This window comes from Oncorhynchus clarkii, chromosome 4 (assembly GCF_045791955.1).
Source record: "Oncorhynchus clarkii lewisi isolate Uvic-CL-2024 chromosome 4, UVic_Ocla_1.0, whole genome shotgun sequence".
Taxonomy (NCBI): Eukaryota; Metazoa; Chordata; class Actinopteri; order Salmoniformes; family Salmonidae; genus Oncorhynchus; species Oncorhynchus clarkii.
Window position 1 is genome coordinate 63,918,585 of NC_092150.1, and position 60,948 is coordinate 63,979,532.

The following is a 60,948-nucleotide window of genomic DNA, read 5'->3' on the forward strand; positions in this document are numbered from 1 at the left end:
TTTTTGCTTTGTCCTTTAACGATCGCATCTCAGAGTAAATTCCATGCATCTTGACAGAAAGCACCGATGTCTTTATTGTACCGTTCAGATCTAAACACATCTCAGTGCCTTTCTCTACTTGTATTCGCTTGATCTCAAATGTTCAGGTAGCCTATTGGTTCTGTCGCTCATCAGTCATTGAGGGGTTTGCTTGTAAAGTAGCTCCGGGCTAATATAATTCTCAGTTCTATATTATTAGCCTGATATGCCACTCAAAATCATTCATTGAGAGGTTTTGCTCGTAAAGTAATTTCAAGATCAGTTCATACACCATTTTATTATTAGCCTCACTTCTAGCTTTTCATTTTTGGGGGGGGCTTACTGCTATCTTTCCATGTTTGCAATGTTTGCATCTGTCACGCCCTGACCTGAGTATTCTTTGTTTTCTTTACATATTTTGGTTAGGTCAGGGTGTGACGAGGGTGGTATGTGTGTTTTTGTCTCATCTAGGGTTTTGTATGTCTAGGTGTGTGTTCCTAGTCTAGGCATATTGTAGGTCTATGGTGGCCTGGATTGGTTCCCAATCAGAGGCAGCTGTTTATCGTTGTCTCTGATTGGGGAACCTATTTAGGTTGCCATTTTCCAGTTTGGGTTTGTGGTTTATTGTTAATGTGATGTTGCATGTTTGCACGCAATTGTGATAGCGGTCACGTCGTCGTGTTATTTTGTTTGTTTAGTGTACTTTGTGGTTTTTCGTCTTTCATTAGAAAGATGTATTCACATCAGGCTGTGCTTTGGTCTACTCACTACGACGATCGTGACAGCATCATCCATATCTTTCATGAATTTCTTTAAAATTCCAGCTTCTATAAAACTCATGTATGGCAGTTTATATTATACTATGCTCTAACACTGATTGAGCTGTGAAACTAATGACCTAGATAGACTTGCGTGATCTCTGTAGGCAAGAAGTCATACCAAAAGGCTATACAGTTGGGGTCTATCACTACCAGTACATGATTTATAGTTCTCAAATGTTTTTTTAACACTTGAGGTTTTGTGTTGTAATGATGCCCTAAAGGTGTCATAGTAGATCTGTAAGAAAGGCAGGGACTGTGACCGTCTGCGTGTGCCATGGCACGCTCTGCAGGGTGAGGGTTTTTCCCCCTGATTGCACACAATTTCATCAGCAGCCCTCTCTGTTTTATCCCACTGGAAGCTGCCTGTGCTGTGCTGCCAATGTAATGACTGTTACTAGTTATGGAGGGAAAACAACATTCCGTTTTATTTGTCTCGTCTGAATGCCTGCACATCCTAATCAAAAGATAGAATGTCGTGAAGATCACAAAAGTAGATGTATTTCCATCTCTTTGTATAAAGCTCATAGGATACTCAGGGTTGGGTAGGGTACTTTCTAAATGCAATCCGTTACAGTTACTACACTGTACGAAAATATAAACCCAACATGTGAAGTGTTGGTTTCATGAGCTGAAATAAAAGATCCCAGAAATGTTTACAAATTTGTTTACATCCCTGTTAGTGAGCATTTCTCCTTTGCCTAGATATCACCTGCCATCCACCTGACAGGTGTGGAATATCAAGAAGCTGATTATAAATTATGATCATTACACAGGTGCACCTTGTACTGGGGACAATAAAAGGCCACTCTAAAATGTGCAGTTTTGTCACAGAACACAATGCCACTGATATCTCAAGTTTCGGGGGCACATGCAATTGGCATGCTGACTACAGGAATGTCTACCAGAGCTGTTACCAGAACATTGTATGTTAATTTCTCTACCATAAGCCAACTCCAACGTTATTTTAGAGAATTTGGCAGTACATCCGACCTGCCTCACAGATGCAGACCATGTGTATAGCACCATGTGAGTGGTTTGCTGTTGTTAACATTGTTTACTGAGTGACCCATGGTGGCGGTGGGGTTATGGTATGGGCAGGCATAAGATAAGGGCAACAAACACAATTGCACAGAGATACTGTGATGAGGTCCTGAGGCCTATTGTCGTGCCATTTATCTGCCGCCATCACCTCATATTTCAGCATGATAATTCACAGCTCCATGTCGCAAGGATCTGTTCACAATTCCTGAAAGCTCAAAATGTCCCAGTTCTTCCATGGCCTGCATACTCACCAGACATGTCACCCTTTGAGCGCGTTTGGGATGCTCTGGATTAACGTGTATGACAGTGTGTTCCAGTTCCCGCCAATATCCAGCAATTTCACAAAGCCTTGGAAGAGAAGTGGGACAATATTCCATAGGCCACAATCAACAGCCTGATCAACTCTATGTATGCGAAGGAGATGTGTCACGAGGATTTGTAGAAAATGCATCAGCCTACATTTTATAACCCACTCATTCTGATTGTTGAAAGTGTTTATATTCTGGCAAACTCATACTCAAACATCCAATCAGCTTGCTTTTCAAACAAAGGCCTACTGGTCATATTTGCAGAGTGTTGTGTGATGCACAGTCATTTCTGCTGAATTAATGATTAGATCCATAGCCAGAAATGTGACGAACTGACTTGTTGGAAAGGTGAGGTTCTACGACTGTGCCACGTTGAAAGTCACTGAGCTTTTCAGTGAGGCCATTCTACTGCTAACGTTTGTCTATGGAGATTGCATGGCGATGTGCTCAATTTTATACACCTGCAATAGCCGAATCCATGAATTTGAAGGCGTGTACACATACTTTTGTATACATAGGATAAAATGGGATCAAATCTAATCTTTGTATATATAGTGTATCTGTGACCAACATATGCATATCTGTATTCACAGTCATATGAAATCCATAGATTAGAGCATCATTTATTTATTTCAATTGACTGATTTCTTTATCTGAACTGTAACTCAGTAAAATCTTTGAAATTGTTGCATGTTGCATTTATATTTTTGTTTAGTATAGTAACCTGTCAACTTGTTTGCAGCAATGTAACTTTTGGATGACCTAAACTCAGTACTGTAGGCTACTAATATCCTCAGATGAAATGTGTCTTTTCAGCCCTTTATGTGGGTTCAGGGATTAGTCAGCAGTCCAACTGCTTTAGCTTGTCAGAAAGGCTTCTCAGCAGAGGTGTGTGGTTTCCAAGAAAGGAGGGTGGTGAAAATGCATTGAATTTCTTCCACTGAGGTCAACTGCATTACATTTTAAACATGCAATATTCAGCATCAATTTTCATGGATTTCTTCTGTGGTGATTTTGATTCATGTTTTGAGAGGTTCATGAATCTGAGATTCATACAATGTAGGTGGTTATATTACAGCAATCACATCAGATATGCTTTGGCTTTACAGTTGTAAAGATAATCCAGGAATAATTGGAATAACCATGCCAAAGGCAGGCCTTGGTGGCTGCCAGGTGCCAGTCTGTTGACTAGGTACCTAGTAAGTGGGCAGTGACTGACCAGACTGGCTGGCACCCAGATAAGAATATGGGCACAGCTCTTGACAGGTAATGCTGGGAAGCAGTGGAGGTCTTTATCTTGTATTCCATGTTCACAAAGGTAAACACAAGGTAAACATGGCACTTTGGCTGCATCCACTTTGGCTGCTATCAGTCTGGCACCAAGGCCAGGCTAATAGAGGTCTGTAGGCCAGATGAACAGCTCCTGCCTGTGGCCATTTTCCTCCCCTGTCAGTGACGTGACGTCTCTGTCTGCCAGTCCCAGGCCAGCAGATGAATACGGCAGTGCAGGAGAGCAGTGCTGATGCCCCCTCTGCTACCCTACTCGATGACAGCACAGGTCTGTTGGAGGGGGTCACGCCCCCAGCCTAAAAAGGCAAAGCAGAATGCAGCTGGTGCGGCTAGCTCTAAGAATAACCCAGGCAGGCAGGGCAGAATAGCCTGGGTTAAGGTTACCTTGAAGCCTCTGTCCCGTCCTAAGCTTCCTGATCTACACCAATCATGGGCAGGGGAAACTTTTAGGCTGGATCCCGAACTCTCCACTGGCCGGCCCTGGAACTTTTCCCCTCGACTTTTTGCTCTCTTCCTGGACATTAACTGAACCTCTTCAGAGATCCTGAGACTGTGACCCTTTGAATTATTTTAAATTGTGATTCTTTAGGGGGGATTTAACATCCAGTCCAGACACCAGGTGTAATATATTTAGGGTCTCTTTGCATGGTCCCATCCTCTCCTTGACGATCAGGACTCAAACAGGATTAGCCCTGAGGCGCTGCATGTATATTTTTCAACACAACTCTGTTGCTGAAATTACATTTTCAAAACTGCCATGACTGAGGGAGTCGAAGGTACAGTATCTACACAAGTCTAAGTATGTCTTTACATTTTACTTCCTTATTATAGGTCATTTCATTTGTCATTTTAAATGTTTAAAAACGTGACATAGTTCCGCAGACGATTTAGAAGCTTCTGAAAAATAGTGGATATCATGATAGCATAATTGGCTATTTGCTATACAGCCTTGAAACACTTGTGACGTCTGCACGGCTTAAAGTATCTAGCACTTCACGTGCACAATCCACGTCCATCATCACTGTTACAACCGAGAAAAGTTGACGTTATCTTACTTTTGGGAATCAAACTTAATGATTCTGTCTGATGTACCTTGTTTTGCCTCAGTCTTACACATCAGTTCCAATAAGAAGGGCTTGATTTGAACCAACTTGAGCCTGGGTGTAAAACTTCTATTCAACAGCAATTCAAATATACCTAGAAATGAATCAGAGTATATATTGAGGGCACCCAGGAGAGGATAAGATCATATCAGTGTTTTGTTGGCTGACTCTATCAGACTGTATTACTGGCTCTCAATTACGGTCCTGAGATTAGTTGTCATGGAGAACTACTTAGGGTTCCCATGACAGGGACGTCAACTTCAGGCAGCAAGAGGTCAGGAGAGAGGTAAAGTGGATGTGTTGAAGCGTACATTCTTTTTTTTCTTCTTTTTTTTTTACAGCACATTTGCGTGATGCATTCCATCACTATCCCCACTCCACTGTACTGTACTGTAAATGCCATTACTGTAACCCTGGCAAACACACTCAAATGCACATACAATAACACCACACACACACACACACACACACACACACACACACACACACACACACACTGTGCTAGTTGCAGTATGACAGTATGTCATATTGTATTTTGTTGAATCAAAGTGAGAAGAAGCAGGGCATATGGTGTTTGTCTGCAGAGCCTCTTGAGTCAGCATATTGAGGGGACATGGGGGCCCATAATCCCCCATTGCTGACAACAGGGTGCAGGCCATGGCGAAGAGATCCAACAGGTGGCCTGAGCCATGCTGGGCGAATACACACATGCACTTATTCTCTTTCTGTCTTTCTTTTTTCTCTCTCTTTCACACTCACGACATACATACGTTCATAAACATGCAACACACAAAAATCAAGGGGGCTGGAACAGCATTTCAGTCAGATACTATCTCTGTCAGGGGCCGACTAAGAAAACACACCAGAGACCCGTGCCACCAGCAACCGCTTGCCTGGTTTGCACCGACCTGATTTCACAGTATAAAAGCAGCAGATAACGTTTTAGAGACTGAACACTGCATTCTAACTATTGCACCTTCACAAGAATCAATGGCTTATTCTGACCTAGTCTGCCACATTCTGGTAAATCGATGAGCAGCCTTGTAAAATGAATTCCGCACATAAAGGTCATATGCTGTGTTTGTAAGGAAGCATGGCCAGCCCATCTCTCTCCATTTAACATCAAATCAAATTGCCACGCTACAGAGATTTATATTCATTTAGAGAGAGAGCTCTTTGATGGCCAAGTCAAAAGATCACAGAGACAACACAATCCACACAAAAAAAGTATATGGATTCCTTTGACACTGTGTACCATACAGTGTAGTACCTTCAGTGTATAGCTATTCCCCTGTCAAAAACTTGTCTCAGTGCAGTCTATTCATGAACTAACCCTTCACTGGGCCTTTATGGTTGGTTCAGCATCAGGCCAACAACCTATCCTTTGTCCTTTCTTCCAGCGCAATCCTTCACCACAACCATGGTCATTGAGAGCAAAAATGGAGAGGCAGGACACCCCCCAGCCAGGGTGACCAAGAGGACCGCGACTGACGACCTGTACACCACCTTCAGTTCACCTATGGCCTGGATCCTGGTCGTAGCCCTGGTCGTCACCTGGTCTTGTGTGGCCATCATCATGTTTGACCTGATGGACTACAAGGGCCTCACAGGTAAGTCCTGAACCTTTCCTTTCCTCCTATACTGTTCCTACCACCATGCGTTGGGATGTTACTTATCTGTGTTAGGGTTACGTTTTTGCTTTTTACCTGATACATCATAGGCCTCTGTAGGTTAGAGCTAGGCTTCCTTTTTCCTTGTTTGGGCTCATTAGAATGCAAAGGGGCAGTAGTTTTTATGATGCCTCATGCGTTGAGTAATCTTGGTCATTTAGACTCTGGTTTTTAATGATGTGGATATAGATTTGATCCCATTTTATACTATTTATACAAAAGTATGTGGACACCCCTTCAAATGAGTGGATTCGGCTATTTCAGCCACACACGTTGCTGACAGGTGTATAAAATTGAGCACACAGCCATGCAATCTCCATAAACAAGCATTGGCAGTAGAATGGCATTTACTGAAGAGATCAGAGACTTTCAACTTGGCATCATCATAGGATGCCACATTTCCAACAAGTCAGTTCGTCAAATTTCTGCCCTGCTAGAGCTGACCCGGTCAACTGTAAGTGCTGTTATTGTGAAGTGGAAAGGTATAGGAGCAACTATAGCTCAGCTGCAAAGTGGTAGGCCACACAAGCTCACAGAACGGGACCACAGAGTGCTAAAAATCGTCTGTCCTCGGTTGCAACACTCACTACCGAGTACCAAACTGCCTCTGCAAGCAATGTCAGCACACAAACAGTTTGTTGGGAGCTTCATGAAATGGGTTTCCATGGCCGAGCAGCCGCACACATGCCTAAGATCACCATGCGCAATGCCAAATGTCAGCTGGAGTGGTGTAAAGCTGGCCGCCATTGGACTCTGGAGCACTGGAAACACGTTCTCTGGAGTGATGAATCACGCTTCACCATCTGGCAGTCCAACAGACGAATCTGGGTTTGGCGGATGCCAGGAGAATGCTACCTGCTCCAATGCATAGTGTCAACTGTAAAGTTTGGTGGAGTAGGAATTATGGTCTGGGGCTGTTTTTCATGGTTTGTGCTAGTTCGAGTGAAGGGAAATCACTACAGGATACAATGACATTCCAGACGATTCTGTGCTTCCAACTTTGTGGCAACAGTTTGAGGAAGGCCCTTTCCTGTTTCAGCATGACAATGCCCGAGTACACAAACCGAGGTCCATACAGAAATGGTTCATCGAGATTGGTGTGGTAAAACTTGACTGGCAAGCACAGAGCCCTGACCTCAACCCCATCGAACCCCTTTAGAATGAATTAGAACGCCGACTGCGAGCCAGGCCTAATCGCCCAACATCAGTTCCTAACCTCACTAATGCTCTTGTGACTGAATGGAAGCAAGTCCCTGCAGCAATGTTCCAACATCTAGTGAAAAGCTTTCCCAGAAGAGTGGAGGCTGTTATAGCAGCAAAGGCGGAGGACAACTCCCTAATAATGCCCATGATTCTAAAATGAGATGTTCGATGAGCAGGTGTCCACATACTTTTTATCATGTAGTGTAAATAGTCCCTCTTCTAAGGTTTGTTTAATAATTTAGCCTTAACCTTTAGCTTGGGTGAAACAAGTTCATAGATAATGGCTAAAACAGGCGACAAAGGAATGCAGTGAGCTCAGTGAAAGCGATAAGGCCCAGTAGCTTGTTGTTTTCAGGCTGTCACTACTTTATCCAACGGCGTGTGGGCTCTCAGGGTAGCCAGGAGCTCATTGTCTGGTTACTAATAGTACTGACAGTGACAAAGATAGATAGGGCATAGCATTGCAGTTTACTGGGCCTGGGCCCTATCTGCAGCAGTTGCTGAGAGGGTTTGGCAGAATTAGCCATGCCTCTCTCCCAGTCAAACAGCTTTGAGTCAAATAGCCAAATAGATTTACTGGTAGATTAGTTTTGAGATGCATCGCTTCAGTCAGTAGAGATGTTATTGTATCACAGAATTATGATTGATATAGTTCATTACAACTGTTGCAGACGTAATGGTGAAAATCTCTGTAGAGGGAATGTGTAATGTATTGTATTATTTAAAGTTGTTTTCAGTGTGATTTTGTGGTTTAAAAATAAAGTTGTACAATGACAATTTTCAGTGTTTGAGAGTTTGCTGTTTGCCGATCAGTACGTGCGAGAAATTGTCATTGGTGTACATGGATTCTTTCTCCATTTTCATGTCATATGCCATTCACATTTCATTTCATGTCAAAGGTCTTCCATGTGAGACCTTGCACATACATTTTTGAAGCAAACTTCAAAAGTGGGCCACCATTGTCACGTACTGTAGATCCGATTAACTCACAAGTCACGATAGTAGTTGAAGGCTGACGTACTCTGGGGGCGTGGAGTCTAGTCTACCAACCCAAAGCCATTCTAGCCTTCACTGAAATCACATGCACCTCACTCCCTTTATTTATTCACTAGAGTTCCGTAGCGACGTTCACTCTCTCATTTCTAATCTAGTTTCCTCCTCTTTTCACCCTGTCCATCCCCATGTGCCATCCTGTTCCCATCCAATAAAAAGATCATACATTATACTGTGACGACCCCTGTTTGCCACCTGGTAAAGACTCTCTGCCTGCAGTGTAGTGCTCATACCCATCTGTGTGTTCGCTTCCGCTCTGCTACTAACAACCTGCATGCTTTAATTGCTGACAGGGAGCAATTGTCACACACTCCAGTCAGTGTTGTGGTGGCTTGATGCTACGCAATAATGGATTCATGTACACATGGTCCATCAAGTGTTGATTCTGGTTCATTCAAGGCTGCACAGGTTACATCTGGTACTAAGTGAGTCTGTACACCTTTTTCACACTAGTAGATTATCGCAATTGAAGTGGACTATTTTGCCTAATAAAACTCACGGTAATACAGAGATAGTGTCTCCGTTCTGATGCCAACCATAATTGTACATACGTTCATAAAGTCAACCATAATCTCCCTATGTGAATAGTTTAGGGCTATAGCTTCCATGAGAAATCATTCAATGAACTGACTAATTTCTGCTTTGTGATTGGAAAGGTATACAGCCTATTTAGTAGTCACTTGATGTGTCATTTAACTAGCTACTATTTACCTTTTTTGTTTGTTTGTAGCTTAATAAAACATACTATAATAACGCTGTAGTGTGTAACGCCATAGTGTGTAACATTAAAGTAACATTCATTACAAGAAATGTATTTATATGTGTGTGCGTGTGTGTGTGTGTCCATGTGTGTCTTCAGTCATTACTTGATGTCCAGTGAAATGTGTTTAGTGTATGAAGTGCTCATTTGTGATGAATATGCTGTAGCTAACTGTACTATTTTAAATTGGCTGTAGCATTTCCTGCAGCAGCCAATTTCATTTGACCAATTATTACATAACCAGAAAGCTTTAGAATGTATTGAGGCTGTATCACAGTAGGTACTAGAAGGTTTTGTGCCAGGTTAAGCTGTAAAGAATGGCGCAACAATTTGAGTGTTGCATGTTTTTTGTGTCCTTTACATACAGTGCCTTGCAAAAGTATTCGGCCCCCTTGAACTTTGCGACCTTTTGCCACATTTCAGGCTTCAAACATAAAGATATAAAACTGTATTTGTTTGTGAAGAATCAACAACAAGTGGGACACAATCATGAAGTGGAACGACATTTATTGGATATTTCAAACTTTTTGAACAAATCAAAAACTGAAAAATTGGGCGTGCAAAATTATTCAGCCCCCTTAAGTTAATACTTTGTAGCGCCACCTTTTGCTGCGATTACAGCTGTAAGTCGCTTGGGGTATGTCTCTATCAGTTTTGCACATCGAGAGACTGAATTTTTTTCCTATTCCTCCTTGCAAAACAGCTCGAGCTCAGTGAGGTTGGATGGATGGAGAGCATTTGTGAACAGCAGTTTTCAGTTCTTTCCACAGATTCTCGATTGGATTCAGGTCTGGACTTTGACTTGGCCATTCTAACACCTGGATATGTTTATTTTTGAACCATTCCATTGTAGATTTTGCTTTATGTTTTGGATCATTGTCTTGTTGGAAGACAAATCTCCGTCCCAGTCTCAGGTCTTTTGCAGACTCCATCAGGTTTTTTTCCAGAATGGTCCTGTATTTGGCTCCATCCATCTTCCCATCAATTTTAACCATCTTCCCTGTCCCTGCTGAAGAAAAGCAGGCCCAAACCATGATGCTGCCACCACCATGTTTGACAGTGGGGATGGTGTGTTCAGGGTGATGAGCTGTGTTGCTTTTACGCCAAACATAACGTTTTGCATTGTTGCCAAAAAGTTCAATTTTGGTTTCATCTGACCAGAGCACCTTCTTCCACATGTTTGATGCGTCTCCCAGGTGGCTTGTGGCAAACTTTAAACAACACTTTTTATGGATATCTTTAAGAAATGGCTTTCTTCTTGCCACTCTTCCATAAAGGCCAGATTTGTGCAATATACGACTGATTGTTGTCCTATGGACAGAGTCTCCCACCTCAGCTGTAGATCTCTGCAGTTCATCCAGAGTGATCATGGGCCTCTTGGCTGCATCTCTGATCAGTCTTCTCCTTGTATGAGCTGAAAGTTTAGAGGGACGGCCAGGTCTTGGTAGATTTGCAGTGGTCTGATACTCCTTCCATTTCAATATTATCGCTTGCACAGTGCTCCTTGGGATGTTTAAAGCTTGGGAAATCTTTTTGTATCCAAATCCGGCTTTAAACTTCTTCACAACAGTATCTCGGACCTGCCTGGTGTGTTCCTTGTTCTTCATGATGCTCTCTGCGCTTTTGACGGACCTCTGCGACTATCACAGTGCAGGTGCATTTATACGGAGACTTGATTACACACAGGTGGATTGTATTTATCATCATTAGTCATTTAGGTCAACATTGGATCATTCAGAGATCCTCACTGAACTTCTGGAGAGTTTGCTGCACTGAAAGTAAAGGGGCTGAATAATTTTGCACGCCCAATTTTTCAGTTTTTGATTTGTTAAAAAAGTTTGAAATATCCAATAAATGTCGTTCCACTTCATGATTGTGTCCCACTTGTTGTTGATTCTTCACAAAAAAACTACAGTTTTATATCTTTATGTTTGAAGCCTGAAATGTGGCAAAAGGTCGCAAAGTTCAAGGGGGCCGAATACTTTCGCAAGGCACTGTAATTGAGCAAAATAGGCCACCACGATTATAGGAAAAATAACCATTACATTCACCTGAAATCAGTGCTTGACTTGGACTGAAATAGGTGCCGGTACTCATTTTGGGTGCTGGTACCGTTTATATTTAGATAATATTCGATAAGAGGTGCAAGAACTCAAGCAGAAGAACATTTGAGGTGCCAGTACTCAGTTCAGTTGAGCTTCTGCCCAAGTCAAGTACTGCCTGAAATCACTATTATATTACTGTCAAGTGGTCAGGCGTGAGCTTTTTAGTCTGATTTATTTGACAGTGTTATTTAACCTTATTCCTGGCAACATGATCCCAATTAATTGTGTGCCAATCGCTCCCATGCATCCGGCCTATGTTAACTTTAGTTGCCTTTCCCGTCTCAATTTATACACAATTGCCTTGATGCTAACATCAATAATGGCACATTGAGAGCATATCAGCTTGTGTTGGTGTTATTAACTGTGTGGTATTGAGTAATAACTCCTTCTGGCCATGGAGAATGCCTTTCTCTTTGATTGAGTTCTGCTTTTGAGAAGGATACACCAATCTGATGTGCTTTAATATTTATAATTGAATATTCTATGTTGCAGATAAGCCTGCAAGGAGAGATATAGATTTCCTCTACAATGCATACTACTGAGCATTGAATGTGGCCAATACCGAAGGTCATCTACGGAGGAATGACCTCCTGACCTCCTGAACCATTCCACATGGAATCATGGGAAGGAATTGACGCTGTGGCCATTTCTATCAAAGCCTCTCAGCCAAGTCATAACAATACAAGAGTCTTTATTAGGTGTAGAAGTCAGACTGTAGCTAAACTATACCCTTAACCAATGTATTAAACAGTAGACATATTAATTGATAGCAAAAGTACTGGGGTCACGCATCCCTAAATTAGATTAGGGAAAGGGGGGTTATGGTTAGCTAAGAATATACCAGGGGATACTGTATGGCACCAGGACAACACATGTGGAATGGGAGGGTGAATCACCACACAAAACCATGGCACCATGGATAAACCCTTGAAAGGAAAAACAGGAGCTGTGTACATATTAATAAATGACTAGATTTCCAAAAAAGAACAAACACGCACAGTATAATGTAAATACCCATATGATATAAATCTTATATACGGAAATGGCCTATGAAGCCACAATCTTTGAGGACAATGTGTAATCTGCACCACAGTAAATGTATGTAGCCAACATGTATCTTGAAAATAAGTAAATTATCTATCAGGTATCAATCTGTTCCAATCGAAAGGGTTGGTAAAATTGGTTTGTAAGACCATACAGTAATAGCGAAAGGAAGTCTCATGTTCTTGCTTTTTAAGAATCGGGTAGCTATGTATAGCACTAGGTCCTCTGTAGCGGTGTCACTCTGTCTCTCTCTATGAGGGATGGCTGTGGAGCTGGACGCCCTTTCTTAGACTGGTCCTCTCTGTTCGTTTGAACCCCTCGCTGTCAGAGAGGAGACTGCCAGAGACAGTGGAATTTACGAGAATAGCTAGAGTACCTGTCAGTCACCATTTCAAATATTTATAGTACTGGACCCAAGTGGATATACAACATGGAGTTTTGGAATTTGTATTATTAAATGTTTTGTATTTTTGTAGACAGTGGTTAGTGACAGCAGATGTCTTATTTCATCCCCATTTCATCCCCACGCCCATTAAATACTTTACTTTTTGAACACATAAAGATGTACAGTAACAGGGGAAATGCTAAATGATTTCACCAAGGTCACAAACTAATAGATGTGTGAAGCAGAAGGCTGTCTGCCCTGAGAAATTGGAAAATTAGAAATTACGAACCTGCCCATTACACAACCATTTAGTTGGACAGCAAATGGGTATTAAAATTGCACTTTTAATAAGATGCAATTTTTCCCACCATGACATTTCAATAAAGGGCGACACTGTGAAAATTAAATACTAAACCAACATTTTGGAACAATGGGCAAGAGTCCTGGCTGTGAGGAAATGGAATTCCCCTTGATGTGCACTGCATAGCCTGGGAGGCGTCCAATTGGAGTTGAATCAATTCTATTGCCATGCCTCCATTGCTTCCCGTTAGAGAGAGGGGGGTAGAGGGAGAGGGGGAGAGAGAGGCAGGGGAGGATAGGGAGCGTGAAAGGGAGGAGAATGAGAGAGAGAGGGAGGAGAGGGAGCGAGAGAGAGGGAAAACAGTGCTTTCATTAGGCCCTTCAACTTCCTGCTAAAGAGGGACACCTGCAAACTGGAGCCTGACGGACGTAGTGTCAGAGACCTCCTGAATACAGGAATGAATGTGTTGCCAGGTGACATGGTGCTAGTTATACTGCCACCCACACTTCACCGGTTTCTCTAAACTAAACCCTCCAAAGTGTTTTGGAACAATCCACATAGCCTTTCCGTAATGAGGGACTTAGTTTGGAGGGTTGATTCCATTTCCACTCCCAAGTCCCTTGCCTTCTTTACCACTTCTTTCAGGTTAATATGTAATTTATTTATGTGGATTTAGTTGCAGTCTCCATGCCAGGAATCAGTGTAGATAGACTACAATGTGAGGGGTTCAAATGCACAAGCATTGAGGGATATATTTTTTCTGCTTTATGACGTAGGTTGAAGTGCCATTCAAACAAATGCCACTGAATTAATCAGTATTCATTAGTATTCCTAGTTGGAGTCAATTTCACATTGTTACTCAATGCCATGAATTTTGATGTACTACTTCAAATCACAGCATTATGTTATTGCACGTAATGTTTTGGAACAAATGAATCAAGTCAATGAGAATACATTTCAAATAAAAACAGGCCAAGCACAGATGAAGAACCGTTGTTATAGCAGATTCAATAAAGAGTGAAAGACATACTGTGTTTGCTATGGTTACAGTACAGCATGTTGCTGTTCTGTCCTGTTTCTCACTCCTATTGCACTATGGGTGTTTACTGTTCGTATGTTGATGTGTTCTCTACACTGCGGCCGATCTTTGTTTCCATTGTGATGAACGTCTATGTGATGACGTTGAATTCTTCTGTCACCATACGGTGGTTGTGAATCGTGAGTAAATTGTGTCTCTGTGCCATTGTTTCTTGTGGTAAGACTGTCCAGTACTTCCTCCCAGAATGCATCACTCTGGAGTCTGTTCTCCCCGCATTGATCATGTGCATGTGATGGAGACTGTTCACTGTCCCTGTCCCTGTGCCACTGCTTATATGTACCTCTCCTCCTAACAGGGGTCTCCCCACCTCCCGCTGTCAGGAAAGTAATTAAGGATGCAGGAAGGTCTAGAGGCAAGCCATTATACTATGCTTTCAACTTTGTCGTGCCGATTAGAGGCCTCTGAGGCCCTTAGTGAGTTTGGATTGACATACTGTAGCAACTAACTTTAAAGGAGAAGAGAAAACTAATGAATTTAAAAGGAAAGATAATGCAATTGATTATAAGCGACTAATATAGCAAGTAATCAGTCCGTTAACTCATGTTATGACAAATACCTTTGGATACATTTGAAATAAGCCTTTAGATATTGTCTTTAGCTGAAACATCTATTTGTTTCCGAATTGCATAGACAATTAATTCCCACGTGAATATTTTCAATTCCAGGAACCAAAATGTTCCTTTTGTTGAATTTGGCTACATCAACCGTGTTTCCTTAACCCACTCAGTCTGATTCAACACGACTATGGATTAAATAACTAACAATCACTCTCTTCTGAATATCAGTGATACTGCTTTGATAAATCATCACTGAAGAGCACTAAAGAGTCTAAAGTGCAATCTCTAAAGACCAGTCAGTCATATTCTGCTGAGAGTTGTCACTAACGCAGTGCTGGGGTACACTCCGCTGGCAGTGGTGTCTGACATGTCCTGTAGTGTGTTGCATGTTTACCTGTCATGAATGCCTATTGTCTTCTGTATGTCCTTGCCTCCGACGAAATGGGAATGTCTGTCTCACGCCGTTTGCCTGCACTGCACAGCAGAAAGCCGTAAAGAATGGCGCAACAGATGGTGGTCTACACCGTATACTCCAGCAGACATTTGAAGTTACCCATTGGACCATGGATGGACAGAGGATATGTTATACTACATCACATTGGTTCTAGTTGATTAGTTCCAAGCTATAGTTAATAGCCATGTACACATTCATCTTCATATCTGTAGTCTATATTGCTGAATTTGTTTCTGGGTATAAATTCATTTGCTGTGATCTGCCTTTGTTCTCATATTGTTCTCTAAGTGCAGAACATTTGAACGGTGTACAGTATGATTGCATTTGAAAGATTAAGGACAGAATATTGTCAAATGACTGTTTTTATCGTGTATAATATAATGCGGTGGTAATTCATGAGGTATTCCTTAAGTCTTTTAGTCCAGGTTTAAGTGTGTGTAGAGAAAGGGTGTGTGTAAATGCATGCTGGCTATATTGTGCTATTAAATCTTGGCTCACACAGCCTGTTCACCACACTCTCAGGAAGCATTCAGCATATCAGCTCGGACCCCATGAAAGTGGTGAACGAGGCGGTGGAGGAGTCCACTGACTGGGGCAAACTGCTTCTGACCTTTGTCTCCAGCCTGGTAGCACCCGAGGAGGAGGAAATCGAAGGTATATTTCACAAGTTGTCTCTTGAGCTACCCTAATAATAGATGAAACAACAGCAACAACAGTAACATAACAAACAAACCACCATAGTATTTCAAAAAGAGAAAAGGGGCTGACCCGCTGTGACTTGACCAGTCACCTGGCAGGTCATGCCACATTCAACGTCAAGCCGTTTGATTTATTCCATTTAATTTCCACCATTTCACCTCTATAGGTTCACATATTCAGTTAATGGCTCGGCTGTAACAATTCAGCCCTTAAGTCTGTATGGCTTAGGGTGCGTTGCAGGATAAGTCTGGCAGATTGAGAACCTGTGAATCATAGCCGAGCTTCTTTCCAAGGCTAGCTTGTGGTTTAATAAACACTCAACACACAGATTGACGTATGTGTGTACCACACATATCAACCCGACACTGTTTATCATATCTCATAGTAGATGATGTATTGCAATAATAAATACAGCACCACGTCCATCTGTACAAGCTTAGAACAGAAACGTAGGAGGTGACATTCATTCCCAAACCCGAACTCCAAAACTAAAGAACGGGACACTGTTTTCCAGCCTTTCACGCGGAAGAATTTTGAAGCGGAAGAACAAGGCTCTCGACCTGCAGCGTGATACTTTTAACTCCTGTACCACATTTGTGTGTGACTGTTCTAAAAAAAAAATAAAGTCATCCAAAGAAAGCAGAAATCACCTCTCTCTCTCATCAATCCCTTGCTTGTGTCTTTTCACCACCCACTGTGCTCGCCACGCTCACTTTAATGTGCACATCTCATCTCCAAGCTTGCTTCAAACCATCATTATCAACATTATACTCAGCAGTTCATGTTACGTGTCTTTCACAACAACAACAGCTCATGCAGTTTACACCATGTTAGCTAAAGGATATCTGATATAACCAAGGTGCTAATCTCAATTCCTTAGTTTAGCCTAAGATTCAGCTGGGTATTAAATGCATTTTTACCAGCCCTATTGAAACAGGAAGGCAACTTGACGTCAGGTATTCAATCTCAATGACAACCTAGCAATTTACTTTTATAAGAGGAGCTCTAAGCATACCACAGTGTGGAGGACAACTACTGTACGACAGTCCAGGGACAAACCTCCTGCTAAACAGTAATGATTTGTGGCAGAGGAATGAATGCACAACAGTGTGATTTGGCAGAGCAAATGTTTTCAGTCAATTAAGCAGCAGCACCACACATACAGTAGGCCTACAGCAGCCATAACTGAATCACAGTACAGAATATTAATATAGGCAAACAAATGTAACTTACATTTGTTGTGCAGTAAAGGGAACGCATCATTTAGGCACTGATTTGAGTCCCACTGAAGAAACCAGTGTAGTTTTAATATGAACACACGCATGAAGTTAGAGCTGGAGTGAATCAATTAGAACCTACACAGACGGACTAACTTTATACAGGCATCTGCTGCATTATTGTTGTTTTTATAAATCATACCATATGCCATTCATTACCAGGATGCACACACACTGTTATTAGGTCACTTCTATAAGGACGTTATTTCAGATGGTAGTATTATGCCGTCTGGGGATCAACAGTACCTCTGGCCTTAGAGCAGTGACCTTCTGCCTAGGCCAATAGAGTGCGTTAGAATGTAAAAGGTACAAGTAGGTATTGGGTAAAAACATGTATTAGGAAACAGGCACATAATGCACATTTGAGTTCATTAACAATACAAAATGAACATACTGTATTGTATACATTCAGTATGACAGTAGCTCATCATCCAATGGTGTCTGTCAGACAGACTAAAGTGTCTGCGTATCTTAACTGACCACTCTGCATCCCTCCTTGCCTCGGTCACATCGCAATCACACACACACACACACACACACTCACACATGCACAAACACACACACTCGCACACACACGTAACTGTGACCTCTGCTCCCTGTTAAATGATGGAGAGAGTGAGTATGTGGAGGGGTGGAGGTGCAAGACAAAGGGAGATAATAGAGAAAGAGAGAAAGCAAGAGGGAATGGTCGTCCCCACAATGGCTATGCATAGCTCAGTGGACTAATGCAGAAAGATGCTGACCTGCCTGGCGGTTTGACAGCTGTCTGTGAGTTACGACTCAAAGGGCAGAGACTATTTCGGTCTCATTTTAGAGTAGCTACTCTAAAACAGGCACACTGTCTCACTGTAGCATAGCCACTCTAACCACTCTCAGGGCACAGTATAGTTTCCAGGTCATGACACCAAAGCAATGCCAACTTCCTAATAGAGAGTCATAGCACTAAATAACAAATTATTAAATAAATTTCATCCCTGGCCTCAGGATAAGCTTTAAAATATTATTTGTTGCTTTAATTTATTTACACAACCTGGAAACTTTATCCCTCAGGCTAATGTGCTTTGAAAGGAGCTATATCTCAAACACATCCCCAAAACATCAAACACACCCTGGAGAACGAACATTTTCCTCTCACCCAACTTCTGAGGGGGAAAAAATTCATCATAGTGTGAATATCTGCTATTCATAGCTCGTGCCGGTTTAGCACAAATGAGGTTGGTGTATTTTCAAATCTCCTTTGAAGAATGGCTGACTAGTCCAATCATTTCACTAAATCCACCTTTGCTCTGAGATGCATAGTAAACCAAATGTAGCCCACTAGCTGTTGTTGCTGTTGTTGTGTAGCCTACAGTACCACCTTTCATTGAGTTGACTTGTACTCTTTACTGATTTTTAGTGATTTTTAAGAGTGGAGAATAAGCTGCCTGCAGCTGAAGAAAAGCCTTTCTTCCACTCTGATCCACATTCATAATTTATTCTGCCTTCATCAATGTTTTATTAGATCTATTTGGTTGGTTCCTTTCTTAAGCTGACATCTTTTTCGCCCATCTGCTATTTAGGTGAGCTACATCCAGTTAAGAAAAAAGGTTTGTATTCATGCATCTATTCATTTTGCCGTTTACTTATTCATCAATGTATTATAAAAGCCGTCTCCTTCGTGCTCTTTATGCCACAGCTGTTAGGGAAAGGAAAACTCCTCTTTGTCGAGAAACGCTTCCTGGCTATGTGAACGCTAACTCTTCTGCCTGCTACTCTACAATCTGTTTCCTTAATTAAAGGACAGACACAAAGCTACAGGTTATTGTGAGGACGTGGGCTTGGCTTTAGAGTTTAGCAGGCCTGAGATAACAAAATTCACTTATCCGGGCCACTAATGACGCTTTGGAAGTGAAAGCCTTGTTTCTTTCAGCAAGAGCTTACACATGCTGCGTGATTAGTCACTCCAAACCTGCTGCTGAAATGCAGGGTCACTGCATGGAGTCAGACCGACAAGACCTACACCATTTGTAATCTGCTGTACAGACGTAGGATCTTAATTTGATCGCCCAGTTGCAGGATAACTTTCCTGCAATGCAGGACATTTTAAAACTTGTAGTGTATTTGTGGTTTAAAAAGGCTTCTGAAGTTTGTCATTTCCACTCGGAAATTTCAGACTTGATTTTCAACCCCTACAAAAATGTCCATGAATTATAATCCACATAATAATTCACATTTCCGGTTGCTGCAGGATCCTGCTATAGCAAGCTGGCTCGTATTAAGATCCTACATCTGTAAGATATGCTTTACATGCTTGGCTGTGCCAGAGACCCTAACAGAATGTAGGCCTAAATCTCTCTTAACACACTGCTGTCTAATACCTAAGGATTCTGCCCTTCTATCCTTCTCTATGGTATTTTGAAACCATTCCATGCTTATTTTCCCACCGCTTATCTACACTATGCCATTCCCCTCACACTCTTTAGAAGCCCTCACATCATTGACAAAACGCACAAGCAAAAAAATAAAAGATTGTCTAATGAAATTATGCGTGTTTTTGTTTTTTATGACCTCATCAAATTGGAACATTTCAACATTGATTAATGTAGGTTAGCTGTTCCAAGTTTTAGGACTTGAACAGGTGATACAGGCTGAGGTTAATGGGGTAGATTTTGTGGAGTGTGATATTTTATGGATGTTCACCTTGGCACTTAACTGTAAAACCGTCCCAAAAGATATACGATGGTTCGTTGAAGAGGAACAAGCTGAGGCTGAAGGTACCATGGCCATGCTTTCCATGTTTATAGGTAAACATACACCTAGATGTTTACTATATGTAAACTACATTAGCTCTAATGTAGTTCAACTAGAATGACAACGTAGCAAATACACAAACCGGTAAGCACATTAAATAGTTATTTACTCTAATCATGCTATTGCGCAGTGCTAACAAATGGTTTTGTTGTTTTGTGGCTTTGCTAAAATGCTTACTTTTCCTCCGCATAACCATCGTATTAACTTGGCTACTTCCATCCATAGTCCCACGTTGTGTACTTGTCAAGGAAGGTGGACAGTGTTTTAATAATTGTTTTGTGTTCTAAACTCTTGCTGTTGGAATCCCCTTCCGTCCTACCTCATAGCTGCATTCCTACCGTCCAGAAAACAAGGTCTGTGCCCTCCTGTTCTTTATATGATGCTCAGATTGAAAACTAATTTTTCAGGAAATAACATCAGGCATGTGATGATGATTGATACATCTTTTTGATGGGATTGAGGCATTTTGCTGCGTGATGTATGTGGTCATTTGCGCTGTCGCCAGAGCAACTTTTGGAAAATGTGTGCTATCCTGTCAATAATTGCGATGTAATGTGATATTACTAGCCTGTTCCTGTGTGTAACTGCTGGCTCTATTTGTTCCCAGACACCGTAATTATACTCCCAGAAGCTACTCTAGACAACTTGTCCAATAGCCTTAATTCATGATCACTGATGATCATATGGTCAGTACATGTCTTCTAGATGTTGATTTTGTTGTAGGAAAAATCAAATAGTACAATAAAATTCAGTGAATACACATTTCAACTGTCGTAGTCGATTGCAGTTGTTAAATAGACCACTACAGTTTCTCTCGGTGTATCTTATTATTTGGTAGTACTATGGTACAAATAGTATTAGTTAAGAACACAACTAATTTGTGTGAGCATGAATTTACCAATACTGCATCTTGTAAACACATGTTTCAATGTGAATACTGCCCTGCAAACAATAATGAGTATTTAGGACGTCCCTGGGACATTATGAAATGGCCGTCTAAAGTCTTCACGGCGTTGTGTCATGGTCTTGTGGAGGTTTTGTCTAGTTCCCGGCTTGTTCCGAGGACGTCCCCAATGATGTTTATAGGACGTTCTTAGAACATTTTGTCATGGTCCCCTGGATGTTTTTATCTACTACCTGGTTGGTTCCGGGGATGTCCTCAAGGACATTTATAGGATTCTCTTAGAACGTTCTGTCATGGTCCCCGGGAGGTTTTTGTGTAGTTCCCGGCTTGATCCGGGGACGTCACCTGATTCTTGCAAAGAAACGCTCACACCTTGTTACTGTTTTTACTGTTTTTACTGTTACGCCAATGTTTGTAAACAAAGACAATGTCAAGAAAACACTATAAATGTCCACAAATACTATATAGCCTCAAAACATCGTTAAAACCCCCAAAGGTTGATGTCCGTGCCCCTGCGGAAATTAGCATTAGCATTAATTAGCTTTTTTTTTTAAATCCCCATAACAATCCAACAGCTAAAGCTAGAGATATCTGTTTAGTGCAAAAAATATATATCTGATCTTTCTTATACCTCTCAGATATAGGACAGACACTTCAGAACAAACTTCCTTTTCATATTCTTTGGGGACTATCTGTTGTTCCATGTAGTGAATTGGTTATTCAATGCATTTGTATGGGCTAAAATCAGTAAGGCCATAATATTTATTTTTTGATTATTCAAGCAGTAAGACCATAATATTTATTTTTTGATTCTTCAAGCAGTAAGGCCATAATATTTATTTTTTGATTCTTCAAGCAGTAAGGCCATAATATTTGTTTTTGATACTTAAAATTCTAAATGAAATATCAAAATGATCCTTGGCACGACCTTCTTAAAACAATTCCGTATAGCTTAGTAGAACCCCCACCATGGATGGTCAGTCCTTGCGTACATAGCTCTGTCTATGAATTTGAGAGTGATGACATTTCTCCAGCCCCAACCCTCAGTTCTTTACTAAAACGGGGTTACTGCTGATTGCTGCTTTAATTGTTGACAGGACTTTGTATTGTTTGGTTTTTGTTCTGTTCTGTTCTGTTTGTTTTTTTTTGGTCTAGGGTTTTATATGTTTTGGATTGCTTTTCATACCCAACATCAGCATCATAACCATGAGAGTATTCTCCCTCACTACCACAGAAAATAACAACTCTTCACTGACAGAATTACTCTTTGTGAATTGACTATTTCTGAACTATTATTTTCCTCAAACAAGTCAACATCTGCAAGTATATCTATATATGCATTTGTCATTTTGTATGGAGGCAGTATTTGACGTGTCCTGCATGGAACACTGTCATTATGTTTACGCCACTGCTGCAATGTACAGTAATGTAGAGAAAGCATTACATTGGCCATGTTTATGATATGAAATAATGATAACGGTAGCACAGCACATACACACTGAGATATTCATGTAGTGTAAACTCACTACTAGGTGTATATGGCTCAGGTGAGCAGAGAGCAGCTTGTCAGGTGTAAGCATTATGAGTACACAATAAAGATATTGTGTTAATTGTGTTGCAGTGTGTTGTGTTGTCTTGAAAACAATGAATTATGGGCATTATTGTTATCTTTTTGGTTACGGCCCACTGAACTGAATGTCACTTTTACGCTGTTAATTCTGTAGTTGCAGGGATGTTTGCCGAGGAAAAGGAACCAGTTGCGGAAGTAGAGGAGGAGGAGGAGGAAGAGGAAGATGATGTAGATGAAGTGGAAGATGAGGAAGAGGATGGAGAGGATGAGGATATGGAAGAAGAGGATGAAGATGAGGAAGATGATGATGAGGATGAGGAAGAGGAGGAAGAAGATGAAGAAGAGGATGAGGAAGCAGCAGCTGAGGGCGAGGTAGATGAGGATGAGGATGATGATGATGATGGTGAAGCAGATGCAGAGGACTCTGCTGCAGCGACTGAAGAAGATGATGATGAGGATGAAGAGGTGGCTTCAGAGGCTGATGATGAGGAGGGTGATGATGAGGAGGAAGAAGTTCCTACAGAGGCTGATAAAGAGGAGGAGGATGATGAGGAGGAGGAAGAGGCTGCTCCACATGCTGATTATGAGGATGATGAGGAGGAGGAAGAGGCTACTCCACAGGCTGATGATGAGGAGGAGGAAGAGGCTGCTCCAGAGGTGGCTGCTGCCGAGGCTGATGATGAGGAAGAGGAGGAGGAAAAAGCAGCTGCAGCTGATGAGGTGGCAGAGGAAAATGAAGGTGAAGATGAAGCTGCTGCAGAGGTCATTGTGGAGATTGATGAGGATGAGGGCCCCATTCTGATTGATGTTAATGACACAGAGACAGACACTTCTGTTGGAAATGATGGAGAGGAGGATAACACCATAGCTGAAGCTGAAACTGAAGCAATTACAGATGAGGATGCCAGTGATGCTGCTGCTGCTTCCACTGATGATGATGATGGTGATAATGAAGAGGATGAAAATGCTGTAGCTGGTCCTGCTGCTGCCAGTGATGAAGCCACAGATGATGCTCCTGTTTCGACTGCAGATGATGATGATGATGTTGATGAGGAAGATCATAGCATAGATGTTGACCAAACAGATGATGATACTAAACCCATTGACCTAGAAGATGACGATGATAATCTTGCTGATAGTGAGGATATGGATATCTCAGACACATTAGCTGAGAATACACCTGATGACTCTACAGATTTAGAGGACACTGATGATGACGATGATGGCAAAGTCAGTGAGGACAGTGGTGCCGTCGTTGATGACGATGACAATGACAAAACAGTCAAGGATTCAGGAGAGACTGTTAGAGATGTCGCAGACATTTCTGATGACACAGAAGACGATGATGATGATGATGTTGATGATGATGATGATGATGATGAGGTGAAGGATTCAGCTGAAGAGATCGGCAAAGAAGATGACGATGAGGATAATGAAATCATAACCGAAGCCTTTGATAACTCAGCACCTGAAGAAGATGATCTATCCAAGGATGATGACGATGATGATGATGACATTGATGACCTTCTTTTGACAGGTACTGACCAATAACTTTCATTACACTGATGTTTCATCATAATGCATAACCCTTCTACCTGTGTAGTAAATGAGAAAGATAATATCATTAATACATTGTTATCAACTAACTGGTCAGAATTCAAACGAGCTGTCTTTTTCACAGGGTACATTATTGATATTACCATTCATGATTAGTACCAGACTGAAATCTGATATACAGTATCGATAAGCGTTAAAATGTGTCTTAATATTACACACTTTTTACTGATCTATAATATAACAATATGTCTTAAAACAAAAGCTTTCTTAGAGTTACTGTCACATTATACAGCATCGCAAAAATATATATTTTTTTTATCCATGAGTGATGGCTGGTGATTTATCATGGTGTTAGTCCAATAATTAATACATATTGTTCCTGGTATCAAGGCCTTCAATCATATTGATATATTTAGCATTAATTGTTACCTAAAGACTGCCCATGATATTTAAAATTATATTAAATTATGATATTTGACACAGATAATATAAAGAGTGTAAGGAAGCCTCATGATGGAAGGATGGAAGACATATGAATACAGTGATACAATAGTACAATTAATGAGTATAATCATTTTGTTATTGTCAACCACAGTGGCACAGGTAGATACAGTAAAAACAAAATATGATCTTCTGTTCCTCAGTACATAATGACATTTTACATTTCAATGGCAACCACCGAAGAAGATGGTGGTTGCCTGGGTAATCGGATTCTTTCTCTCTCTGTAACAGGGCCTGTGTAGATTGTATTTTTCCCAATATCAGGCTGATTAGCTCCCACAACAAAACAGGAAAAATTATAACACATTATTGTTTTCGTGACCAGTGGTGTAAAGTACTTAAGTAAAAATACTTCAAAGTACTACTTAAGTAGTTTTGGGGGTATTTTTACTTTACTATTCATATTTTGAAGAAAATAATGTACTTTTTACTCCATGCATTTTTCCTAAGACCCAAAAGTTCTCTTTATATTTTGAGTGCTTAGCAGGACAGGAAAATGGTCTAGTTCACCCACTTATCAAGAGAACATCCCTGGTCATCCCTTCTTTCTCTGATCTGGTGGACTCACTAAACAAACACAAATGCTTCATTCGTAAATTATGTCTGAGTGTTGGAGTGTGCCCCTGGCTAACCGTAAAAAATGTACAACATAAAAAATAGTGGCGTCTGGTTTGCTTGATATAAGGAATTTGAAATGAGTTCTACTTTTGATACTTAAGTATATTTTAGCAATTACATTTACTTTGACATTTAAAACCAAATACTTTTAGACTCTTACTCAAGTAGTATGTTACTGGGAGACTTTTACTTGAGTCATGTTCTATTAAGGTATCTTTACTTTTACTCAAGTATGACAATGGGTACTTTTCCACCACTGTTCGTGGCACACATTTTTTTTATGTTCTGGTTTAGATAAATCGGAAAGAGTTTTATTTTGACATATTTCAAGATGATACACAGGTTAGGTTTGGCAGCGAACCCACCAAGACACGAGTATTAATTACATCAGGTGAGGAGATGTGTGTGGCCATGCATGTTCTGGGGGTTCTGATAGAAATCCCTGTATTCATGCTGTGTAGATCAGAGGACAGCAGCTGCTGTTGCTCTGTAGGGTTGCCAGCCCACTATCCCTTTAAGGCAGGGGGTACCAGAGTCAGCTTTCATGTGTGAACTTGCCACTTACCAAACTACTGTGGCTAGCTATTACTCCAGCAGTTGAAGTTGGCGGGGGTATTGTAGTAGGTGTTGTAGAAACAATAGTATTTTACTCATGATTTTTGAAATTGATTATAATTCATTATCTTATATCATATTTGTTTATCATAATTACTCACCACAGGCACATATTTTACTAATATATCCCCGGAGTCTAGCTTTAATTGTTAGTAATAGTGTAATAGTTAGTAAAAGTGTAATAGTTAGTAATAGTTTAATAGTTAGTAGTAGTGTAATAGTTTAATAATTAGTAATAGTTTAATAGTTATCAATAGTGTAATAGTTAGTAATAGTGTAATAGTTAGTAATAGTTTAATAGTTAGTAATAGTTTAATAATTAGTAATAGTTTAATAGTTATCAATAGTGTAATAGTTAGTAATAGTTTAATAGTTAGTAATAGTTTAATAGTTAGTAATAGTTTAATAGTTAGCAATAGTTAGTAATAGTTTAATAGTTAGTAATAGTTAGTAATAGTTTAATAATTAGTAATAGTTTAATAGTTATCAATAGTGTAATAGTTAGTAATAGTTTAATAGTTAGTAATAGTTTAATAGTTAGTAATAGTTTAATAGTTAGTAATAGTTAGTAATAGTTTAATAGTTAGTAATAGTTTAATAGTTAGTAATAGTTAGTAATAGTTTAATAGTTAGTCATGGTTTAATAGTTAGTAATAGTTTAATAGTTAGTAATAGTTTAATAGTTAGTAATAGTTTAATAGTTAGTAATAGTTAGTAATAGTTTAATAGTTAGTAATAGTTAGTAATAGTTTAATAGTTAGTAATAGTTTAATAGTTAGTAATAGTTAGTAATAGTTTAATAGTTAGTAATAGTTAGTAATAGTTTAATAATTAGTAATAGTTTAATAGTTATCAATAGTGTAATAGTTTGTAGTACTATAGCAGTAGTATATTACTAATGACGCTGGTTTGAGTAAAGATACTTCATTTCTTCCCTCTTTGTAAAAATGTTGAACCTCGAATTTGCGATCTAAATACTTTTGGCAATACTTAAACGTTATCATGCAATGTACCAGTGCTCATAGATTAGTCTATTCATATTCAAGCCATCATGATATTTATTGCCAAAAGATGCCATGAAATGCGCCACTTGAGAGGCCCCTGGTTAGATTTTCTAATATGACTTATTGCATGCATTACAGTAACACCGCCCATTGAAGAAAAGTAACCACACCTTCTGAAGAGGCTAAATAGAGAGAAGTATAGGAGGAAAAGACAGAGGAGATCGCAGATGCAAATGAACCATCGTTTCATGCTTTTCTCACTCTTGGAGTTCAAATGTGTACCAAATGTTATGTAACCCACTGATGTTAGTAGCATATTATTCCATTGAAAGTCGACATGACCCTTACAAGAGCTGGATAATATCCCCTAACGTTAAGTTTGGTTCTGCATTGATGCATTGAATCCTGGCAAAACTATTTAGCTCCAGCTGTGAATACATTCTCAGAGATCATCCTTTCAGAAGCACCGGAGGAGGAGGAGGAGGAGGAGACTGAGGAACTATCTGCTGAACCAGAGCTGACAATAGAGGAAGCTCTGGAAGAGAAGGTAGTGGAGGAAGGGACAGCAGAGCCCAAACCTGAGGAGGAGGTAGAACCCATCACTGAACGAGAGGGGTTAGCACCAGTGTCCAAGAGGGTATTACCTAAACCCGAGGAGGTAGAACCTACAGCCGAAAGGTAAATAAAAAGAGAGGGTTGATGTTAGACACGGGATGAGAAGAGATAAGAAATAGGTCGAAGAAGAGAAAAATGTCATGTTCCATAGCAATTTATCTATGTCATGTGTTCAATTAATTGCTGTACAGATATTGAACAGAGTTGACAGCATACAGTCGGCGTGCTTGAATAGAGGGAACGAGGGAGTAGAGTAGGAGGAGCAGAGGGGTGGGAGTGGAGAGAAAGGCTTTAGGCCACTTCTTTGATCTCTCTCCATCTTCTACATTACTCATTCTCCCATCTGTTCTCTTCTATCAATATGAAATATATGTCTGGTGGTTGGCATGTCTGCACAGAAGACTGTGTCATAGGCTGTGCCACTAACTACCTCAGAGACCTGATCAATAACAGTGGTCTGGCTTTGATTTTTTTTAAACTTTACCCTTACGGCTTTAGTTCAGCACACCATCTCTATTCCTGAATCATCTTATGGAGAAAGAAATGCATGGAGAAGGATGTTTACTCTTTTGGTACCTTTACTTTAACAGATTTGCAAAATGGTCAACAACATTCAAACGGGCTAATTAAAATATGACCAAAAAATGATCCCCCTCACAAAGACTTCAATCAAACCTTTATCAGAATGATATAGAAGCTATGCATTCCGTTGAGGTACCTCAGCTTGAAATTCCATATTATCTGACCTGGTAGCAGTGAGAACGATAATAATTTGATATGGTTGAGTTGTGATCAAAGGAATAGTTCTGCTGCTTGATGTGCCATGCTTACACTAAGAGGCTTGGCAGATGTTTTCCCCTCCAGTGATATCGGACCCCATATAGAATGGCCACGGTCACATTTAAACAGAACAGCTGAACCATCCACATCTGCTACAACATATTTGTTTCATTGTGATTTGACATTCAGGACACTCATCACACAGCCAAGATATAATTCCATTCTCAATGTTTGGGGATTGCCATTCCCATTTCTGTTTACATTTGGAGACACGCTGTGAATGAACTGATCTGCAATCGGAGGGAAATGTGATGTGACTGGAATGGAAATGTATAGATTTCTCTGGGTTTCAAGAGTAAAAGAGATGCCCAGATTACCTTGGGTAGCATACGGGGGAGTGCAACTGGAAATGACAGTGTAGCTCCCACAAAGCTAAGGGTTGTCGTGGTTCTGAGGTATACATCTAAACATCAAATAGGCTGGAGACAATTTCATATGATTGTACAGGAGCCATCGTCATCTAATGGCGATGAACAAGTGTTTGCATGAAAGACCATCATCTTCACTCTCCTATAGTCCCTATCGGGAGGAGGTACACTGCTCAGCCAGAGTCCCTGTGGAGAGGCAGGACAGGATCGTCTACAGTATGAGAGGGAAATCATGATGGCCTTTGATGCGAACCCTTGTTCATCGCTATTAGATGATGATATAATGCCATGCCTCTCATTATATTTCAGGTCAATGGTATTGCTTCCTAGAGCTATTTTGAGTGATATAGTCAAGTATGACGTGTAAGGATGTCGAATTCTGACTTTTGATGAAGACATTTTTTGTTTTCAACAGAGCTTGCTAGCAGACTTCTGTGTTAGCATGACCACATTTGCATTCAGCTAAGCATCTGAATAATTGAAAAGTCATAGAACGTCATCCATACCACCACAGCGTGTGTTATTGTCCGTGAGTCACAACCACAAGGCCATTCCACAGCAATACGAGCGATTCCACGATAACAGAATGACGCTAAGACAGACGAATGACTTAGCTTTATCACTTTTGAATGTATGCCAAACAAAAAACCAATGATTGCAAAGTTAAACAAACCATTACAACTCTATGCACGAGGACGACGTTTGAGAAATTCCACATCAAATTAGACACATTTACTTGGAAGCACAGTGCAGATGAAACGTTTTGTAACAGAAGGACAGCACAAACAGCACAACCCTGTCCTTCTGTTATCAAACTTTGTGTCTGCACTGCTCTTCAAGTAAATGTGTTTTTGTAACATTGTCAGTAGAGTTGTATAGTCTGGGCAATCATTGGTTTTTGTTTGACATACATTTTAAAGCGAAATATTGGAGTATCTGCATCATTCTGTTACCGTGGAATTGTCCATACGCTATTTTAGTGGTTCTCAGACTTGGGATCGGGAACCTATGTGGGGTTCCCTGATATTGAAATGGGGCCCCTTGACAAAATGTTTTATAATTCTTAAACAAATTAAGAACATAGGTATATCCAACCAAGTCAACTAACTGTATTTTACACTGTTAGACTACACCTGGATGGCAGTATTATGTGTTGAGGCAGCCTGGGGTAGACTTGTATTGAGTAAATATAAACACACAGCGATAACAGGCAAGATAACATATTAATTGGGGTCCCATTATTATTATTTTTTACATCAATTTGTGGAGCAGAAAAAGATGGGGAACCCCTGTCCTATTTCCTCCAAAATGCAGTAGATGGGAATCTAGGTTCTGAATCCATACAGTGGACTTACAGGAGCGCCTGTAGGCTAGCCTGAGAGGAACAACTCCCCTTTGCCCCTGCAACTGTCTTAGAAACATGATATCATAAAACTGGTATGGATTCACTGTCCATTCTGATATGGCAGACATGGGGCTTTGTAAATATGTATTTATTGAATACTGTTCTTTTTATGCACTTGTTGACTTTGTCAGCTGTAGTGTTTGCCTGCACAAAGTTATCTTACATGCATTCCATACATTTAGATCATTTTGTAAACCAATCACTCCGATAGGCTACACAATACTCTTCTAAACTAAGTACAGATGTCCACTTACAGTGTACTGTATGAGTAATTAATTCTCTTCAGAATCCGAGGACACCTTGCCACGACAAAAAGTATTATGTTAAAGGGGAGTGGACACACTAGTATTCAGAACGCCAGCTATCATGTTTAGTATTTGTGGTTTGAATACATCTCTTGCTTAGATTTACTTCCGGAAGTGTTTCCATTCCCCTTTAATGTCTGTGGAACTTTCAATTTTTGTTCTGTCTCGTGAAGTGGTTTGACCTTATTTGTCATGTCTTGCAAAAGGCTCTACTTAAACTGGAATGGAAAAAAGTTTCCATCAAATGAGTGTCTATGTAACGGCTGTCGTAGGTGGAAGAAGGAGAGGACCAAGGTGCAGCGTGGAACGTGTTCATGATCTTTTAATTACACTGAACACTAGAACAAAAATAACAACGGAACAAACGACACATACAGAAAACAACTACCCCCAACTTAAGGGCGAAAACAGGCTGCCTAAGTATGGTTCTCAAACAGAGACAACGATTGACAGCTGCCTCTGATTGGGAACCATACCAGGCCAACCACATAGAAATACAAACATAGAACAAAACATAGAATGCCCACCCCAACTCACGCCCTGACCATTCTAAAATAGAGACATTAAAAAAGGAACTAAGGTCAGGACGTGACAGTCTATTGTACACTAGACGTTCTGTTGTGTTTGTAGCTGGTTGAGAAATTTTCCGAACTACAGTTTGCATAATAACATATATTGTAATATGATAGAAAGGGAAACTAGTATATATAAAAAATAAACAGCAAACAGATACATGAGCATATAGTGTAACGGATCAGTGATCGTGAGATGATCTTATAGTTTCATTTGTCCTGTTTTGTCCTACAGCCATTAAGCATTTACCTGTTGATGATGAGGACGTACGCAGTATCTTCTCTAGCACGCTTGTTCAAACTACGAAAGTATAGTTCACAGAAGACAGAAACAAGACCACATGGTTGAGTAGTATTGTTTTGGGGCTGAAATCTTTCCAATGAGATCAGTCTCAATGTCCCCCGAAAGCATCTGAGAAGCAGCTCCAGATTTGATTTCTGTAGCATGATATTTGGATTTACACAAACGGGAAGTATTGCGTTATCCTGAAATTGTATCTCCCAAATGAAACATATGGCCTCAAACGCTATGGTAACCACCATTCTTTTCTCTGTTATCTGCAGATACAGTGGGGAGAACAAGTATTTGATACACTGCCGATTTTGCAGGTTTCCTTACTTACAAAGCATGTAGAGGTCTGTAATTTTTATCATAAGTACACTTCAACTGTGAGAGACGGAATCTAAAACAAAAATCCAATTGTATGATTTTTAAGTAATGAATTTGCATTTTATTGCATGACATAAGTATTTGATACATCAGAAAAGCAGAACTTAATATTTGGTACAGAAACCTTTGTTTGCAATTACAGAGATCATACGTTCCCTGTAGTTCTTGACCAGGTTTGCACACACTGCAGCAGGGATTTTGGCCCACTCCTCCATACAGACCTTCTCCAGATCCTTCAGGTTTCGGGGCTGTCGCTGGGCAATATTGACTTTCAGCTCCCTCCAAAGATGTTCTATTGGGTTCAGGTCTGGAGACTGGCTAGGACCTTGAGATGCTACTTACGGAGCCACTCCTTAGTTGCCCTGGCTGTGTGTTTCGGGTCGTTGTCATGCTGGAAGACCCAGCCACGACCCATCTTCAATGCTCTTACTGAGGGAAGGAGGTTGTTGGCCAAGATCTTGCGATACATGGCCCCATCCATCCTCCCCTCAATACGGTGCAGTCGTCCTGTCCCCTTTGCAGAAAAGCATCCCCAAAGAATGATGTTTCCACCTCCATGCTTCACGGTTGGGATGGTGTTCTTGGGGTTGTACTCATCCTTATTCTTCCTCCAAACACGGCGAGTAGAGTTTAGACCAAAAAGCTCTATTTTTGTCTCATCAGACCACATTACCTTCTCCCATTCCTCATGCATGGTCATGACGGGCCTGGACGGGCCTGGACATGCGCTGGCTTGAGCAGGGGGACCTTGCGTGCGCTGCAGGATTTTAATCCATGACGGCGTAGTGTGTTACTAATGGTTTTCTTTGAGACTGTGGTCCCAGCTCTCTTCAGGTCATTGACCAGGTCCTGCCATGTAGTTCTGGGCTGATCCCTCACCTTCCTCATGATCATTGATGCCCCACAAGGTGAGATCTTGCATGGAGCCCCAGACTGAGGGTGATTGACCGTCATCTTGAACTTCTTCCATTTTCTAATAACTGCGCCAACAGTTGTTGCCTTCTCACCAAGCTGCTTGCCTATTGTCCTGTAGCATATCCCAGCCTTGTGCAGGTCTACAATTTTATCCCTGATGTCCTTACACAGCTCTCTGGTCTTGGCCATTGTGAAGAGGTTGGAGTCTGTTTGATTGAGTGTGTGGACAGGTGTATTTTATACAGGTAACGAGTTCAAACAGGTGCAGGTCTGTGAGAGCTGAAATTCTTACTGGTTGGTAGGTGATCAAATACTTATGTCATGCAATAAAATGCAAATTAATTACTTTTGTTTTAGATTCCGTCTCTCACAGTGGAAGTGAACCTATGATACAAATTACAGACCTCTACATGCTTTGTAAGTAGGGAAACCTGCAAAATCGACAGTGTATCAAATACTTGTTCTCCCCACTGTATGTCATGTGCCACTCTTTTCAGCCAGATAGGTTTGCAGTGAAGATCTCATCTCTCCAGTGAAAGGTTGCCGTTTAATCAAAATGTGTCACATTAATTCTGACAAATTCAAGCAATCCAGATTTCTAATAAAGCTGTCATATTCGCATCCTGTGACTTACTGTCTCCACTTTTCAAATTAATTCCAGTCATAACCTTTTGATTTATGAATGCATAATGTAAACGCTACAGGAGCTCTGACTTTTACAGAAGGAAGCATGCTTATTGTTAGCTCTGAAATGCACTTGTTTTGGATGAATATTGATTTTCCAAGGAGAAAAGAATCTCCCTCTTGGTTGAATAATTCATTCTATTAATTGTCTGTGATTCACCTACCTTTTCTTTCCCCCTGTTCTTGGAGCGTAGTACGACAGGTCTTTTATGAGGTGATATCTGTGTGACATCAAAGAAAAAGAGTGGCACCTTACGTTTGCATTGATTGATTATTTCGAAGAGGATTTAGTATACCAGACCATTTTGCTGTTTATATGTTTATTAGTATTGATCAGTAAATCTACTTCTTTTTCAGAACTAAAGGTCAAGCAAGCTACTCCTCCTCCAGAACAAGGTATATCAGAGCAGCCTGGTCTGTAATGATCTGAATATAAGTGAAAAAGAAACAATTATAAATAGGGAATTGTACATTTCAATGATCTATTCCGCTCTATGTAGTCTTAAAGCTATGCATTCCATTTTACAGTAGTGTGCCCTTGTATGCATTCGTCCAAGCCCAAAGAGGCCACAAGTGAGCCAACGGAGGGGAAAGGTATTTATATACCGATAATAGATCAATATCATGCATGGTTATGGAGAAGTAAGAGCCATTCATTACTAACCCCTTTTTATCTTTACCATACCTTTGGCTGACCTTATTCTCATAGTAAGGGCTGTGTTCCCCTATGCATTTGTATGACAAAATATTGGAGTGATTCTTTCTGCATTGCTTTAGTCTTGAATTCATCTTTGAATGTAGAACTGGCTGTAGAGAGAAGCTTTATAAATGTCAAGAAGTATCCTCTGACATTGAGAGGATCGTATGTGTAGTAGACTCAACATCTCTTTCTGTTTCTGACTTTTGAGTCTATTGGCAATACTTAAAACTTTGGTTTGGCGATATCCGTGTTGTAAGTTCCATTTGTGGCTTAAATGGTGTTGTTGACATACTAACTCTCAAGTAATGCGAAGTACATTGTTACAACTTGCAGTGTTTCTTCCAAACATTCATTTCAAGTTCAGTAATGACAATCCTCAGTAACTTCATATTGCGTTATGGTTGGTGTTTCCTTGGTTTTGCTTCTCAAAGTCGCCACCTAGAGGAAAAGTTTAGATAAGCCATGCATTAGGATGCATTTCACTAACTGACATATAGCTAAAAGTGTCAAGAGGGAATTAGCCAGGGAAGGTATGTTCGAGTCACTTTATCCTTCGTGTGGTTAGGAATAGCAGCACAGTAGTGTATCTCTTCTTGCTCCCTACGGAGGGTGTTGGTCCCTGTTGAAGTAAGAGCTTATATAGAAGTAGAGGAACAGGAATGCAAAGTCATTAACAGGCCCAGAGCAGCACTCTCAATATATAACTCAATGTGTAACAATGTGTAGGGCGGCTGGTAGCCTAGCAGTTAGAGCGTTGGACCAGTAACCAAAAGATCGCTCGAATGCCCTATGGAAAGTATTGTAAACTGTGATGCATCCATGTATGCTGTAAATTATATGCGGCAGGAACGCTGGTCTCACGTTTTGCATGTTTTTGTAAGCTTTCACTTGAAGTGTTCAGGTGGAGTGTGTTTTTGTCTTAATAACATGTTTGTAACTGGAAGTACGTTGAGACCTCAGAGAGCATGGCAGTATTGAAGCTTGCTGCAATAGGCACAATGCTGGCCCCTGCTGTTTGAAAAGAGGCACATCTACATTGGTGATGGATACAGTATGTCTATATCTATACACTGCGTCGATGTGTGTTCTGTTTGATAGCGCTATGCTAGATAGGCACATTATATGAGCATTGCATGATAAAGTATGCACTCTGAGTTGTTGACTTTGTAGGATCTCAAGTGTCCTATTGCTTGTCTGAAACTACCTTTTTCAGAGTAAGATAAAAGGTTAAAGACAATCAAAATGTAACACTGGTCTGTAAACACATTCATATTACATGTGTTAGCTGAGTCCGAGCCTAATTCAAAATGTATTAATAATATCATTTTTCAAAACTGAACTTTGTGACATGTTTGACTATACCAATTTTGTCGTCCACAGTTAAAATGGCCACTCCCGAGAGGAAGAGCATGTGTTGTGAAGCTGAGATGTCATGTTGCTTTGAAAGTAGCTTTGAAAGTAGCATAGAGACTAGAGGGGACGGATGAACCAATTCAATCTTAGTGCAAATCTGTTGATCTTTATACTAGTGGAGGGTCTTTCATTCTCTTCCGGTTTGATCAGGTATCTTTTCAAAGTTAAAGATGGAACAAAGATCGAATTGTATATTCTTGATGGTTTATCTGCTTCACCTCTTTGCCACATTTGACATAAGTAGTTAGCTGTTCAATATAATAATGCCAATGATGATCTAAGCTATTTAAATGTTCACACATTTTTCATTTTCATACATTTTTTAAAATATAATATGGTTTTATTATAAAACAGCAATACATGCCTGAACGTGTTCTCAAAAAACTTGCTTCCATCTTTGGCATGCAACTACAGTGCTAAGCAAGAATGTGGACCGAATGTTCCCTTATGTTTTGTATTCTGCGTTCATTTTCAGAGGCAGAGCCTCCTAAAAAGGAACCAGTAGTGAGAGCTAAGAGAGGTACTATGTGTTTTCTGTACTTTTAGTTGTGTATTTGAATTGTTGATCATACAGAATATTAGGTAAGGAAGAAACATGATGAAAGTAATAGTTGCTCGATATATGAGAAAGAACACCAATGACACGTATTCATGATTGATTTTCCCCTTTTCTGTCATAAAGAGCGTGACATGTGCAGGCCAGTTGACAAGCCAAAAAGGAGAGGTAGGAATCATCGCTGTTTGCAGCTCATTATCACATTTCTGAAATAGCAGATCAAAAATGTCTATAAGATGAACGGCAAGTGATCTTGTGCAATAGCCTACCATATTGCTGCATTTCAACTGAATAACAGGGAAAAGCTGTTTGCAAGTTGTTTGAATAAAACGAAACAAAATGAAACAATGAATAAATGTAAATATTCTAAGATCACTTTGTGGCTGAATCTCTGTATCTCCAACTATGTCATTTAACCAGAGGCTGCAAGGAAATTGGAATTAGAAGCGGCGATCAGGAAGAGAGGTAGGACATTCTGAAATACAGTACAAGCCTGTGTATATGTAAACATCTATTCAAATCTTCCTCAATGTCTTTTACACTGCAGAACAGTACATGCTTCTGTGTAGTTCGATGGAGGAAAGGGTATATTCGATGATTAAAAGGTATTCTTTCTCAGTGCCTCCCATCATTCATCAGTTCTAGTGGGGAGATGAAGGTCTTTAGAGCGGCGGAGGTGGGAAAAGACTTCAAAGTCACCCATCAGATGTAACCCCATTGTACTGTACCGTTTCCCTTTCCCTCCTTTAGAACTACGACTTAAAAAGGAAGCGAAGGCCACAAAGGAAGGTAACTCAGTCATGCAATAATCACACCGTGGTTTTAACAGTCCTTCTGTAAAGGTACTTGTGTTTGTCCAACACCTCTTTTTTTTATCACATTGCAGAGTCTCAACATGTAGATGCTGGGGTGCCTGCACCTGCACCTGCACCTGCGCCAGGTACATTTGTAGAGATAAAACGTTTAGGTACTGTAGCACTGTGTCATCTTAGGACACATTGCAGCAGTACAAGAGAACATGCAAGAATGAGAGAGAACATACAGTAGATACGAATCGGACCACCTTTTGAGCATGTTGTTTTTCTAACACGTACTTTGATAAAGCATTCTTTCAAGCAAAAGGTTATTGAATACATTAAACATATCGCAACGTATGTAGGTTCTGTATGAATGTGCGTTGTTGTATGTTGCAGTTCCCGCCTGTCAACCCACACCAGTCTACTGGCCATCATCATCTCCTGGCTGGTATTGTAAGTAGGCACTTATGCTCTAAAGCACCTCCTGAATATACTGTACAATATCAGTGGTATTTGTTTTTCTGTATACTGTATGTCACTCTTCTATTGCAGTATAATACAGTCCTGTACATGTCCAGGGTAATATATCCTTCTCAAACTTGACTGAAAAGGTGTTGATTCCATTTATCTTCCAGTGCATCATATATTCACAGACAATCCATTTCCACCTACAACTATGACAGGTATTTGGTATTATTTTAATTCTTGCCAATCAGGCATTTAATGTCAACATTAACAATATTTAAATGTGCCTGACATTTTGTTTGCAGAGCTCTGTGTTGTTATTTGGGCGAGGAGTTTCTCTTGACCATGTGACTCGACCAGGAAAACCTCCAGGCCCTAGTTACTAGGGCTGAGTGATATTTGCGTCACAGCCTCTGTTTACTATATGTCCTTACGTCCTTATGGCCTTGTATAGGTTTCTAATGATTATCTCTGGGTGAACATTTGAGTAGTGTTAGCAACAACCATTTTGAAAATACTAAAGATTTACATCTTTAAACTGTTCTGTACTATGTTCCTTTATTGGTCTGTCAGCTCCTCGAGTTGCAGTGGCTTTTCCCAGCAGTCTCTTGGTGTTTCCTGGTGCTTCTCACCTCAAAGATCTTGTGTTTACAAAAAAATAAATACATGTAAAAGCCCTTAATTATTTTCAATTACATTCTGTCACATGAATTACTTTTCGTGCACCATATTTTATAACTTCAGTACCATTTAAGTATAGTACATGGTTACCAAGTATTCAATGAAAAGGCATTGTACATAGAAGTCTAACTGATCTGTTGTCTTGCTGTTTAACATTATCTAACGTCCCTGGTTTAGTCCCTAGTTGCTCACCACCTCAGCTACTTTTTTCTCCTTGTCGTCACATACAATTTTAACTAGCGAACCTGTTTGATTTTATCTAGAGTTGTACGTGATACATGATGAGATATGTCATCTGGGTTCCATTTGAATTTACCACTTCTTTCCATCATCTCCACTGCCCATTCCAACAGCTCATCCAGCTCAGCCATTTTACCAAGCTCCTCCAGCTTATCAAGCTCCTCCAGGTTATCAAGTTTATCAAGCTCCTCCAGTTTATCAAGCTCCTCCAGCTCAACCAGCACCAGCTCAACCAGCACCAGCTCAACCAGCTCAACCAACAGCTCCAGTTCTACCGGCTGAACCAGCACCTGCACCAGCACCTGGACCAGCACCTGGACCTGCACCAGCTCCATCGACTCAAGGTAATTATTATCTCAGAACGTAAACTCTAACTTAGTAGCTGATATTGGAACTAGGTCATCTTTCTCTAAAGGGACAGAGTGCTTGCAAATAATATGAATATTACTTTTCCACAAAGATAGAAACAATGCTTATATTCCCTCCATGTAAATTAAAATGCTCATATTCAATTCAATATTTTATTTATTTATTGACCCTTTATACTGTGCTTGAAAGGAAACTCTTAACAGACTGTTTTTCCATTGAAGAACCACAGGCTCCCAAAGAAAAGGCTGCCTCCACAAAGAAGGGTACGAACATATTGTGTTGATTCAAAGGGATACACTTACATAACTTGTTCATGTCTGATCGGAACACATTCTTCTTCACTCTTAGTTCCAAAGGAAAAGACCAAGGCAGCTGCCTCAAAGACGGGTAAGAGACTCTACATACCAAATCATCCTTCACACTAACTGAAAACTGTATATGTTCAGTACTTGTTATGTAAATGAACTCAATGGTAAGAGTTTCAGTGTTAGAAGTTACTTCAGGCAAAGGTAAGATAGCTGCTTATAAGTATTACACCATAGCAGACACACATCGATCAGATTTTCTACTTATATTTTGTCAATCATTCATTTTTTCCCCCAGAGTCTCCTAAAGGAAAAGTTAAGACGCAAGGTAAGAGTTTGTACAATTGAACGGGATCATTGCTTTCTGTATTTAAATACAGTCAGATAGTTTCTATCTCTTTCTTTCCTTCTAGAACTTGTGGTGTCCAAAGGGAAGTTCAAACCAGCTGTTGTGAAGAAAGGTAAAGTTTTTTCTCCGTACATTGTTAATAACATGCTGCGTATTTGACTTTTATTTGAAAATGTTGACCATGATATTTTCATTCCAGGAGCTGTTGTCTCTGAAGAAAAGACAAAACCTTCCACGACAAAGAAAGGTACTTCAGCGTAGGTTGTAATATGTATACACAGGCATTTTATATATGTCTACCTTTTAGAGTTGTTCAGTGTGTGAATTTACGTTTTTTTTGGTCTGTGTTCTGAGTTTCAGAGGTTGTTGTTTCCAAAGATAAAGCTAAACCAACAACTGCCAAGAAAGGTAACAAATATATTTAGTTGCCATGGGATTCTCAGAGCAACATTGAGCTGTATGTATACTGTATTTTGAATGGTAAAGCATATTTTATTGTATTTTCCTTTGTCTCAGATCCTGTGGAAAAGGACAAGGACAAAATAACTCCTACAAAGAAAGGTAACATCAACTTAGATCAAGTTATTCCAGTCCACAAATTAACATATGTTCCAAGTGTGGATATATATATATATATATATATTTTTTAGAGCCTGCAATCTCCAAAGAAAAAGTCAAGGCAACCACTAGCCAGACAACCACACCCTCTACCAAGAAAGGTAATACTGTATTTCACAAATGTTAACTTGAGTAAATGCTCACCATGGGTTGTAGTTAGACACATATTACATTTATTGTTTCTATCAGAACCGTCTGCTGCAAAAGCCAAAGCCAAATGGTCGCTTGTAAAGAATGGAATAGCACTTCCTATATCCTGCTTGGCTTAATTAACTTGTTCAATCAGGAGCCTTATTATCTTTGTGTTTTATTAGTATGTAATGTAATAAATAATAGAATCTCTGCCCTAGTTGTTTTCGAACCCGAGGCCCCTAAAGAGAAAGCCACTCCAAGAGTCCCCACTATGAGAAAAGGTAACCACACAAATGTAGTGGTGCCAATGGCAAAAGCCACCGGAAGAGTTGTCGCTATAAGACCCTCGTCTACGAGAAAAGGTAGCCACACAGCAATTTAAATGTTTTTTCACACTAAATACAGATTATTTTCAGTTAGATACAATGAAAATTGGAATCAGGCTGTCTAACTGTGCTCACACTTTTAGGCCCTGCAATGAAGGAGAAGCTAACTCACGCACCTGAAGCAGGCACAGTAAAGTGCATCAGTCCCATCTATTAGTGTGCAGAGCAGAAACTGAGTATTATGTCTTTCACTGTTTTCCCTTTGCATTTTTACTACGTGGTACATTAATAGAAACTTCTTCCCATCAGCAAAAGAGAAACCGAAAGTGGCAGAGAGAAAAAGTAAGAAGGAGTTGACTATGCTTCGAGTGGACCTTTGAGGGTTTTTTTGGAAACAAACAGGTTAACACTTCAAGGGAAGTTACAGGTAGTTGCGAGTAGATACCCATATACTTCCAGTCACGGCGCTAATGTTAGTTAGCACTGGCTGGCGGACTTCATTCATACTGGTGACCTGGACCTACAGCGGTTTAACAGCTCTCTCCCGTTATGTACTCTAGCACCTAATGGTTATGAAACCTACAGGATGACCCATATTAGCAGAGTGGGAGCTTGGTTTTTTACACAATATATAATAATATGTCACTTGCAAAAAATCCTTCAGAAGGATGCTGCAACATCTCTAATACATCCAGTTTTTCCTCCAGTTATCTCTCGATGTTAATAAGATTGTGCTATTCCATTTCCTCTGTTGGTGAATACCGTCATCGCGTGCTCAACCCTCCATCACATTACTATGGCAACCCTTTCCCGAGGCCCACAACATGGATGAGTTTATTTCCTCGCTCAATTATTGTATTGGCTAAACCAGTATGAACAACCTCTGAAATGCAGCATACCTGTCACGGTTTTCTGTATGGGAAAGAGAGTCAGACCAAAATGCGGCGTGGCTATTGCGATCCATGTTTAATGAAACTGAAGCAACACGAATCCAATACAAAAACACAATAAACGTAACGAAAACCGAAACAGCCTAATACTGGTGCACAAACACACGACAGACAAAGGACACTAAGGACAATCACCCACAAAACCCAACACCAAACAGGCTACCTAAATATGGTTCCCAATCAGAGACAATGACAAACACCTGCCTCTGATTGAGAACCATATCAGGCCAAACATAGAACTAGACAAACTAGACATGTAACATAGAATGCCCACCCAGCTCACACCCTGACCAACCAAAACATAGAAACATACAAAGCAAACTATGGTCAGGGTGTGACAATACCGAATAACTGAATACGTGTTCTGCGGAGCATGGAGCGATCAGGTCATGTATGTAGGTTTGAGTCTCTCATACAGGCATCCTGATTGTCTCCACACTCTCCTGAGCAGTTAAATGTAGGGTTCAAATGTTTACCTGACGTTTCTTTTTTTGTCTACCCTCAGCATATGTTCTGCTCCTTCCAACCAATGCCTAATTTCCTCCCTGTATCTAGACCATTACCATAGGATCCCTCTCTGAATTACCTCCCTGTATATCGCCTGCGGTTTGTCTGCATGGTAGAGCAAAGTGCCGATTTACTGACCTGGGTAATGGGTTTGGAAGAACTTCACTCCAGATGTACAGTAATTCCCTTCAAGGACTTGAACCCTAAAATCAAACACAAACAGTGGGACATCTGTGAAAACAAAACAAACATGGTTAACGCTATATGGCTTCGCTGTGTTTTGACTACATTGATGACAGGCATACAGTAGGGTGGAACAGGGTGTCATCTGGGTATTACATATCCTTTTGCATAGCTGATGAATCTATTTTCATTAGAATGAAGGAAGTGATTTCAACGGTTTTTAACTCCCTTGTCTAATTCCAAAGAAAGAACCTGGTAGCTTTGTGAGATTCTCAAAAGCTTGCCTTTAACCCTATAAAAAACACTATTCCGTGCGATTTACCCTGGCTTTACCCTGAGGCTGTTTACACCAGCCAAAGACGAGTTTAAAAAGTCCCCTTTGCATTCTTTTATAGAGCTTTATGCTGAAACGTATCTTGTAAAGGGTGTTGTTGTAGAATGTTGTGTAGGCAAAACAGGTAGCTAATGAAGGAACATTTGATCTGTGGTGTTTCTTAGATTGGATTCTTATTGGGGTCAAAACCCAGACTCCCCTTGTATGTCTTGCTGCACTGCAGGCAATCCATTGTACAGCACTGAACCCGATTTATACGTTCCCACACAAGGTTAGGGAAAGAGTATGCGTAGAGTATGCGTAATGTAACATCATCAAAGAGGTTTTTTTATAAAAGATGGGAATCTGTTTGGATTTGTGATATAGATGGACCTGATGACTGCTAAGACCGGCATGTTCCTACCGTTTTGACGTTTTCACAGATAGATTAGAATACATGTCACTCATATACATCTTTCCTCCTTGCATAAGAAGAAGACAAGGTGAAGGATGTGAAGGCATCAGGCGGTGGGTTCTGTTCATATAAAAGTATATAAATGCTAGGATCTAGTTTAAATAGATGCTGCTACTGAATTCAAAACGGATTAGATGTTGTAAAAGCTAGCTACCGTAGCAACATCGACGCAGTATACCGTATCTGTTTACACAACTACAAACAGTCTCTTCTTTTATCTTCCAATAGAGCGATCAGATATTACAGTCCTTGTTTGACTAAGCCTCATCCTTTAGCTATGGTGTGTGTGGGATGGGCTGCAGCGTCATATTGCACAGGCCAACAACACTAGATTCCATTAGGGGAATGTTCTATTGAGTGAACCAGTGGATTCTTGATTTTCTAGTCCCATCCCTTCCTGATCCATCTTCCAAGTCACTCTCTCCTCGCGTCCTGTGTGATTTGCCTCACACCGTACCCTGAACCTTAAGCAATACTTAATCATTATTGTCAGTATGATGGCTATCTACATGTAATGCATGTATAATATTAAAGCAAAACTGACTGATTTACGTATATTTTAAGACCTGATTGAGCAGCAGTTACTTTCTTTTAAATAGGGGTTGTAGTCATGCTTGTGTTCACTGCCATGTCCTTCCCACTCTCTGCACTTAGGGTATGGTAAACGAGCATACAGTACATTATATATACTGTACCATATACTCTAACGCTGTTGGTAATGCACAGCTCCAGTGTTTCCCCTATATTCATTTAGCAACGGTGGGCCACTCCCAAAAATGTGATGTCATTTTTGGGGGGGACATTTTTTAATACATTTTCGGGATGGTAAAAATAGTTTTCAGTGCAAATGTATGCTGCTGTTGAATTTTAAAAAAGGATTAGATGTTATCAAACCAAGCTACCATAGCAATGTCTACGCCGTGTATCTGTTTACACAACTACAAACAGCATCTCCTTTTATCTTCCATTAGAGCGATCAGACATTACAGTCCTTGTTTGACTAAGCCTCATCCTCTAGCTATGGGATATCTGGGATGGGCTGCAGCCTTTCATTGCCAGGCCAACAACACTAGATTCCAGTAATGAACTGAGCTGAAGAAAAGTGGAAATCCGGTATTGACCATGTGAAATGCAGCCTATATCAAAGTGCGGCTGCCAAGACTTTTAATCAATAAACCTGAGGCAAATGGCTCAATTTAATGAATGACCTCAGGTCAACTAGAGTGATCAATCAATAGATTGTGATGCGGCATTGAGTTCTTCCATGCCATTTCAGTCCCTCCTCAACATAAATACGTAAAAGACTAGAATTGTTTACTGCGTGCATAGTTAATTCTCCAACTTTTATTGACGGTCACGTGTCAACGCAAGGTGCACAGATTGACTTATAGTTGTCATTTAAACGCTGTTCGTGAATGACTTGTTCAAGTTTCAACTAATTCAAACGCTGTTTGCATAATTACAGTTAAATAATACATTGTCGCTGAATAATGTACATGGTGCAAAACCTTTATCTGATCCCGGCATACACCAAAATGCTTGTAAATGTGTCATTGTATTGTTATTGTAAATGTACTTAATGTTGTTGTTTTTTTTTCAGCCAAAGCTAAAGCCACACACTCTGTGAAGACGGCCCAGCCCACTAAACCACGTAAGTAAATGTTCAATCCCGAAGCAAGACATCTCCTTTCTTTCGATAAGCAGGTCACTTCCTGTCTTTTGTTTGTTTACCACGTGAATCCATGTAGGGCTTAATGCATTCCCTATCTTGCCTAAAAGTGGAGCAGCCACAAAGGAGGGGTTTCAAGGGTTTGAATATATCTGTCATGCTAAATAGCACCATCAAATGTGTTGTTTTTTTATTATTCATTGTTTTATTGAGGAGCTCCTTGTCCATGGATCAACCTTGTAAATGTCATATTATAATCACTGGATGCCCTCTTTTTCTCTATTATAGTGTTTTGTAAAGCGGCACATTTTTTATTGAATAGCATGCCACGCATAATGGTATAGCATTATAGTGATAGGTTAACTACATGCCAGCATCAGTTAACTTTCTCATGCTTATTAAACACAAAACACTAGTTGACAAGAAGAAATTGGATCTGTCAAACGCCATGACTTTAGACAAAGGCCCGGCAGAATTACTATGGGTACTCGACAGCGCAGATCTGTTTTGAATAAGCGTTGCATGATTCTCTTTCACATCAATCATTATGTACATTTTCCCGGAACAAACAACACATGAAAAATAAAACCAGTCTCTCGTCACTTGATTAGAGAGGACGTTTATGCATGGCAAAACTGAAATTACAGCCATGTCACTTTGTGTTACAGTTTGAAGAGAAAATGTCTGAGATTATAAGCAGAGTTTGAAGAACAGGTTAACTGGCATTTGTATCTTCTCATAGATAAAGCTGAGAAGGCTGAGAATACTAAAAAGACTGAGAAGGCTGAGAAGACTGAGAAGACTAAGAAGACTGAGAAGGCTGAGAAGACTGAGAAGGCTGAGAAGACTAAAAAGACTGAGAATACTGAGGAGACTGAGAAGACTGAGAAGACTAAAAAGGCTGAGAAGGCTGAGAATACTGAGGAGACTGAGAAGGCTGAGAAGACTGAGAAGGCTGAGAAGACTAAGAAGACTGAGAAGGCTGAGAAGAAATCTGTGAAAGAGTCTCAAGGTATGTTGGCTCAAAGTATCAAATGATACCTTTCCTCAAACAGTTCATACATTATTGATGTCTTTTGATGATTTATGCTTGATTCTTTTTTCCTATGATTTCAGAAAAAGAAGTAAAGACCCCTGGTAAAGCAAGTGAGTAAATACCAATGCCTTGTGCCTGTGCTTGATTCAAATGAGATACGGATGTAGCATTGTGGTGCTCTGTCTAACCGTCTGATGCATTTACTATTTAGGATTATCTCAGTGTGTGGTCTCAGACTAGTAAAATCCAAATGTAATGTGTAAAACATTTACTGCTACGGTAGTCTGGAAGTGGGAATCATATACATGTGATTTTTTTATGATTTCATATGTACACACCATTTATACAATTGATGTAATGTTGATCATATGCAAATATGATTTTTATTAATTAACTACTGTAGCAACAGTTTCCCTTGCAATTTCACATTACAATGATCATGTGTTTACCATTTCTAGAGATTGGGGCAGAATCTTCTTTAGCTTCTACTCAGGACTAAGGTAGTAGCTATATATTCCACTCCACTGGTCAACTCAAAAGAGAATAGGATTCTGTCTCTCTACTGTTAATTGCTCTGTGGTGATTTATTGGGAGTAAATTAATCGTGTTGATGATGTGCTATTAAACACTGTTCACGGAGCCAGCATTTAGTTATTGAGAGAGATTATGCCTAGTGAGAAATAGTAATAACACTTACTGGATTTTAAACCAAATGCATTAAAGACATTAGGGGGATGTTCTATTGAGTGAACCAGTGGATTCTTGATATTCTAGTCCCATCCCTTCCTGACCCATCTTCCAAGTCACTCTCTCCTCACGTCCTGTGTGATTTGCCTCACACCGTACCCTGAACCTTAAGCAATACGACATGTACTGTATGTATAATATTATAGCAAAACTGACTGATTTATATATATTTTAAGACCTGCAGCAGTTGCTTTCTTTTAAATAAGGGTTGTAGTCATGCTTGTGCTCCCTGCATGACCTTCCCTCTCTCTACACTTAGGTTATGGTAAACAAACATACAGTACAGGATATGTACCATGTATATTTCTTATATGTTTTATATGGGCATACTGTATATGGTGGAAACATATATGCCCATATATGCTTATATATGTATCCACACATATACTGTAAGTGGCAGCACAATTAAGTAGTACCCACAAAACACCAGTCTCAACGTCAACAGTGAAGAGGTGACTCCGGGATGCTGGCCTTCTAGGCAGAGTTCCTCTGTCCAGTGTCTGTGTTCTTTTACCCATCTTAAACTTTTCTTTTTATTGGCCAGTCTGAGATATGGCTTTTTCTTTGCAACTCTGCCTAGAAGGTCAGCATCCCGGAGTCGCCTCTTCACTGTTGACGTTGAGACTGGTGTTTTGCGGGTACTATTTAATGAAGCTGCCATTGTGAGGTGTCTTTTCCAGCTACAATAGTCATTTACAACATTAACAATATCTACATTGTAATTCTGATCAATTTGATGTTATTGTAATGGACAAAAAATGTGACCCCAAACTTTTGAACGGTAGTGTATGTCTCATACAGTATATGTTGAAATATACAAGAATTGGCCCTTTTCATATATGTGACATATATTTCTGCCTTATATTCACATACATATATTATATTTGAGATTCTTCAAAGTAGCCACCCTTTGCCTTGGTAAGAGCTTTGCACACTCTTGGCATTCTCTCAACCAGCTTCATGAGGTAGTCATCTGGAAGGCATTTCAATTAACAGGTGTGCCTTGTTAAAACTTAATTTGCGTAATTTCTTTCCTTAATCCGTTTGAGCCAATCAGTTGTGTTGTTACAAGGTAGGTCTGGTATACAGAAGATAGCCCTATTTGATAAAAGACCAAGTCCGTATTATGACAAGAACAGCTCAAATAAGCAAAGAGAAATGACATATATGTTTGACACATAGTATTGAAGTGTTTATGACATTAATGTCCCTTATATGTCACAATACATGTTAACATATATGTTTCAGGTCATTATTTCAGTGGTACTAGGTAATAAAAACGACACAAAACACAAACCTAAAGTAATCCTACACATTACAATTTGTCTCTCATCGCTTCTCAATTCAGCCATTTTACTGTTGTAAGCCGTTCCCGCTCATCGCTTTGTTGCATCCGGGAAGCGCTTCATGACAGCATCTGTGGGTGGGGGGGTGGGGGTGGGGGGGGGGCGACAAATGTAAGATAAAGAGAACATAGAACAGTTATGGGTTGTTTAATAAGAAATCCTTGGCCATTAATGCCCTATTTACAATGATTGACTTGTAAATTCAATTAAGGGATAGTTCACTTGTAGCCAGTCAGATGGTTCCTTACCCTGAAAGCAGTCTATGGGCCAGTAGGAACTGTAATCCATAATTCAAAGTTGTTTAAATAGTCACTATTAACTTGAGGGGATTTAGCCACAAACATGTAACTTAGTCAAATGTGTGTTTTTTTGTTAGCCAACTGACTATTTGGTGTAAAAAAGTTAACTATCCTTTTAACATCTTTTAACATCTTCACTTATATTAAGTAGAAATTGACCCCAACCTGTTATGGGGTATTAATTTTTAAAGGGATACTGACAGATTTCGAGATTTAGGTCTTTTTTTTTTTACTTACCCAGAGATTAACTCATGAATACCAATATAATCTCTGCATGCAGTTTGGAGATTATTGAAGTTAGCATGCCATGAGTGATGTCATAGTCTTTTAAAAATACCATGACTATACCCGCACACTGTCAAATGCTCATTTGATGAACAAAAAAACTGCTCGGCAGTTATTGCAGTACCTTTTTCACTTTTTCTCCCAGTCTTCTCCCCTTTCAGCTTTGCCACCTAGAATTTTTTCAAATGAAATAAGTGTGTCATAAATAATTCTCCAAAGTCATAATGACACAGCCAGATATTCAAATGTGAGTTAGTTCTGAAGATAATGTTGTTGTTTTTTCACCTTTATTTAACCAGGTAGGCCAGTTGAGAACAAACTCTCATTGACAACTGCGACTTGGCCAAGATAAAGCAAAACAGCGCGACACAAACAACAACACAGAGTTACTGTCACAATCGCGCACTCGGACCAACGTGCAGCGTGATCTGGGTTCCACATCTTTATTTCGTGAAACACACAAAAACAATAAAGAAATCCGAAATGTGACGACAATGGAGTGCTAACATACAACTAACCATAAACAATATCCCACAAAACACAGGTTGAAACAAGCTACCTAAATATGATCCCCAATTAGAGACAACGATTACCAGCTGCCTCTAATTGGGAATCACACAAAATCACCAACATAGAAAAACGAAACTAGAACCCCACATAGAAAATATAAACTCGCCTAACCCCAAGTCACGCCCCGACCTACTCATCCATAGAAAATAAGGGTTCTATGGTCAGGATGTGAAATTTACACCTGGAATAAACTAACGTACAGTCAATAACACAATAGAAAAGTCTATATAGTCTATATATACAGTGTGTGCAAATGAAGTAAGATTAGGGAATGACTCTGGCCTATCTGTACTACAGATAATACATACAGTGCCTTGCGAAAGTATTCGGCCCCCTTGAACTTTGCGACCTTTTGCCACATTTCAGGCTTCAAACATAAAGATATAAAACTTAATTTTTTTGTGAAGAATCAACAACAAGTGGGACACAATCATGAAGTGGAACGACATTTATTGGATATTTCAAACTTTTTTAACAAATCAAAAACTGAAGAATTGGGCGTGCAAAATTATTCTGCCCCCTTAAGTTAATACTTTGTAGCGCCACCTTTTGCTGCGATTACAGCTGTAAGTCGCTTGGGGTATGTCTCTATCAGTTTTGCACATCGAGAGACTGACATTTTTTCCCTTTCCTCCTCAGCTCGAGCTCAGTGAGGTTGGATGGAGAGCATTTGTGAACAGCAGTTTTCAGTTCTTTCCACAGATTCTCGATTGGATTCAGGTCTGGACTTTGACTTGGCCATTCTAACACCTGGATATGTTTATTTTTGAACCATTCCATTGTAGATTTTGCTTTATGTTTTGGATCATTGTCTTGTTGGAAGACAAATCTCCGTCCCAGTCTCAGGTCTTTTGCAGACTCCATCAGGTTTTCTTCCAGAATGGTCCTGTATTTGGCTCCATCCATCTTCCCATCAATTTTAACCATCTTCCCTGTCCCTGCTGAAGAAAAGCAGGCCCAAACCATGATGCTGCCACCACCATGTTTGACAGTGGGGATGGTGTGTTCAGCTGTGTTGCTTTTACGCCAAGCATAACGTTTTGCATTGTTGCCAAAAAGTTCAATTTTGGTTTCATCTGACCAGAGCACCTTCTTCCATATGTTTGGTGTGTCTCCCAGGTGGCTCGTGGCAAACTTTAAACGACACTTTTTATGGATATCTTTAAGAAATGGCTTTCTTCTTGCCACTCTTCCATAAAGGCCAGATTTGTGCAATATACGACTGATTGTTGTCCTATGGACAGAGTATCCCACCTCAGCTGTAGATCTCTGCAGTTCATCCAGAGTGATCATGGGCCTCTTGACTGCATCTCTGATCAGTCTTCTCCTTGTATGAGCTGAAAGTTTAGAGGGACGGCCAGGTCTTGGTAGATTTGCAGTTGTCTGATACTCCTTCCATTTCAATATTATCGCTTGCACAGTGCTCCTTGGGATGTTTAAAGCTTGGGAAATATTTTTGTATCCAAATCCGGCTTTAAACTTCTTCACACCAGTATCTCGGACCTGCCTGGTGTGTTCCTTGTTCTTCATGATGCTCTCTGCGCTTTTAACGGACCTCTGAGACTATCACAGTGCAGGTGCATTTATACGGAGACTTGATTACACACAGGTGGATTGTATTTATCATCATTAGTCATTTAGGTCAACATTGGATCATTCAGAGATCCTCACTGAACTTCTGGAGAGAGTTTGCTGCACTGAAAATAAAGGGGCTGAATAATTTTGCACGTCCAATTTTTCAGTTTTTGATTTGTTAAAAAAGTTTGAAATATCCAATAATTGTCGTTCCACTTCATGATTGTGTCCTACTTGTTGTTGATTCTTCACAAAAAAATACAGTTTTATATCTTTATGTTTGAAGCCTGAAATGTGGCAAAAGGTCGCAACGTTCAAGGGGGCCGAATACTTTCGCAAGGCACTGTACATAGACATACTGTACCACAGCCATTGTCGCATAGAATTGGAATGAGTAAAATGGACATTCCCATCTGAAACAGTGTTGGTTTGGGTGAACCTAGCCTCTTTCTAGTAGCCTCTTTTCACAGGCAATGTATCTCCGACACAACGCCTGTTATCCGTATATGAGCAGAATGTCGGCCCAGTTCCACCTAGTTCCATCCTGTCCCACTACCCGCAACTGGACTTCCTCTCACTACCATATTTGGTGGTGAAAAAACATTCTAAACTGATGCTTCAGCTTTATAGATCCTGTGATGTGTCTGGATTCGCCCTACTGTCGGTGACCACATAAAGTGCAGTTGGAAAGTATTCAGACCTCTTTACTTTTTCCACAATTTGTTACGTTACAGTCTTATTCTAAAATTCATTAAATAAAAAAGTTCTACACACAACACCCCATAATGACAAAGCGAAAACAGGTTTTAGACATTTTTGCACATTTATTAAAATGAGCAATCGGGGGAGAAATCCTTGACCATTAATGCCTGACCCAGTGGTCTGGGAGGTGACCAAGAACCCGATGGTCACTCTGACAGAGCTCCAGAGTTCCTCTGTGGAGATGGGAGAACTTTCCAGAAGGACAACCATTTTGGCAGCACTCCACTAATCAGGCCTTTGTGGTAGTGGCCAGACGGAAGCCTCTCCTCAGTAAAAGGAACATGACAGCCCGCTTGGAGTTTCCCAAAAGGCACCTAAAGGACTCTCAGACCATGAGAAACAAGATTCTCTGGTCTGATAAAACCAAGATTGAACTCTTTGGCCTGAATGCCAAGCTTCACATCTGGAGGAAACCTGGCACCATCCCTATGGTGCAGCATGGTGGTGACAGCATCATGCTGTGTGGATGTTTTTCAGTGGCAGGGACTGGGAGACTAGTCAGGATCGAGGGAAATATGAACGTAGCAAAGTGCAGAGAGATTCTTGATGAAAACCTGCTCCAGAGCACTCAGGACCTCAGGCTGGGACGAAGGTTCATCTTCCAACGACCCTAAGCACACAGCCAAAACTATGCAGGAGTGGCTTTGGAACAAGTCTCTGAATGTCCTTGAGTGGCCCAGCCAGAGCCCGGACTTGAACCCAGATCGAACATCTCTGGAGTGACCTGAAAATAGCTGTGCAGCGACGCTCCCCATCCAACCTGACAGAGCTTGAGAGGATCTGCAGAGAAGAATGGGAGAAACTCCCCAAATACAGGTGTGCCATACCCAAGAAGACTTGAGGCTGTAATCGCTGCCAAAAGTGCGTCAACAAAGTACTAAGTAAAGGGTCTGAATACTTATGTAAATGTCATATTTCCGTTTTTTTATGTGCAAAATAACTGTTTTTGCTTTGTCATTTTGGGGTATTGTGTGTAGATTGATGAGGGGGAAAACTTTGTCATCCATTTTAGAATAAGGCTATAACGTAACAAAATGTGAAAAAAGTCAAGGGGTCTGAATACTTTCTGAATGCACTGTATCTGTTTAAGAGAACAAAGAAAAAGAGACAGGAAGAGAAACGGTTAGTTGTCACTTCTTCGAGTGTTGTTGAGGGGAGGGGGGACACAAACCACTGTGCTCCCCCGCCCCCTGCTGGTGGCAAAAGGAATTAACAATACCCAAAGGAAATCCTTGGAGGACTCAGGCCCAAATAAGCGTGGATTTCAACGATATACAGTCATGGATTAAAACAACAACATCTAAACCATGTTTAATAAATACAATGTGATTCCATAACCTTGTGGGCAGCCACAACTATAGTGTACAAAAATTAACATTCATTCTTAGATAGGTTTTTGTGTGTTTTTAAAACTTATACATCACAAATCATAAACCTACAATAGTCTACGCCATCCCAATCTAATCTCAAAATTATTTGGCAAGTATCATATACAGTAGATACAAGAAACAACAAAGTAATAATATGTTTGCTTAACACTAAATGCAATTAGAAAATAATTTATTCCTACATGTAAAAAACTCAAACGTTTCAATAAATGCATTTAACAAGGGGGGGGGGGGGTGACTTATATATGTTATTAAAATATAAGATCATATATTTAAAATGGGTTTTAAATATATGATGAAATATTAAAAAAATAATATGTCATGTTCTTTGATATGCAGTGCCAGTCAAAAGTTTGGAGACACCTACTCATTCAAGGGTTTTTCTTTCATTTTACTATGGTAACAGCTCTCCTTCCTGAGGTAATTGCGATGTTAATGCGTTCATCTCATTAGTTAAGAGTATCCAAGGTTCCAGCATTTAGCCACATTTTCCTTATTTGGCAACCGGTGTTGCGCTTTGGACTTATGCTGTGGATTCTCTGTTTTTCTCCCTAAGGACCAAACAATAAACCTGTGTCATATTTGATTTGATTAAAAACATTAAAAACATCTCTTTATAATGGGGAAATGATTCTACTTTCTTCATCCATCACAGTAGTTTTAAGGTCATTTGTATCATTGAAATTCACAGTCCATTTTTCCCAGTGGAATACTATAGACTTTCTGATCAGAATTCCCCAGGAGAGTGAGCCTTTCTCATGTCAGCACAGCCGCACGCATTCCCTGCATCCCTGTAGTCTCCACAGGGCTGGATAAATCCCATTGGGGTTGAAAGGGTCTGCTTTGAAATTCCCTTAATATTCTCTGTAATGGATATATTAAATCTACAGTAGGGGGAAGAGAGACCCATCACATTGTGTATTTATACAAGGAGAATATATACATTGGGTACCTTGAGATAGTCTTTGTCCTCTCACTCTCATACATGTTCTATCTCTGATTCTCTGTGTTCTTATCCCACGTCAGAAGATTCTCAGACTGAGGAGAGTGCCCCGGACAAGAAGAAGACGTCGGGTAAGATGACTGATGGAGAAAGTTCTGTCCATCATAAAGGGAAACTCCACTCAAAAACGGCCTTTTGGTATTTGTTTCATTAGTCCACTGTTGATACAGTCCCAAAATGTCAGCAGTTTTCAAGATATTGGCCACAGCATCATGCTTCTTCTTCCTGTTAGCAAACACATGCAAAAATAACAAATCCTTAATTTATTCCTTATTTTTCCTCATTGTACCTTACAGGTCAAACATTCTTGCAGTGTGTTTTTATTGGTGGAAAGAGTGCCCACTACCCTTTGCTACCTTCCACCCCTGGTGTGACCCCTGTGTCGATGAGCCCAGCCATGCAGTCCATGATGATGCAGGAGGTGCAGCAGCAGAAAGCCCGATCAGTGGGACAGTAGACGAGCTCCTCACCCCTATGCTGCTCCCTCATCTCAGTCTGCACTTCAACCTTAACCAGCAGGTGGCGCTGCTTGTATTTACTGCTGGCCCACTGGCTTCTCATTGAAAACAGAGGACAATCAGGAACTAAAGGGGAAGGATGGATGGACAGTACAGTATTATTTATTTTTCTATGACCGGTCGAGCTCCCGTGAGTTTCTAAGCCCCTAATTTCCTTTCCTTTAGTTGTGGCTTTGCTGCTTTTTCAACACTCTTAGAAAAACGGTTACAAAAGGGATCTTTGGCCGTCCCAATAGGAAAATCCTTTTTGGTTCCAGGTAAAACCGTTTTTGGTTCCAAGTAGAAACATTTTGGGTTCCATGTAGGGCCCTCTGCGGACAGTGTTCTACATGGAACCCAAAAGGGTTATACTTGGAACCAAAATGGTTCTACCAACAAGGGTTCTTCAAAGGGTTATTCTACGGGGACAGCCGAATAACCCTTTTAGGTTCTAGATTACACTATTTTTTCTAAGAGTGTAGCGCTCAGTGTTGAATTCTTTGTGATCTATGTTTTCCTGTATTTCTCTGTGTTCTGATATATTTATTATGAAAGATGTGTAGGTTATGGATACATCACCTTCAGCAGCAAATGGAATTGATCATTTCTGTACATTTCAAACAAATGCAATGTACACATGCATATAATTTGTATTTTAGCTGAAGTTCAATGTACTGTATATAATGTACATCTTGATGTTAAATCTTGTCGTTTACGTTTGTCGAATGGTTACTTCACACCATTATTTTTGTTACATCACAACATTCATCAAGTTAATGATTTCAATACTTGTCTGTACATTGATTTTTGGGCCATACATCTATGGCACTCGGATATAAATGGAGTTAGGAGTTTCATTTCATGTTTTGATTCTATTTTGTTGAAGGAAACTCACTGAAAATGCTGTGCAATAACAAATGAACAATGTTACTCACTTTGGCCGAACTTGTCCATGTTTGTAGGTTTCTGTTGATGTGTGTCATATCCTGCTAATATTGCACTCTGTGCCTGACCTGTGTCAGGAAATCCTAAACCATATTTTGAGACACTATTGTAGAAGTTGCGCATCAAATCCAGAGTACAAACGATACTGCAAATAAACAATGACCCACTGGGCAAAAACAGGTTGAATGAACGTTGTTTCCATGTAATTTCAACCCCCCCCCAAAAAAAATCGCTGTGATTGTGGAATCGACGTGGGAAACTGATTCGATTAAGTCCTCAACGTAAGGGCATTTCATATTCTTTTCACCCAACTTTTAACCTAAGTCTAATGACATATGTCGTTGATTTCAAGTTGAATTCACGTTATTTTACAATTCAACCAAATGTAAATCAAAACTAGACGTTGAACTGACGTCTGTGCCCAGTGGGGAAGATCTTCAGAAAATATATTGTTTTAATTGTGTGGCTTTGTGCATCATAGTTTGGTCAAGAAAGAGGATAGATATTTGTTTTTGCCTAAAAATGGCCCTAATATATATTTTAGATTCAGACATAATATCATTAGTTAATGAAAAAAAGTTAAAATGTAGTCCCCCTTACAAAGATGACCAGGAGTTTCCACCTACAGTAAACGTGTCTACTCATTGTCAGATGTTATAAAATATGGTTCACAGGCATGCTAACACCTACTGTATAGATCTGCCCAGATCTACATACACACATGAACATGGCCTTATCACTCATCACTTACACTGTGATGTTGTTTTATGTATTGTATGTTTAATGTATTGCTTCCATGTAAATAACTGCATCAGCTTATATTTTGCTGCTTGGCATGTCAGTAAAGGATTGTGGGATATTGAGTATGGTAGAATTACTCATGGGAGCTCCCGTTGTTAACCAGAAGAACCTCTTTCTCGCTCTCTCTCTCACTCTCGCTCTCGCTCTCTCTTCCTCTGAGGAGTGTGTGTAATGAGAATGCAACACTAGAGGAGGTCAAGTCAATGACTGTCCACATGTTTTTTTTATGACCAACAATGATTATCGTGAGATGGCGTTATGATATTATCCTGTGATATATAGGTGTGGGTGACTTCATCATCCTGTCATGTTCCTATCATGGCGCTTGCTTCTATGCGTAGCAGCCCGACTGCTGAAATACAGTGCCCTCCATAATTATTGGGACAGTGAAGCATTTGTTTCTTATTTTGGCTCTGTACTACAAAAGTTTGGATTTTAAATCCAACAGTGCCAATGAGGTTAAAGTGCTGACTGAGAGCTTTATTTTGAGGGTATTTTCATCCATATCGGTTGAACCGTTTAAAGATTACAGCACTTTTGTGCATAGTCCCCCCCATTTTAGGGGACCAAAAGTATTGGGACAAAGTAGTACAAATGTAAGTATTTTGTCCTATATTCATAGCACGCAAAGACTACATCAAACTTGTGACTCTACAAACTTGTTGGATGCATTTGCTGTTTGTTTGGTTGTGGTTGTGGTTGTGGTTGTGCAGTCCCTTTTATTGTAAATAACAATAGAAAACACTTATACATCAATGTAAATGGTACCATATGATTACGGATACTTTTTTAATGAATCGTGAAATTTTGAGTGAGTTACAGACAAAGAATTACAAACACAAGAATATCATACCCCCAAGACATGCTAACCTCTCACCATTACCATAACAGTGGAGGTTACAATTTGTGTGCGTCTGTAACTTTCTCACTCATCATTATTCACGATTCATTCAGGATTATCCGTAATATGGCAGCATCCACACATCCACATATTCTCATTCACAATAAAAGTGACTCCAAAATGACACAATACATTATTTACCATGAATTTCTATTGGGTACAAAATAATCTGAAATTAAAAGCAAATGCATCCAACAAATGTGTAGAGTTACAAACTTCATGTAGTCACTGCGTGCTGTGAATATGGGACCAGATAATTAACTACTTGCAAGTATTTGCTTTACTGTCTCATAAAGGAGGGCACTGCATTTTCAAGTAGGTGTGCCTTTTTCTGATAATGGTGTTGCTGAGCTGAGTCCAGCATTTAACTGGGCTCAGCTCAGTACGAGACTTGATGTCAGGAGTCCATGTTTCAAGACCATGTGAAAGAAAATATTGGATCTGAGCTTAGATGTCCTCGCTACAACAGAAGGGACGATAAGTACAGTTGACGTCGGAAGTTTAAATACACTTAGGTTGGAGTCATTAAAACTAGTTTTTCAACCACTCCAAAAATGTCTTTTTAACAAACTATAGTTTTGGCAAGTCGGTTAGGACATCTACTTTGTGCATGACACAAGTAAGTTTTCCAACAATTGTTTATAGACAGATTATTTCACTTATAATTCACTGTATCACAATTCCAGTGGGTCAGAAGTTAAGATACACTAAGTTGACTGACTTTAAACAGCATGGAAAATTCCAGAAAATTATGTCATGGCTTTAGAAGCTTCTGATAGGCAAATTGACATCATTTGAGTCAATTGTAGGTATACCTGTGGATGTATTTCAAGGCCTACCTTCAAACTCAGTGCCTCTTTGCTTGACATCATGGGAAAATCAAAAGACCTCAGAAAAACAATTGTAGACCTCCACAAGTCTGGTTCATCCTTGGGAGCAATTTCCAAATGCCTGAAAGTACCACGTTCATCTGTACAAACAATAGTACGCAAGTATAAACACCATGGGACCACGCAGCCGTCATACCGCTCAGGAAGGAGACGCGTTCTGTCTCCTAGAGATGAACGTACTTTGGTGTGAAAAGTGCAAATCAATCCCAGAACAACAGCAGATGAAGTTGTGAAGATGCTGGAGGAAACAGGTACAAAAGTGTCTATATCCACAGTAAAACGAGTCCTATATCGACATAACCTGAAAGGCCGCTCAGCAAGGAAGAAGCCACTGCTCCAAAACTGCCGTAAAAAACTACGCTTTGCAACTGCACATGGGGACAAAGACCGTACTTTTTGGAGAAATGTCCTCTGGTCTGATGAAACAAAAATAGAACTGTTTGGCCAAAATGACCATCGTTATGTTTGGAGGAAAAAGGGGGAGGCTTGCAAGCCGAAGAACACCATCCCAACCGTGAAGCACGGGGGTGGCAGCATCATGTTGTGCTTTGCTGCAGGAGGGATTGATGCACTTCACAAAATAGATGGCATCATGAGGAAGGCAAATTCTGTGGATATATTGAAGCAACATCTCAAGACATCAGTCAGGAGGTTAAAGCTTGATCGCAAATGGGTCTTCCAAATGGACAATGACCCCAAGCATACTTCCAAAGTTGTGGCAAAATGGCGTAAGGACAACAAAGTCAAGGTATTGGAGTGGCCATCACAAAGCCCTGACCTCAATCCCATAGACAATTTGTGGGCAGAACTGAAAAAGCATGTGCGAGCAAGGAGGCCTACAAACCTGACTCAGTTCCACTAGTTCTGTCAGGAGGAATGGGAAAAATTTACCCAACTTATTGTGGGAAGCTTATGGAAGGCTACCCGAAACGTTTGACCCAAGTTAAACAATTTAAAGGCCAGGCTACCAAATACTAATTGAGTGTATGTAAACTTCTGACCCACTGGGAATGTGATGAAAGAAACAAAAGGTGAAATAAATAATTATTTCTACTATTATTCTGACATTTCACATTCTTAAAATATAGTGGTGATTGTAACTGACCTAAAACAGGGAATTTTAACTAGGATTAAATGTCAGGAATTGTGAAAAACTGAGGTGAAATGTATTTGGCTAAACTTCCAACTTCAACTGTATAGACAATACATGGTGACTTGAGAGCCCATACTGTGAATCCCTGAGCGTAAAGGCTGAGCAATGACTTTGTTTTGACTGTAGCTGTCTCAGCCTGCTGTATGGTATCTATCTACTATCTATCCATACATTTTGCAGTGGTACAGTAAACTGTCTTTTTCCAAGGACACGTGCATCCACAGTCAGCAACAACAGCTCGACAAAGTGTTGAGAAGTAGGCCAGAGAATAAAAGAAACTTGACTTTGAAGTTCCAGAGCTCCATTTCCTGTTCCACCAGAGGAATTGCTGCTGTGTGCTGTGTGTTGTTTTCTGTGGATCTGACTAATGGCTGGGGGCAGAGTCCCCCCACCATGAGATACACTCATCAACGATAAACATCAACAACAACAGCAGTGAATAATATTTTTTCATAATTATAACTATGTCTTACCTTTCTATTCTTGTATTTTTTGTCAGGGAAACTTGTTTACTGGTGGTGGAAAGTACTTGTTGGTTAACTGCTCTTCATTATGAGCTTGGTCATATCATCATACATTTCCCAGTCACTAGGTATAACAAAGCAACGACAAAGACAACCATACCGTATGAGGTTTTAATACCTTAAGTTTACTTGATTTACAACAGTGCTGCTGGCACATTTCAGTGAATTTATTCACTTGTGGAATGTTTTGACAGAGTACAGACCTCAGATATACATGATTCATAAGCACTGAATATGTGACGATTATGTGAGCTGTAACAATGTCATTTCAAAAACATTATTCAGAATTTAAATATGTTTTGGGTTGTTTTGTTCTTTAAGACGATTCAGTTTTGTTAATTGCCTGTATTATGCATGACTGTTATTTGAACAAAGACAACACATTTTGCAGTTGTTGTCCCTTGTTTTCAGCAACACTCTGGTGCACTACTGTAGGACTTGAAATATTAGCTATTAACAGACCTGTCAGACATCAGTTGAGATACATGTAATGGGTGGATATAGATTGCACTGCTATGAGATGTGAACGCTCTGTTGATTTCCTGACATGCACGGAGGAAAACAAACTCTACACCTTATGTAACAGCAACAATATTAGATATGTTCCCAAATACTAAATTCAACGTAGATACATTTTCTTGCCAAATATACACAAGGGACATTTTTTATTTTGGGCTATTCCTTTTTTATAGCCCTTTACCCTGGGTTACCTTGTCAGTGCTCTATTCCTACTTTGTGAGACTATTGCTCAACTTTCTCCCTGCTCTGCTGTAGCTCTGTCCTGCAATTAATCACAACAGGATGTCACTGATATGTTTAATGATACTGTTCTTATGTTGTAGTTTTCGTTTTTGAACAGTTTTAATGAAGTCCAAACTCTTATTTAAACAACAGCACATTATTTATTTTTAAATCCCCCCAAAAATATATTTTCAAAGTATGTTGTACATGGAGCATAAACCAACTGGTAATACAGTACTCATATAGCTTTGCAGTATTTATGTGAATTCTTATTTTTTCGTTCCTTTGTTTTGTTTTCAGAACAATGTTCTCTTGACGTCTTTTTTTGTCAACCTTGTGAAGTTTTTAGTATACAGTACCTTAAGCAAAACGTGGCTCTGGACAATGCAATGTAAGCATTACGAATTGAGTAAACAAACATGTTAACGTTTAAAGGTCTTTGTGTTTTATTTTGGTATGGGCTAACTTCATATTATAGATATAGATGTCTTTAATATCTTCTAGTCATGGAAGGGATAGTTCGGGATTTTGGCAATGAGGCCCCTTTTATCTACTTCCCCAGAGTCAGATGAACTCATGAATACATTTTTTGTGTATCTGTGTTCAGTTTGAAGGAAGCTGCTAACTAGCGTTAGCACAGTTTCTAACTAGCGTTTAGCAAATCTTCAGTAATCTGTCCTTAAACTGTTGTATTCTGCACAGCACATTGTCATGCCACCCAACCACAAAGTTATCTGAACCTTGGGCACAACAGTGACTATAAAGGCAGTTGTTTAGGCCCAATCCTCTTATGTCCATCTTCCCCTGTGTAACAGCAGTCCTTATAGACAGGGAATAAAACAGCAACGATAATACTGTTTCTGCAACAGAGGGATAATCCTACCTGACATTTGTATTGCTTTTTATTTTACCCCAGTTATGAAGCAGGCAACCTTATGTGCTGCTGTATAGTGATTCCATCAATTGCCGCTGTGTTTTTATGACACTTTACCAGCTAGAGAGCCTTTAAGACTCCCAGGACGGTGTATATTCCATTCCCAGGCCTGAGAGGGGAACTACAAATAAGACAGAGTACTTGAGGTGTGTTTGCCTAAATATCATGCAGTGCAGAGAAGTGCTGTTCTTAACATTGAGTCAGTTCCACAGATACTGTATGAGTGGAGGCTACTGTATGCCAAAGGACCTTAGTGGCACTGTATAATTTGATTATTGGGTCCGTCCTTTCTATTTTCTCTCAAGGCTCCTCCCAAACTGGCCCAACAAGAGGAGTCAGTCAGCCCAGCCCACGCCTGGGCCATTCATAAATCTAATGGAAT

The 60,948-nt window shown here is 40.0% G+C and overlaps 1 protein-coding gene across 14 annotated transcripts; it reads left to right on the forward strand.

Annotated features, from left to right (window-relative positions):
• The first annotated feature begins 3,805 nt into the window (after nucleotides 1–3,805).
• On the forward strand, nucleotides 3,806–60,066 carry LOC139407136 (triadin). Of its 14 annotated transcripts, none has more exons than XM_071150575.1 (32): nucleotides 3,806–4,277; nucleotides 5,982–6,191; nucleotides 8,667–8,705; nucleotides 14,497–14,553; nucleotides 15,735–15,866; nucleotides 18,748–18,774; nucleotides 20,305–20,331; nucleotides 22,607–23,989; nucleotides 33,479–33,517; nucleotides 33,650–33,715; nucleotides 35,710–35,754; nucleotides 35,917–35,958; nucleotides 36,211–36,255; nucleotides 36,541–36,579; nucleotides 36,677–36,730; nucleotides 36,984–37,040; nucleotides 37,223–37,270; nucleotides 38,087–38,317; nucleotides 38,564–38,605; nucleotides 38,691–38,729; nucleotides 38,946–38,975; nucleotides 39,061–39,108; nucleotides 39,196–39,243; nucleotides 39,351–39,404; nucleotides 39,513–39,557; nucleotides 39,647–39,715; nucleotides 44,101–44,151; nucleotides 44,912–45,181; nucleotides 45,286–45,315; nucleotides 45,664–45,705; nucleotides 53,204–53,251; nucleotides 53,477–60,066. In XM_071150575.1, the coding sequence occupies exons 2-30, from the start codon at nucleotides 6,002–6,004 to the stop codon at nucleotides 45,702–45,704; spliced, it is 3,288 nt and encodes a 1,095-aa protein (XP_071006676.1). In that variant the 5' UTR covers nucleotides 3,806–4,277; nucleotides 5,982–6,001; the 3' UTR covers nucleotide 45,705; nucleotides 53,204–53,251; nucleotides 53,477–60,066. The 14 variants fall into 14 exon arrangements, with proteins under 14 accessions (XP_071006676.1, XP_071006672.1, XP_071006674.1 ...); XM_071150566.1 differs by lacking the exon at nucleotides 45,664–45,705 and adding an exon at nucleotides 39,965–40,108 and having other exon boundaries at nucleotides 3,839–4,254; nucleotides 39,357–39,404; XM_071150571.1 differs by lacking the exons at nucleotides 8,667–8,705; nucleotides 14,497–14,553 and adding an exon at nucleotides 39,965–40,108.
• Nucleotides 60,067–60,948: the final 882 nt, after the last annotated feature.

Coding starts and splice junctions, on each gene's coding strand:
- LOC139407136 (XM_071150566.1), top strand. Junction 37,041..37,222: donor ATCATCTCCTGGCTGGTATT/GTAAGTAGGCAC, acceptor TTTATCTTCCAG/TGCATCATATATTCACAGAC. Junction 38,606..38,690: donor GGCTGCCTCCACAAAGAAGG/GTACGAACATAT, acceptor CTTCACTCTTAG/TTCCAAAGGAAAAGACCAAG.